Genomic DNA, 72089 nt, shown 5'->3' with positions numbered 1-72089 from the left:
AGTTGCTCAAGCCGCGACTACCATGGCCACGAGGAATGGAATGTATCTGCCGCTCAACAGCTCCCCATAATGTTTCTCCACCACCGTGGCTACAGAAAGAAGGAAATGTGAATTTGATTCAAAAGTTAAATGAAGAAAAATAAGTTAAATAAAAAGGATGCAGTCAGTCAAGTGAGAGGGAACCGACAGGCTGGAAGGCCAAATACCTCCTAACCTGCTGCCTCCACCATCTTGCTCTCTAACTACTGGTCAAAGGAAGTTTGGAGCAAATATGTTAGGCAGTAATGCTCTCCAGCTCCTCATTAGGCCATTATGAATGGAAATACAGAAAATGCAAATTGAGAGGAAATGTTAACAATATTGTACTATAAAAGAACATGTGCAAAATTACTGATCTCCAAACGTAAATATCTGAAAACCAAAACTCAAATGGAGATATATTGGAAGGATCAGGAGTTTCTTTTCTAATGTTTAGAATTATGGTACATTTCAATACAATTCTCTTTATAGACACTTAGAGTTTTTGAGTTTCGTTATTCTTGCAAAGGTTGTTGACAATGTTGTGAATCCCTAATTGACCTTGAACTGATTAGTTCTTAAGGCCATTTCTGAGGGTTTAGAATTACATAGAGGCCAGGCCAGGATGGCAGATTTCTTTTCCAAAGGAGTATTAGTGAACCAGATGGTTATTCATGACAGTTTTGTTAGAAACACCTTTTAATGCCAACTTTATCAATTGAATTCAAATTTCACCATCAGCCATGGTGGGGATTGAATTAATGTCTTTTGTGCATTAACATCTAACAAAGAACTGTGGATGCTGTAGAAAGGTAACTGGGTTCAAAATATTAAATCTGCTTTCTCTCCACAGATGCTGCCAGACCTGCTGAATTTCTCCAGCAATTTCTTTTTTGCCTGTAGTGTTTGGAACCAGGTTGACTCTCATTGACTATAAGGTTGTTGATTGGTTCAGGTTAACAACTTCAATTAGGAAAGCCCTGGCTGACCAAAATAACTAACGAGCCGTTATGGCCTGCCCCTCTTCCATGGTTACGTCCGAGCCCGGGTGTCTCTGGAGAAGGAGCGTGCAGTGTGCTCTACCAACTCCCTCGAGATTTTCAGGGAGAGGTGGGTACCACTGGGAGTGGAGTGTTTATTTCCCCCTCCAATTCTATTTTGATTTAATCCCTGCCCTCCCCTTCACTATTTGATTACACAGCATTGCCCTTTGATGAGAAGGACATTGCTTGTCACTGGCCACTCAGGTGTTTCCTTTCTTCCTGGTGGTGGAATACAAGTAAAGATTTAAACTGTTGTTCTTCACTGTGTCCTACACCTGTACACACTTTGGGAAAAAAAAAGCTCTACTCCAGTTAGGCGGTAGTGCAGAGGTTGGATAAAAAATAGAACCAATGATCTAAGCGGCAGGCCATGGAGGGGGTCATTATGGCTGATTGCCTGCCCCTCTTCTGTGATTCCGTTCAAGCCCGGGTATTCCTGAAGAAGGTGGTGTCCATCAACACCCTTGAGGTTTTCAGGAAGAGGTGGGCACTGCAAGTGTATTATTTCCCCTTCCAACTCTATCTTGATTTAATCCCAAATCCTCCCTCCACATTTTCTGATCACACAGCATTGCCCTTTAAGAAGGACATTGCTGGCCACCTTGGTGTTTCCTTTCTTCCTGGTGATGGAAATTGAATAAAGATGTGTACACCTTGTGTCTTCCACTGTGTCTCACACCTGCACACACACAACATGGGTGCTGGGGAATAAATATAAGCACAACTGCAGTTAGGTGGTAGTGTGAGGGAATATAAAAAATACCAACGAGCAAATGGCAATCCTGGCTGACTGAGGATGCTGCTGTGCCTGTATGGGACAAACCTAGTTAGATCAGGTTCAGAATCTTCCTAGTCTATATGGATCAGTGCTACACCAGGATAGCCTGCTTGAGTTACTAGTCCATCAGGGAGGGGTGATCTATTATATCCTCGAACCTGTATAAAACGACTTTTCATTGAAATGTTTGCTGGTTAATCAGAGATTATTTTACAGAAATTTGTTCATCGCACCAAGGTGGCACATACTGCTACTTGATCTTCACACCATCCTGCACAAAGGACTGCAGTGAATCTGAAAAGCATGAAAAGCCTCAATGGCAGTGGAGGGGTTAGTAAAAATGGGATGGGGTTAACCAATAATTACTCTAAGGTGCAACTCTGTGTCTGCACAAATCATACATGGAGAAATCTTTATAGCCAATATTGATTGTGAAATTGTCAGGAAGGAAGACCTGGATGGTTCAGCTAGGCAAATCCTGCTAACCCTGCGTTAATTTGGCTCTGCTACAGCAAACAGGCTGCTAGTTTGCTGCATATTCCAAAATTAATATCATTTGCAGGTCAATCTTGCAAACATACAGAGCTATGTAAAATAAAGATTACTTTGTAACGTTGTCTTATTTGTATTTATATCTGACAAGGTTGCACAATATTCAAGCTTTTTAAGTGTGTTGTGTTCCAAGTGAGTCTGTGGACATCTTTAAGTCTGTATGTGCATTGATGGACAATATTCTGTGATCTTGCAACTCTAAATGCATGGTCCAGTTCGATGCTTAGATTCACATATCAGGACTTAGTGAGAATTGTCCAGTGCATGTATATAAAAAAAAACTTCTGTTTATATATTCCAGTAAAATCTTCTTATGAGAATTTTAAAAAATATAACTAGGAGATTTAGAGTCTCCTCAGTTGAGGGAATTGACTCTGTGTTGGCTGGACTGCAGTCAGTGTGTCACTGCTGCTGTTGGTTTCAGTTGGTTTTTGGAAGAAACCTGATTCCTGAACTGGCTGAACCAAAAAGCCAGTTTGTTAACTGGCATTCTTTTTTTTATTGAGGACTAACTTTTTAACTGGCTGATTTAAACAGTCAATGTGTTACAGGTATAACTCAGTTCTCATTAGGGAATTGTTGTTTCACTGGCTGCTTACAGCCTGCATGTAACTTTTTTCTCCTTTATTTTGAGAAAAGGACTATGTTGATTTTGTGGCAGGGCTTAGCCCTTGCACTCTTTTTTTTAATGTGTTTTCACTTTTTTGGTGTTTGGACTGAGCCTTTATGAGAAAATCCATCTTTCCAGATGAGCTGGCCCTGTATAGGTAGGCCTGGCCATTTGTGGGTGACTAGGCCTCTGTAAAGACTGAAAACCTGTGTGTGTGCTGGGAGGTGAGCAGTTGCTGCATCTTGGAATGGGGTCTGCATCCTGGAGTGGACCAAACTCCTGTGAGTTAACTGCACCTTTACAATGTACTGTGTTCCTGTCAGTGGGCATGGTCCTTTGGATGGACTAGGCCTCCGAAGACTGTATACTTGTGTATGTGGCGTGGATTCTGCCTTCAGGACTGGACCAAACCCCTTTGAATTAACTGCAGTTTCACAATGTACTGTGTACTTGAGTGTGCCTGGTTCTCCCTGGAAAGGCCAGGCCTCTATGGAGACTGAACACCTGTGTGTGTGCTGGGAGGTGAGCATTTGCTACATCCGGGAGTTTGGGCGTGGACTCTGCCTTTGGCTGTGGACTCTGTCTTTGTACTGGAAACTATATTGAGGATTTTATGCATTCTGTTACTGTATGTGGGCTTTGTAATTGATTGTGTTTGAGTGCAGGCCAGGGTGGGCTAGTCAGTATGTGGGCTGGCTGGGGGCTGGATGGTCAGTGGGGGAAAGTGAGCTGGGAGGTGGGGGTAGTCTGCTAGTATGCAGGGTAGCTGGGGGCTAGGCAGCTGACAGCGTGCTCGTAGGAAAGCTGGTCAAGGGAGGGGCAGTCAGTATGCAGGGTGGCTGGAGGCCGGAGGGTTGATGGCCAGCCTAGAGGAAAGCAGATGGGGAGAGGCCTGTCAGTACTGGGGCAGGCAGGGTCAGGTGACCAACAGCAGCCTGTAGGAAGGCCGACTGGGGGAGGACTGGTCAGTACAAAGGGAGGCTGGGAGCTGGACAGCCAATGGCCCGGCCATAGTAACGCTGGCCAGGAGAAAGAGTTAGTCAGTACACGGGGCAGTTGGGTGCTGGAAGGCCCACAGCCTGACTGCAGGAAAGCAGATTGGGGGCAGGTTGGTTAGTACAAGGGGTGACTGGGAGCAGGTGGCTGATGTCCGTCCCAGAGGAAAGGGGGCTGGGGAGGGTCAGTCAATATGCAGAATGGCCAGAGACCGGAAGGCTGACAACCAGCTTGTAGGAAAGTGGTCTGGGGTAGTCCGGTCAGTACGCAGGGTGACTGGGAGCACGGTAATCGACGAGCAGCCTGGAGGAAAGCGGGCCTGGGGAGGGTCGATCAGTACGCAGGACGGCCAGAGACCAGAAGACGATGACTGTCCTGCAGGAAGGCTAGCCAAAGGCGGTCTGATCAGTATGTGGTGCGGACTGGTGTCAGGTGTCATTTTTTTAATATCTGTATTGGCTCTGTGTTCGATGCACTGTTTCTGATTTGATTGCACGGTCTTGCCTGTGTTTGTTACTGTTATCTTTGTGATGAATGGAAGTGGGATTTGAGGTTTGTCCTCATCTCCCTGAAAACTGGATGAACGGTGGGGTTTGGCTTTGTTGCCCTTTTCCTGTATATCATGGTTTTTTTTGTGAACTGCTGCTTTCTGTTTATTGTTAATTGTATTTTGTACTGTTTTGATAAAGTAAAAAATATAACCAGGAGATGAGACTCCGAATTGACTAACCACAGTCCATGTACAGTGCACAGGTGACTTGGTGAAGGGATACCAGCCTCAGTGCAGTTAATTAATTGCCCCTTGAGCATTAGCCTGGGGCCATAGAGTACTGTCCAGTGACATTACCACTACAGCATCACCTTCACTTCCAAACAAGGAATACAGTATATTATGTCCTTTATTATCTACTAGCTATAAAGTCATGCATTGCATTAGTAAGCCATTTGATTTTGGTTATATAAGATATGTAATGTATGGAGGAACTTCCAATTATTAATACTGCATTTGCATTAAACAAACCCTAGCTAACGTTTGCTTATTATTTGATGGGGACTGACTGAATCTGGAGTAACACATGTCGAAATAACACAGTGGAGCCAGAGTGTGAACCCCAAACATGCAATGTGTGGGTAGAAACAGGCATGTGCAGGAACTATTTTCTTAGTGCTATCACTTCCACCAAACACGCCCATTACCCAGAAAGTGCGTGGGATACTCATTCGAGAGGAACTGGATATCTCGCACATGGTATTCAGAGGGTACCTCAGACTTTGATCGCAAATTTGGCAAAAACTGAACTATGCATGTTTCCTCAGTCAACAACGCTCCAATTCCGATGCTTCAGGATGCTGTAGAACAGATAAGGTTATCCTTGATTTTAATATGGAGCCAGGAGGAGTGCATTTTTGTAAATAAATAAATAATGCTATAAATAACTCATGCACCCCATCCATCCTAATCCCAATTTCTGCCACAATGTACCATGTGCTATCTTCCTACCAGTACTTACCTCTGGGCAGATGCAACATTGGAGTTGGTCTTAATTTCTAATGCTGCAGCACAAAGAACCTTGGGATGCCTGAGGCCAGCTGTGCTGGTCCTTCTGTTTACACTAGTTATTCCAAGTAATTGTCTTTTTGTTTTCCAGCAGGGGTAGTATGAAGCACAAGAAGTTTAGAACTTGGAAAACAAATGGCATATTGGCTATTATTAGAAAATTAATATGAAAGAAAAGAAGTTTGAACTTGGTGAGGCCATAACTGGATTGCTGTGTATGGTTTTTGGTCAGGACTTTTCAAACAGCAGGGAAGAAGTGAGGGATGATGACTGACAGCTAATATAAAGGGAAATCCCAAAGTCTTCTGTAAACTACAATAGTAGTAAAAGAGTAATAAAAAGAGGGGTAGGGCTGATTAGGGAACAAAAGGGAGATTTATATATGGAAGCAAGAGGCAAGGCTGAGCTGTTAAATGAATCATTCACATCTCTGTTTACCTGCGATGCTACTCATATTGTAGTAACAGAGAAGGAAGGAAGTTTTAAAGTTGATAAGGAGGTGGGGTTGTATGAGTTGCTGATACTTGATAAGGCATTGGGATTGTACTAGCTGCATTCAAGAAAATCAAAGTGCAAACTGCAGAAGCGCTGGCACTAATCTTTCAATCTTCTCAAGATTCGAGGTGATTCCAGGTGACTGGCAAATTGCAAACGTTATACTCCTGTTTAAACAAAAAGGATTGCAAAGAGAAGCCCAGAAATTATGGACCAGCTGGTTTAACTTCAATGGTGGGGAAACATCTAGCAGCAATTATTCAAAATGGAATTAATAGTAATGTGAAAAAATGTGGGTTAATTCAGAACAGTCAGCATGGATATCTTGCCCCTCTCACCCTAAACCTATGCCCTTCAGTTCTGGACTCCCTCACCCCAAGGAAAAGACCTTGTCTATTTACCCTATCCATGCCCCTCATGATTTTATAAACCTCCAAAAGGTATTCCCTCAGCCTTGACGCTCCAGGGAAAACAGCCCCAGCCTATTCAACCTCTCCCTATAACTCAAGTCCTCCAAACCGTGGCAACATCTTGCAAATCTTTTCTGAATCCTTTCAAGTTTCACAACATCTTTCTGATAGAAAGAAGATCAGAATTGCATACAATATTCCAAAGGTGGCCTAACCAATGTCCTGTACAGCTGCAACATGACCTTCCAACTCCTGTATTCAATACTTTGACCAAAGAAAAGCATACCAAATACCTTCTTCACTATCCTATCTATCTGTAAGTCTACTTTCAAGGAGCTATGAACATGCATTCCATGATCTCTTTGTTCAACCACATTCCCTTGGACCTTAGCATTAAGTGTATAAGTCCTACTAAGATTTTCTTTCCCAAAATGTAGCACCTCGCATTTATCTAAATTAAACTCTATCTGCACTCCATAGCCCATTTGCCCATCTGATAAAAAATATCCAGTTGCTGATGCTTGAGCTGCTTCTGTTTCTTTGTTTTTGCCAGCGTTTTCACATGTTTTTCAGCACAGATAAGTTGAATACACTTACCTCATTGATGTAACATTTTTGAAGGACCTTAAAATCTTCTTTGGTTAATCCAAAACTTGGATAATCTATATTCGAATAATCAAAGTTCCTCTGTATTTGTTAATAACATGGATTTTGGTCTCTAGGGCACAGTTTGAAAGTTCAGAGCTGATGTCAATCTGCTTTGGCTGACTGCTATCTAGTCTCAGAAGCCACAGTGGTCAGGGCTGGGACTATAAGCAGTCCCTAAATTCAAAATCCAGAAGTCCAGGACCAGGTAATTATGGCAGATGGGTGGGGGGTGGGGGGATGGTAGGGGGGAGGGGGGGGGGCGCGTCAGGTCTGCTTGGTAAGATCATTTGGACCATGCTATGGCTGCAGATTTGTCTTATTTAAAGTCAGTCAAAACGATTTGAAAGATTAGTATTGTGACCCCTCCACCCTGTCATAGCATTCAGCTTATAGAGTCTGCAAAGGGATATAGATGAGTCAAGTGAATGGGCTAATATTTGGTAAATTGAGTATATTGTGGGAAAATGTGAAATTATCCACTTTGATAAGAGGACAAAAAAGGAAAGTATTGTTTAAATGGGGAGAGGTTATGTGATGTTGACTTTTATTGCAAAGTGTTTGGATTATACACATGGGGAAGTTTTTCTCCAACTCCATATAGTTTTGGTCCCCTTACTTGAGGAGGAGATATACTAGACTTTGAAACAGTTCAGAAAGATTCACTTGGGTGATTCTAGAGGTGAAGAAGGTGCTTTGTCAGGAAAGACTGAGGACTGCAGATGCTGGAGATCAGAGCTGAAAATGAAGAAGGGCTTATGCCCGAAACATCGATTCTCCTGCTCCTTGGATGCTGCCTGGCCTGCTGCGCTTTTCCAGCAACACATTTTCAGCTTTGTCAGGAAAGACTGAGCATGCTAGGCCTGTACTGACTGGGGCTTAGAAGTATGGGAGGTGACCTTATTGGAATATACAAAGATTCTGACATGGCTTAACAGGATAGAGTTAGAGACAATGTTTCCCCTTGTGGAGGTATCGAGAATCAGAGGGCAGAGTTTTGAAATAAGAAATCTTCAATTTTACAGAGAAAATGAGGAATTTTGTCCTTCAGAGGTTGTTAATCTTCAGAATTTTCTACCTCTGAGAACTGTGGAGACGGGTTCATTGGATACACTCACAGCTACGGTGGATAGAGTTTTGATCTTCAAGCAAGTCAAGGAAAGTGAAACTGAGTTCAGATCAACCATATTTCGTTTGAATGACAGAGCAAATTTGAGGGGCTGAGTTTTCAATTCTTGCTCTTACTACGTGGCCAATAGCAACTGTCATCATATATATGTTACAGGGGATGAAAAAGAACTAATGATAGAAAATTATTGGGAGGGTACAATTCCTGAAATTAAAAAAAAATCTGAATTCATTGAGTAACATGTCTACCAAACTTTAACTAAAACTCATCTAAGTGATAATTTTGAGGAGTTTTATGGAGGGTTTCTCTTTTTGAGCTGTGGTGAATTTTCTTAAATAATTCTCTACTGTTCGCCTCATTATGTGTGCACTCGTCTGCAGTATTGTGCTTGCAATACCACGTATTCACCAATGAGGGCGTCTTTGTCGGGGTTGGGACCTTACGGGATTTCTGTTGCTGGTGCCTTATTTATAGGTCAGCTGTGAACCAGATCAATTGCTGCTAGCCATAAACAGCTCTGTACAGTCCACATTATTGGAAGGAACAAATTAAAAAGCTCTGAGGGCACATGGGGCACAACTGACACTTCATTGACAGTAGAACCTCATAATTGTAAATATGCGCTTGTAAATATCTGATCGACTGTTATTGTATCTGCAAGAACAAGAATTATGCTATAACTGCTACCCATCCCATTTGGAATCCAAAGGAAGCGCTACTCTCTTTCCTCAATACCCAGTATAGCACAGCTTCAGGATTGACTGTGGCCCGCTCGCCACACAGTAATTATACAGAACCACTAACCTTGATTGCTGCAAGTCCCTGACAGATTGCGTCCAAGCACCTGGTTTGACATTGGATGATGCGCTTGACTTACCATGCCAGTGTGGTCGAACTAATGATGCCTCCCCCTTCAACTGTCAAACATGACCATTTGGTTGAAGCAGTATGTCTGCTATGCAAGCTGCTGGTGTGAGAATGTGTTGCACAGGGTCATACAGGAACATGTCCACCCCTTTGATCATTGCTGGCAAGCATGGTTTTGTGTATGTGCTAAGAGGCAAGACAACATCTAAGTCCTGCTAGTCTGCAAGTTTGAAATAATGTGACAATGCACAAATGACAAGGCAAGGCAGGGGTTGCTGTGAGCATCTAAGTAGGTGTAGAGGGAAGGAGGGAGTGAATGAGGGCTAAAAGACTGAGTTAAGTTTTCTGATTCAGTATGTGGATGTACCTACGAGAGCAGGTGCAAAACTTGACCTACTCTTGGGAAATAAGGCAGGGCAGGTGACTGAGGTGTCAGTGGGGGAGCACTTTGGGGCCAGCGACCATAATTCTATTAGTTTTAAAATAGTGATGGAAAAGGATAGACCAGATCTAAAAGTTGAAATTCGAAATTGGAGAAAGGCCAATTTTGACGGTATTAGGCAAGAACTTTCAAAAGCTGATTGGAGGCAGATGTTCGCAGGTAAAGGGACGGCTGGAAAATGGGAAGCCTTCAGAAATGAGATAACAAGAATTCAGAGAAAGTATGTTCCTGTCAGGGTGAAAGGGAAGGCTGGTAGCTATAGGGAATGCTGGATGACTAAAGAAATTGAGGGTTTGGTTAAGAAAAAGAAGGAAGCATATACCAGTTAAAGACAGGACAGATTGAGTGAATCTTTAGAAGAATATAAAGGATGTAGGAGTATACTTAAGAGGGAAATCAGGAGGGCAAAACGGGGACATGAGATAGCTTTGGCAAATAGAATTAAGGAGAATCCAAAGGGGTTTTACAAATATAATATAAAAAGGTAACTATGGAGAGAATAGGGCCACTCAAAGATCAGCAAGGCGGCCTTTGTGTAGAGCCACAGAAAATGGGGGAGATACTAAATGAATATTTTGCATCAGTATTTACTGTGGAAAAGGATATGGAAGATATAGACTGTAGGGAAATGGATGGTGACATCTTGCAAAATGTCCAGATTACAGAGGAAGAAGTGCTGGATGTCTTGAAATGCACAAAGGTGGATAAATCCCCAGGACCTGATCAGGTGTACCAGAGAACTCTTTGGGAAGCTAGAGAAGTGATTGCTGGGCCTCTTGCTGAGATATTTGTATCATCGATAGTCACAGGTGAGGTGCCAGAAGACTGGAGGTTGGCAAATGTGTGCCACTGTTTAAGAAGGGTGGTAAGGACAAGCCAGGGAACTATAGACCAGTGAGCCTGACCTCGGTGGTGGGCAAGTTGTTGGAGGGAATCCTGAGGGACAGGATGTACATGTATTTGGAAAGGTAAGGACTCATGAGGGATAGTCAACATGGCTTTGTGCGTGGGAAATCATGTCTCACAAACTTGATTGAGTTTTTTGATGAAGTAACAAAGAAGATTGAGGGCAGAGCAGTAGTTGTGATCTATATGGGTTTCAGTGAGGCGTTCGACAAGGTTCCCCATGGGAGACTGATTAGCAAGGTTAGATCTCATGGAATACAGGGAGAACTAGCCATTTGGATACGGAACTGGCTCAAAGGTAGAAGACAGAGGGTGCTGGTGGAGGGTTGTTTTTCAGACTGGAGGCTGTGACCAGTGGAATGTCACAAGGATCAGTGCTGGGTCCTCTACTTTTTGTCATTTACATAAATGATTGGATGCGAGCATAAGAGGTACAGTTAGTAAGTTTGCAGATGACACCAAAATTGGAGGTGTAGTGGACAGCGAAGAGGGTTACCTCAGATTACAACAGGATCTGGACCAGATGGGCCAATGGGCTGAGAAGTGGCAAATGGAGTTTAATTCAGATAAATGCGAGGTGCTGCATTTTGGGAAAGCAAATCTTAGCAGGACTTACACACTTAATGGTAAGGTCCTAGGGAGTGTTGCTGACCAAAGAGACCTTGGTTCATAGCTCCTTGAAAGTGGAGTCGCAGGTAGATAGGATAGTGAAGAATGTGTTTTGTATGCTTTTCTTATTGGTCAGATTATTGAGTACAGGGGTTGGGAGGTCATGTTGCAGGCTGTACAGGACATTGGTCAGGCCACTGTTGGAATATTGTGTGCAATTCTGGTCTCCTTCCTATCGGAAAGATGTTGTGAAACTTGATAGGGTTCAGAAAAGATTTACAAGGATGTTGCCAGGGTTGGAGGATCTGAGCTACAGGGAGAGGCTGATCAGGCTGGGGCTGTTTTCCATGGAGTGTCGGAGGCTGAGGGGTGACCTTATAGAGATTTACAAAATTATGAGAGGCATGGATAGGATAAATAGGCAAAGTCTTTTCCCTGGGGTCAGGGAGTGCAGAACTAGAGGGCATAGGTTTAGGGTGAGAGGGGAAAGATATAAAAGAGACCTAAGGGGCAACTTTTTCATGTAGAGGGTGGTATGTGTATGGAATGTGCAGATGTGGTGGAGGCTGGTACAATTGCAACATTTAAGAGGCATTTCGATGGGTATATGGATAGGAAGGGTTTGGAGGGATATGGGCTGGGTGCTGGCAGGTGGGATTAGATTGGGTTGGGATATCTGGTTGGCATGGACGGGTTGGACTGAAGGGTCTGTTTCCATGCTGTACATCTCTATGACTTAGTGACTCTAAGAGCCTCAGCCTACATCCCAGCAGGACCATGACAATGCAACGTGTAAGTGTATTCCAAAAGTGCATAACTGAAGTTGGTAACTGTATTTTAAGTGTGTTAGAGATGTGTCATGTCGACAAGGTGAGGCTGATGGGTGTCCATACATAACCTCCATCGATGGGTGAGGGTTGGGTGCAGGCTGTCATTACTCATGGAGTGTACCCTGTGCTATTGCAGAATTTTTTGGTCAAGATGGAAGTACAGAGGAACAACTGTTGAACTGGAGCCACCTGCTCAAACTTTAATGCTGGTAATGGTTACCTTCCAGTTCCTCTCTGCCAATCCATGGGAGAATAGCAAAGTGCTTTGATATGAGGTGAGAATAGGTCATATTAAAATGCTAATGAATACAAATATACTTATTACTGCTCAATAGTAAGATTCTCTTCTTGTCATTCAAACCTTAGGTGGAAAATTGGACTTGTTTTCTCGATGTTAAGAATCTGACTTTTCTAATCTCGCCATATTTTCCCCATGGACTGACCTCTGCCAACATTGTTTAGGGGCTGGGAAGATACAGCCTAAGGAAGCCATAGGGGATCAACAAGTAAAACTGTTCAGCAGCATAATGATGTTACTCACGAGAATAGTAGAAACCCAGAGTTACTTTTTTCAGCTAACAGAAAGTAGAAAGTTCATTAAAAGAATTCAATGTTTACTTCTCTCCTTCAACAAAGGAACTATTCTTACAGGTTGATTACTTCTGCGTACCTCCTTTATGCAGAGCTGCACAGTTAAGGAACTTTGTTAAGGAACAAATTGTCTACTCTAAAATTTAAACAATCATGTTACTTTTTTTGCATTGATTTCTTAATATAGTACACCTTCTAAAGACAAAGTTAAGTAATCAGACAACTAAGAGTTCAGGCCAAAACTTTGTAACCTTGACAAATCCAGTCACCAATGGTGGTGGACAAATATTAGCTGTCATATTCAGTGGAGCTTGATTATGAGAATTTCTACCTTGCCTCTTTCATTGCAACCATTATTATCTTGGAGGTTACTGTAAACTAGAAATGTAACTATACCATCCACATGAATACTCTGAGTATAAAACAAGCCAGAAGCAGGATTCTCTGCAGAGTTCATTTCTTGACATCCCATAATCCTCTACCATTTCCAAGGCAACAAGTTGGGCATGTGACACAATGATCTCCATTTATCTTGATCAACAAACCATCCAACAGCTTAAATATTCACGTACTTCATAATACTGTGGCTGTTGGCTACTGATGAATGCAAAGTCACAATTCACTAAAGCTTTTTCAATGGCACCTCCTAAATTTGCCATTTCCACCACCCAGAAGAACAAAGGCAGGAGGTGTCAAAGAGACCATCACCTTCCTTTTCAAGTCACACACCATCCTGACTTGAAAGTATGAGTCTAAATTTTGGAACTCCTTACTTAACAGAGGTGGTCAAAGAAGGTCCACCACTATCTTCTGAAGGATAACTGAAGATGGTTAGTGTAGTTCAAGATCCCAGAAAAATAACAATAACAGAAGTCAGTGTAAGAGTTCTTTATGGAGGAGCAATGGATGCAATTCTTCAATCTCTATTTTATTGGTTAATGGATTGAAACATCAACAGACTGTCACTAATCTGGCTGGTTTGCCTTCTTTCACCTCAATGTTTTCTCACCTAAAATGGGTGTAACAAGAAGCGCAGCCAAATACTTGCATCATTCTTCTTTCATCTACTCATTTGTAATGTGGTCTTGTCAGCTTACATGAAAAATTTTCTTAGGCACCTTTTGAAAAGCATTTTTGGTTTTCAATAACTTTATTGTTTTGCCAGAAATGAAAGCATGGCTTAAACTTATACTTGGGCGGCACGGTGGCACAGTGGTTAGCACTGCTGCCTCACAGCGCCAGAGACCAGCGTTCAATTCCCGTCTCAGGCGACTCTGTGTGGAGTTTGCACATTCTCCCCGTGTCTGCGCGGGTGTGCTCCGGTTTCCTCTCACAATCCAAAAATGTGTAGGTTAAGTGAATTGGCCATGCTAAATTGCCTGTAGTGTTAGGTGTAGGGGAATGGGTCTAGGTGGGTTGCGCGTTGGTGTGGACTTGTTGGGCCGAAGAGCCTGTTTCCACACTGTAAGTAATCTAATCTAATGATGAGACAAACACAATAATTTGTTTTCTTATTTAGCCTCTTTTTTTGAGTGCTGGTCTAAGCTCATAACAATGTTATTGCAAACATTCCTGTTTTTTGAGAGAAGAGAAATACAAATTAGAAGGTTTTGGTGAAGCATGCACAGATTTATACTGACAAAGCTTTCTGTAATTATAATACTTAGTACTTAAGTATTCGATGTTTGAAGGAAGATCCGAGATAGTGAATAGATTGAATAGTTTTACACTTGGGTACTTTGGAGTGACAAGAAATATTTTAATTGAATCTTCAGTTATGCTGTCACAATTAGTAGAGGAAATAGAGATACAGGAAAGATCTGGAGTAACTCCCTAATAAAACCAAAACACATAGGAGCAGATGTAGGTCAGACTATTGAGTTCACTCTGCCATTCAGTGGGATCATAGCTGAGCTGATAATGCTCAACTCCAATTTCTTACCTTATCCCCACAATCCTTGAGTTCTTTGTTGATTAAGAATCTGTCTGTTTCAGCCTTGAATATATTTAACAATTCAGTCATTGCAACTCTCAGAGGTAAAGAATTCCATGGACTCACTGTCCTCTGAGAGATGGAATTCCTTCTAATCTTTGTCTTAAATGTGTGATCTCTTATTCTGAGATGATGCCTTCTGGTCCTAGACTCTTCCACAATGGAATCAACCTCTCCACCTTTTAAGTTCTCTAAGAATCTATCTGGCATTTGGGCTAATGCTAAAATACTAATCATATGTGAGGGATATACAAAATAGGGTTTTGCCTTTCTCAGTTGGCATGGCTGTGAGCAGTTCATAAATAGCAACCTCATGTCCTAAAAATCAAAGCAATCCAATTTTTAATTCCATGCTTCAATCTAAGAAAAGAATTATCTTTTCCATTCCAAATGTAGTATTCTTATGTGCAACAATCTGGACTCTGGTTATATTGAAGATTTGCTGAGGAATTGACATTGAGGTGATTCAAGATACAACATTTCCTTTCAAGTACAATTGTTTTTAATTAGGTCCTGAATTTCCTCAATACGTCTGTTGTTCTTGCTGGAACAAAAATGGAGAACACCTGATCAAATTCGAAGCTAATGTGACAGAGGATATTCAAGTTTTCCTCAAATTTCCAGCTTTAATAAATGACAGTGGTGCAGTCATGAAGGAGTCTTCTTATCAACCTCTTTATACAATACAAAAAAAGAGGACCAAGAGACAGATATGGAAAGGGCAAATAGAATATGAATGCAATCTAGCAAAAACTGTAAGAACAAACTGTAAAAGAGTCTGTAGGTAAACATTTGGCTAAAAGAAATGTTGTCCCCTTATAAACAGAGGAGAAAGTGAGAACTGCAGATGCTGGAGATCAGAGCTGAAAATGTGTTGCTGGAAAAGCGCAGCAGGTCAGGCAGCATCCAAGGAGCAGGAGAATCGACATTTCGAGCATGAGCCCTTCTTCAGGAGGGCTCATGCCCGAAACGTCGATTCTCCTGCTCCTTGGATGCTGCCTGACCTGCTGCGCTTTTCCAGCAACACATTTTCACCCCTTATAGACAGAGACAGGAACATTTGTAATGAGGAATAGAGAAATAGTAGAGAAACAAAATGATTACTTTGTGTCTTTTTTCACCAGGGAAGATCCACAAATCTGCCGGAGGAGAGATCCAGGTGACTAGGAAGGATAAGGATTTGAAGAAAATCGCATTAGTGAGAAGATTGCACTGGAGAAATTAGTGGGGTTGAAAATTAATAAGTCGTCAGGACCTTATGGTCTACTTTGTATAGTGTTGAAGGAAGTGGCTATAGAGACACTCAATCAATTGGTGATTATGTTACATAATTCTACAACTTCTGAAATGCTTGGTTTGGATTGAAAGATAGCAAATATCACCTCACTTCTTAAGAAGGAAGTTTGAGAAAAAGCAGGGACTACAGGTTTGTTAACCTTACATCAGCAATAGGGAGAATGCTAGAACCTAGTCTAAAGGGTGGGATAAATAGAGGACTGGTTCTTAATGATCTGATTGGGCATAGTCAGCATAGATTTGCAAACAGTAAACCATGTTTGGTGAACTTGTTGGAGTTGCTAACAAAATTGATGAAGGAGAGCTGTTAGATGTAATGTACTTAGATTTTCAGAAAGATCTTGATAAAGCCACCCACAAGAGGCTGGTTCTATAGGTTAGTCTGCATGGGAAAGGAGGCACTACAGTGGCATGGATTAATAATTAACAAACAGATAGTGACCAGTAGGGTACTTGGTGATATGTTTACAATATACAGTATGTCAATGATTTGGTGGTGGAGATCAAAAGTAATATTCCCAAATTTGATACAAAACTAAGTGAGAATATCTATTATGAGGAAGACGTAAGCAGCTTCAGGGGGATGTTGACAGACTTAGTGAGTGGACAAGAACAGGGTAGATAGAATATATTATGGAAGAAAATGAGGTTGTCCACTTTGATGAGGGTACCAGGTATACTTTTAATAATTTTTTAAGTGGTAAGAGGCTGGAAAGTGCAGATGTACAAAAGGAACTAGGTATCCTTGACCTTGAACGCTACCATACAGATGCAGCAAACTATTAGGAAGGTGAATGTAATGTTAGCTTTTAACATGAGAAGATTTGAATATGGGAGGGATAGACACTTGTCTCAATAGTTTGGGAGCTTGGTAAGACTGCATTGGAAAATTGGGTTAGGGTTTGTTCTATGAAGAGATGTTTGGCAAACTGGGCTTGTATTCTCAAGAATTTTGAAGAATGAGAGGTGAATTCATTGGAATATACAGAATACTGAAAGGGATAGGCTGGGTGGATGCAGGTTAGATGTTTCCCAGGTTGGGGAGTCTTGAACTGGGGGCACAATTTAAAAGTAAGGGGGATGCCACATAGGTCCGAGATGAAGAGAATTTTTTTAAACTCAGTGTGTAACGAACAACATCTTGGAATTCTCTATCCTGGAGGGCTGTGCAAGTTCTGTCTTTGTGGTTAACAATGGATTATAGGGTTATCACCTGAGATTGGGTGAGTAAAAGACATTGAAGTGTTTGATCAGCCATGATTGCATTAAATGACAGAGCAGGTGTGATGGGCTGAATGGTCTCTTGTTCCTTTGTTCCTGCAATGTGTATGATTGAATACACACAAGTTCACATCCGCAGGTAGACAAATTTACACACACACACACACACACAGACAGCTATTACAAAAGATATTATTTTGACATAAATATATTTTATAATTAATATTTTATACTTAAAATGCCATCACTACACAGTCACTAGACAATGCCATCATGGCAACCTTTTGCGTGGTGTTATGTGTATGTCTTGTAAGCATAAAATAAAATTGAGTATTCAGTGTGAAAATCAGCCGGAAAGATTTTCAATGACAGGAGATGGCAGCTCCAATGTTCTTGGCATTGATCTTGGCAATATGCACCATCTGATATATTTATATTTTATTTATTTTCCTTTCAGGTTTTGGCACTTAGTTGGTCCCTTCTTTATGTCCCAGCACCAGACAACATCCTGTGGTTGGGAGGCTGGGAAAACAGTGTACTTGATGACCTCTGGAATTAATGTTCATGAGGAAGTGCACAAGAATGGCCCAGGCTGACTCACCGATTTTCTTACCCATCCTCCTTCGCGGCTTTATGAGATGCACCTCACCTTTGCTTAGAGTCTCCTTGACTCGAAAGTGACTGGCTGTGGCTGGCAACTCATTGTTTTCGAAGTCAGTGACAGGAATTTGCTCCTTAACATTTTGTGTCTACGTCGGCTGAGATATTTTTGGGAGCCAGAAAAATTTTCAGCTGTAGCCGGATAAATTCAGCCTAATCCCTTTAGTAACAATCTTGAAAACGACACAGTTATTTTGTTTTCAAAATATTTTTCTAATGTATTTGCTCTCCCTGTGCCAAACATCTGTTCACACAGTGATGCCTTAGAGCTCAAGAATATCATGCACAGCCATCCTGATTTCAAAACGCTTTTCTACATACAAAGAGCAATGGAAATGTTGAAGTTACTTGCTCAAAAATCTGCTGAAGGTGTGTTAATTGAAAATTTCAAAGCAGACGTTGCTAGCTTTTGTTAGACAAAAGCAAGAGAGGAAGTGAATTAAGAAACTGATCCGCCACAATTGGCTTGGGAGGTGGAAACAGTCGTGATGAATGACCAACCACTGTTCTTAGATCATATAATCATAAGACATTGGAGCAGGAGTAGGTCATTAAAAGTAGACACTGGATTAGTGGTGCTGGAAGAGCACAGCAGTTCAGGCAGCATCCAACGAGCATCCATTAAAAGTAGACCACTATTCCACGCGATAACAGCTGATCTGATAATCTTCAAATAAAAAACTGGAAGAACTTCAGATGCCTGTAAATCAGAGACAAAAGGGAAAAGCACAGCAGGTCTGGCAGCATCTGTGGAGAGAAATCAGAGTTAATGTTTCGGGTCAAGTGACCCTTCCTTAGAACCAATCTTGCTCAGGATAATCTTCACCTCTTCTTTCCTGCCTTTTTCCCATGACCCTTGATGCCCTGGCTGATTAAATATCTATCTCAACCTTGAATATACTCAACAGCCCAACCTTAACAGCCCCCTGCAGCAAAACTTTCCATAGTTTCACTATGCTCTGGAGAAAACAAAACCCTCCTTGTCTCTGTCCTAATGGGATGACCCCTTACTTTGAAATTATGCTCTCTGGTCATTACAAGGGGAAACAACCTTTTCGCATCTACCTTATCACGTCCCCTAAGAATCTTGTATGTTTCAAACCAGTTGTCTCTATTTTAAGCTGCAATGAATACAGGCCAACCCTACACACCATCTCTTCATAAGATAACCTCTATACCCAGAATCCACCTAGTGTACTTTATCTGGAGTGCCTCCAATGACAGCATGTCTTTGCGTTCATATTATTATACTCCATTCGCTTTGAAATAACAACCAACAGTTAATTTGCCTTCTCTATTACCTGCTGAATTTGGATGCTTGTACTTTGTGATCCATGCATGAGGACTTCCAAATTGCCTCTGTTTTTGTGGTCTTTATCCATTTCAATAATATCTATCTCCTTTATTCTTCGTACCAAATGTGTAACCTCACATTTACCCACATTGCATTTCATCTGCCTAATTTGTGCCCACTTGTTTAAACTGTCCATCTCCCTCTTGAGTTGCTCTGTGTCATTCTCAATATTTGACTACCCACCTATTTTTAAGTCATCCACAAACTTGACAATATTGCATTCATGTTCCAAATTCATTCACGTTCCAAGTACACTCAAAAACCAAGACTGTGGGAAAAGTCAAGATGCCCACAGTGGAGTAGCGGCGCTGCGTTTGTGTTCCTGGTCCAGGGCTCGTCTGCCTTCATCTGTTTTCTTTGTTTCATTGTTTTCCTTTTTCTCTTGTGTTTTCTTTTCTTTCTTTTTAAGACCTTTTAAGGCAGTGGCAGCAGGAGACAGTGGGCCAAAAGCATGGAGCAGAAGGAGATGAAGGGCGGACTGGGATCACGGGGGAGAGAAGAGTGCGACCCGGCTACGCAGAGGACAGAGTGAGCCAGCTATTCAAAATAGTGGGATCAGCATGGTAGACTCATCCGCTCCAGGCTGACCATATTCTTCTTTTTCTCTCTTCTCTCTGCCTCTCGCCATTTCTTAATTTAGCTTCTGAAGTTCTGGAGAGAGAGGCAGCAGCAGTAATGGTATCGAGGGGAGTGTGGCAGCGGCTATGAGTCCTGGGTGGTTTCAGCAGGAGGTCTGGTGCATTGAAGCAACTGTAGGCCTGAGCCCAATGTGGTTAGAGTGAGCCTGAAGTGTCAGTCCTTCAGAACCTGCAGTGTTGAGAGCGGGAAGCTCGAGGTTTCTCATAGAGTGAGCCAAAGCGGAGGATTCCAAGCCCTAGCAGGGAATGCACTTAAGGAAGAATGTTGAACCTTTACCTTTATTCCTTATTTTCCAACTTAATACTAGGAAGGATTGTAATGTTAACCTTTAATTTTACTTTTTTAGTATTCTACTTGTGCTAAGAACAATGGTAATGCTTTATTTTTAACTTTATTTCTCCTTGTTACTATTTGTACCTAAATTTTGTAACTAAGTGTCTTTGTACCTAAGATGGAGGCTTGTGTAGTGACATTATATACTTTTCACCAGCAAGTTTTGAGAAGATTTGTAGCTCAGTTTGAGGTTCTGGATGTAAGTTTGCTCGCTGAGCTGGAAGGTTTGATTTCAGACATTTTGTCACCATACTAGGTAATATCATTAGTGAGCCTCCAGATGAAGCACTGGTGGCATGGCCCACTTTCTATTTATGTGTTTAGATTTCCTCAGGTTGGTGATGTCATTTCCTGTAGTGACGTCATTTCCTATTATTATTCCCAGGTACATTTTTCACTGTACTCCTGTACCTCTGTACTCGAGTACACATGATAATAAAGCTTAAATAAAATCAAATAAACGTTCCTCAACCAAATTATTAAGGTATATTGTAGATAATTGTGTCCCCAGCATTGATCTCTGTGGTATTCCACTAGTTTCAGATTGCCAGCCTGACAATCCTCCCCATTAGCCAACTCCTTATCTTCTAGTATTTGCCCAATCCTCTATCACATACTTTATCCCTGCAGGACCCACTCTCATCTCCACACAAGCAGCAAGAACCTTGTAAATGTTGGACAGTTGCAAGGACTGAGGTTCTTCAAATGCAACCACTTGGGTCCCAAAAACCTGCCTCACCAGAAGTCACAACCTCCTGTCCTTGATCATAGACCAATTTTGAATTACCCAGAGTCAGGCTTGTGACTGTCCTCTGGAGAAAAATGTCCAGATAACCTTTCCTTAACTTGATGTGGTGTAATATCTGTAGCTCAGGCTCTAGTTTCTCAATTTGGATCTGAAGTCCGTTGAGTTGCAGAAGCTTACTCCTGATGCATTTGCTCTGGATCCAGCAGCTTGTAGTCCAGCAGCTTCCACTTACTACAGCAGCAACACATCATACATCCTGCCATAGTGGTTGTATTCATTTAGTTTATAGATTAATTAATTTAGATTTATTGTAATGACTTTATAATTTTTTTTAAAAACCACCAGTTTTAATCATATAATTTTACTTTTAAGGCTAGAAATATTCTCCAATCCTATTCACAAACAGCTGCACTTGCATCATGCTGTGGTTTGTGACATCACTCTGCTCCTGGTCTCACTGCTGATTGGCCTCTCGGCCCATGCTTTTTACCCTCTCACACTCACCTGTCATTCTGGAGCATTTACTTCTTGTAGTAAGCCTTACTTAAAGCTCCTCTGTCCCACATTTCATGGAATTCCCATTGAACCAAACTTTCAGTTCACTCACTCAGTCTTTGCCTCACTCAGCTGAAGTCTCCTTCACACTATATTCCCTCAGACTCTACTTTTGTTTTAATATCAGTTATGATTGGACAGGAGATCTTTCAAGCAAAGCAGACTTCTGTAAGTCTCCACATTGTGAAGTTACAGATGGCTGACATGATTGAGGAATGTGTGGTGTTCACATTTCAGGATAAAATTGAAACTGAGCAATCAGAGCTGACATTTATTGATCCAGAATTTCTTTCATGTCTGCAGAAAGCAGAAACCAATATAGTGTGAAGAAGATATTAATATCATGATATAAATATAATTTATGTTCAGCCATCATGGTAATTCAATTTGATGAATCTTCATTAACTGTTGTGAACAACCAGTATGAGCATTTAAGCATTATTTAATTAACTTCTGATCAACAAAGAACAAAAAAATTCACCTGTAGCAAACCTCTCTTATTGATGTAGTCAGAGTATGTAAACAATTAAATGCATTGGTTGTCCCTTTTAATTACTTTGGAAATGTAGTTGAATGTTCCATGTTTTTAAATGTTCTATTTAAACTGTCAAGTAAAGTTACATATAAGCCTCATTCCTTCCACTTTGCCAATTTCCTCTCTCTGCCAGCTGTAAAGCCTTGAAATGAATGAGTTTGGGAAGTATTAGTTTAGCTTACCAGATCCCACTGCGCAAAACTGGCCATAATTTTGTTTGTATTGATAACGTCACTTACAAAATCTAAACTGATGACATTTTATGTTAAGTGTACAAGTCTAGTAGGATACATTTTTCATTCAATTACTATAATGGCTGTAACCGTTAAAGGGAGCTGCGCTGCAAACAAAGTCTCATTACTGAGACATCACAGATGGCTGTTTGGGCTGACCAATAACCTATGCTGCGACTAATCCATTTTTATTTGTGTTTCACATGTCCTCTCTTACCTCAACTGAGATCTGAAAGCATGTTGTTTTGCCATAATATAAATTGTTTGAGAGAGACCTTCATGAAACTGAGTAGACAATTCTTCAAAAAGCTCCACTTACAACTACTGATTCAATACAATAGAGCTGAAGTATGTCATGATAATGGATCAAAACACTGATGTATTTAGAGATATTGAACTTTTAATTATGACAGATGGCTGTTTATGTAAAAAAATGACATATAGCCAAAGGATATTAGGGGACATAGAGAGGGAGAGATCCTGGAATGTTACATCTGATGAAGTGTCAAGGAAGTTTCAAATAGATGTCCTACAAATGGAACTGTAATGTCCTGGGAGTTATCTCAGACTATAAGCATGATGGGAAAAGACAGCATTCTGGGTGTGAGACATATTTTTGTGTTTTCCCTTTCAATGAAACATAAAAACAGCATTTAAAAGACAGTTCAAACCTGGTCTGTGTTTGCTAGTAGAAGAAGGTGTGCTAGGGAGCAGAGGTGCTCATGTTTGCCAGTGGGCTGAGGTATTTCTCAGTTTGTGGTGCTGGTGTGCTATGAAGGCCAGCATCAAATAACCACCTCACTAGTTACCCCTGCATGCAGGTAAAGGATTCTTTTGCTAGTAACCAGCTAGCCAACAAGATATCCACAAGCAAACAGGACAACTGAAGGACTCTCTCAACAAAAGAAAACAGGACAAAGGATTTTAACTAATCTGCAAAGCCAAGAGTTCTGAAATCGACTGTTCAACTACAAACACTTCACTAACTACTCTTCATTACTGACTCACATAAATGGATTCATATATCTTTTAGCTTTTCTTTGGACTTAGTGTCATTTCTAAACTTGGCGCATGTGCTATGTTATTTCATCTCACATTTAATAACTAATAAAGTCATTCTTGTTCATTCAAGAAAGCCTAGTTAAAGTGGCTCCTTTTAAAACATGAAGACATTTGGTCTCGGCAAAAGGTATCCACAGGGAGTGCAGCTTTTGGAAATTAGCTTTGTTGCAATCAACCAAGAGGGCAAGTGAACAAAGTAGGGTAGCCAATTTATCCTTTCCCACCTGGTGCTTGATAATTTGGAGTATTTTTTCTGGTATGGTAATAACTTAAAGAACATTGCCTGGGGGTCTAATCATAACATATCGGTAATAATTTGATTGACTAAATGCTCCTGTCTTCTGATGTTAAACATTTCAAAATTGTTGGAAATTAGCAGGGATAATTCTGTTAAACATGTAATTTAAGGATATCTAAACATCCTTATTCTAGTTTTATGGCTGGCCTGACTAGCTTCAATACTTTGTATGATTGTAATTCATTTTCATACATTGGTGTTACATTTTATTTCCAGAGCTGTAGGAGGGAACTGGATATCAGTCAACTAAAACCTTACCCTTTGAACCTCTTCAGCATGTAAACCATGCTGCTGTGATGAAAGTCTGCTCTGTCCAATATAAAAGCCCTATACCCAGCCAGGAGAGTCATGGCAATACTGTAACATGGGAAACATGCCAAGTCTGATGTCATTTCAAGTAACCTAAGTAATGGGAGATATTTTAAAATGACTTATTTATGCCTATATTCATGGCCACATTTCCAATGCAGGGGATTAATTTCCAGTGAGGAGCTTGCAAGGATGATAGAAATGGCAAATAATGATGCAACTGACAAGCTAGTAGCATGCTTATAGCAGCATATGGATGGTATTCTCTGAAGCTGTTACAATCAAAGTTGGAGCAGATGAGACAGGAGGAGGACAGGTCATCCAACCCAGTAGCATTCCACATTTTGATAATTAAGGAATTAATTGATGAAATGAGTGACACCATGTTGAGCATGTTCAATGACTTACTGGAAACCAGGATAGGATCCAAAAATTAGAGAAAGTGAGGACTGCAGGTGCTGGAGATCAGAGCTTACAAATGTGTTGCTGGAAAAGCGCAGCAGGTCAGGCAGCATTAAAGGAGCAGGAGAATCGACGTTTCGGGCATCAGCCCTTCTTCCTGAAGCCCTTTGATTCTCCTGCTCCTTTAATGCTGCCTGACCTGCTGCGCTTTTCCAGCAACACATTTTTAAGCTCTGATCCAAAAATTGGAGTGTGGTAAATGTAATGGACCCCGAAGTTGACTATGGAATTTGCAGATCAGTGAACTGGACCAGTTCAGGACACTCTAGCCATTTGTCCATTCAAAAGATTTGAAGACTTAGCTTGCTTTAAATATTAGATGTTTAAAGGATAATACATTTCTGCAAGCTTAAAAAATTGTTGCTTGAGAAAAGGAAGTGGGTGGTAGCATCTTAATCAATACCAATGAGCTAGCCTTGATGCTGCTTTTGCATAGATCGAAAATATTAAAAACTTAATAAATAAGCACTGCAGTTCAGTTTTTAAAAAATCTTTCCAATTAAGATAATTGGGGAAAGATGTTGAGAAGGTGATTTATGCTTCCATTATCATCTCTTAATTTGCATTGGTATCTGGTCCATGATCTTAACTTCTGATCATGAAATGATTAATATGTCATTGATTCTATGCCGCTCCACATTGCTTTGTCTTTATCCTTTTCTGGAGTTTTCTGAATTGAATTCCAGTTAGCCTTTCCCTCTTTGCCATTGTCAATAATGTATGACTTTGAACATAGAACATTGAAAATAGAACAGGACAGCACAGTACAGGGCCTTTGGCCTTCGATGTTGTGCCAATCTTTTATTCTACTCTAAGGTCAAACTACATTGTACTATCATCCATGTGCCTATCCAAGAGTCACTTGAATGTCTCGAATGCATCTGATTTTACTCCCACTGCTAGCAGTGCATTCCATGCACCCATCTACCTCTGATGTCTCCCTAAACTTTCCTCCAATCACCTTAAAATTATGCCCCCTCATGCTAGCCATTCCCACCCTGGGAAAAAGTCTCCAGCTGTCCACTCTTCTTATGCCTCTCATCATCTTCTATACTTCTATCAAGTCACCTTCCATCCTTCTTCGCTCCAATGAGAAAAGCCCTAGCTCCCTCAACCTTTCTTCATAAGGCATGCCCTCCAGTCCAGGCAGCATCCTGGTAAATCTCCTCTGCAGCCTTTCTAAAGCTTCCACATCCTTCCAAAAGTGAGGCAACCAGAACTGAACACAATACTCCAAGTGTGCTTGAACCAGGGCTTTATAGGGCTGCAGCATAATTTCACTGTACTTAAACTCAATCCCCCTGCTAATGAAACACACCTCACGCCTTCTTAACAGCCCTATCAACTTAGGTCGTGACTTTGAGGGATCTATGGGCATCGATCCCAAGATCTCTCTGTTCCTCCACACTGCCAAGACTCCTGCATTTAACCCTGTAATCTGTATTTAAATGCAACCTTACAAACTGAATAAGTTCACACTTTTCTAGGTTGAACTCCATCTGCTAGTTCTCAGCCCAGCTCTGAATCCTGTCAATGTCTTGTTGCAACATACAATGGCCCTCCACATTACCTACAACTCCACCAACCTTGGTGTCATTAACAAACTTACTAACCCACCCTTCCACTTCCTTAATCAAGTCATTTATAAAAATCACAAAGAGCAGATGTCCCAGAACAGATCCCTGCGGAACACCACTGGTCACCAAGCTCCAGGCTGAATACTTTCCATCAACTGCCACCTTCTTTCTTTTATAGGCTGGCCAATTCTGTATCCAGACAGCCAAATGTCCCTGTATACTATGTCTCCTTACTTTCTGAATGAACCTACCATGAGGAACCTTATCAAATGCTTTGCTAAAATCCATGTACACCACATGCACTGCTCTACCTACATATTCATTAATGTGTTTTGTTACATTCTCAAAGAATTCAGCAAAAGGCTTGTGAAGCATGACCTGCCTCTCACAAAGCCATGCTGACTATCTCTAATCAAGCTATGCTTTTCCAAATAATCATAAATCCTGTCTCTCAGAATCCTCTCCAATACTTTGCCCACCACCAACATAAGACTGACTGGTCTGTAGTTCCCAGGATTACCCCATTCCCTTTCTTGCAGAAGGGAATAACATTTGCCACCCTCCAATCATCTGGTACTACTCCAGTGCATAGTGAGGACGCAAAGATCGTCACCAAAGGCGCAGTAATCTCTTTCCTTGCTTCCCGTACTAACTTCGGGTATGCCCCATCTGGCCCAGGGAACTTATCTATCCTCATGTTTTCAAACTGTCTAGCTCATCCTCCTCCTTAGCTTCAACCTGTTCAAGCGTATTAGCCTCTTTCATGTTGTCTTCACAAACAACAAGGTCCCTCTCAGTTAGGAATACTGAAGCAAAGTATCAGAATAGATTAGATTCCCTACAGTGTGGAAACAGGCCCTTCGGCCCTATTAGTCCACATCGACCCTCCGAAGAGTAACCCACCCAGACTGATTCCCCACATTTACCCCTTACTAATGCACCTAACTCTATGGGCAATTTAGCATGAGCAATTCACCGAACCTACACATCTTTGGACTATGGGAGGAACCCAGAGCACCTGGAGGAAACCCATGCAGACACAGGGAGAATGTGCAAACTCCACATAGATAGTCACCCGAGGCTGGATTCGAACTCGGGTCCCTGGCGCTGTGAGGCAGCAGTGCTAACTACTGAACCACTGTGCTGCCAATGACCCATTCATTAAGGACCTCCCCTACCTCCTCCAACTCCAGGTACAAGTTCCATCCATTATCCCTGATTGGCTTTATCCTCACTCTGGCCTTTCTCTTGTTCCTCACATAAGTGTAGAACGCCTTCAAGTTTTCCTTAATCCTACCCACCAAGGCTTTTTCATGCCGCCTTCTAGCTCTTCTAAGTCCATTCTTCAGATCCTTCTGGCTACCTTCTAACCCTCTAGAGCCCTGTTGGATCTTTGCTTCCTTAACCCTAAGTAAGCTTTCTACTTTCTCTTGACTCAATGTTCCACATCTCTTGTCATCCAAGGTTCCTTTACCTTAACATCCCTTCCTTGTCTCAGTGGAACAAACCTATCCAGCACTCGCAATAAGTGTTATCTAAACAACCTTGACATTTCTGGCTTGTATTTCCCTGAGAATATCTGTTCCCAATTTATGCTCCACAGTTCCTGCCTAATAGCATTGCAATTCCTCCTCCCCAATTAAATACTTTCCCATACCCCCTGCTGCTATTCCTCTCCATGACTATAGTATAGGTCAGGGAGTTGTGGTCACCAACACCAAATTGCTCTCCCACCAAGTGATCTGATACCTGACCTGGTTCGTTGCCAAGCACCAAATGCGATATGGCCTCCCCTCTAGTCTGCCTATCTATATATTGAGTCAGGAACTCTTCCTGGACACACCTGACAAAACTGCTCCATCCAAACTATTTACATTACGGAGGTTCCAATCAATATTAGGAAAGTTGAAGTCACCCATAACAACAATCTTGTTACTTCTGCACCTTCCCAAAATCTGCCTCACAATCTGCTCCTCTGTATCTCTGATGCTAACTGGGGGTGGGTGGGTGGGGGGTGGGGGAGGTTCTATAGAAAACTCCCAATAAAGTGACTGCTCCATTTTTTCCATAATGACTCTATGATGATCTCCCTTTCTGCAGCTGTTATATTACCCATGATTAGATATGCCACTCTCCCACCTCTTTTACCTCCTTCCCAATTCCTTTTGAAACATCTAAACCTCGGAACATCCAACAAACATTCCTGCCTCTGTGATATTGGCGTCTCCGTAGTGGCCACAACATCATAGCTCCAAGTACTGATCCATGCTCTTAGCTCATCACACTTATTCCTGACACTTCTTGTGTTAAAGTAGACACTCTTCAACCCATCACACTGACTGCAACTTTGCCCTATCAATGGTCTATCCTTCCTCACAGACTCTCTGCCTGTTCTCCAGCTACCCCCTCCTCTGATCGTAGCTCTGGTTCCCATCCCCCTGCCAATCTAGTTTAAACCCTCTTGAAGAGCTGTAGCAAACCTCCCGTGAAGGTATTGGTGTCCCTCTAGTTCAGGTACAACCCATCCTCCTTGTACAAGTCCCACCTTTCCCAGCAGGTATCCCAGTGATCCACAAATCTGAAGCCCTCCCTCCTACACCAGCCCTGCGGCCAGGTGTTCAGCTGCACTCGCTTTCTGTTCCTAGCCTCACTAGCACGTGGCACTGGTAGCAATCCTGAGATTACTACCTAACTCCCTATATTAACTTTTCAGGTTCTCAGTCCTTTTCCTAGCTATGTCATTGGTACCAATATGTACAACAACTTTTGGCCCTCCTCCTTAAGCATCCCACTAACGTAGAATCCCTACACTGTGGAAACAGACCCTTTGGCCCAACAAGTCCGCACCGACCCTCCGAAGAGTATCCCACCCAGACCCGTTCCTCTACTCTATTACTCTACATATCCCCTGACTAATGCACCTAACCTACAAACCTCTGAACACTATGGATAATTTAGCATGGCCAAATCACCAAACCTGCATATCTTTGGATTGTGGGAGGAAACTGGACCACCCGGAGGAAACCCATGCAGACACAGGGAGAATGTGCAAACCCCACACACACAGCTGCCCAAGGCAGGAAACAAACCTGGGTCCACGGTACTGTGAGGCAGCAGTGCTAACCGCTGAGCCACTCTGCCACCCCGAATCTTGTAGACTCGATCCAAGACATTCCTGACCCTGGCACCTGGGAGGCAACATATCATCCGGGAGTCTTATTCACAACCACAAAATCCCCTGTCTGTTCCTCTAACCATTGAATCTATCACTATTGCTCTCCTCTTTCCTTCTGAGCCACAGAGCTAGGCTCAGTGCCAGAGATCTGACCACTGTGACTTTCCCCTGGTAGGTCATTCCCCCCCAACAGTATCCAAAATGGTATACTTATTATTGAGAGAAATGGTCATTTCACTCTCCTAATGGTCACCCAGCTTTATACTGTAACTTAGGTGTGACTACCTTCTTATAATTTGTCTCTATTACCCCCTCAGCCACCTGAATGATCCGAAGTTCATCTGGCTCCAATTCCAGTTACCTAATGCAGTCTGTGAGGAGCCATTACTAGAATATGTTTGTTCATTTACCCAGCCATCCCCATGTCTACTTAGCTCCTCTTCAGTCTCTGCTCCACTGATTCAGGAGGTAAGTATTTTGTATTTAAATTCACTTTCCCGGCTGATCCCAGGTTTGTGATGTCTTGACTCCGTTGCTGAAATGGACTGATACAGAAACTTTCAACAGAGTTCCATTTTCGAGACAGAGACTCAGAGACATTTGCAGCACTGAAAAAGGCCCTTTGGCTCATTGAGTCTGCACCAGTCAAAATCCAGTCTGAATTATTGTAATCGCCCTTTCCAGCACCTAGCTTCTAGACTTGTATGCCTTGGCATCGCAAGTGTACATCTAAATATGTCTTAAATGTTATAAGGGTTTCTGCCTCCAACACCTTGACAGGTAATGTGTTCCAGATTCCCAGCACTTACTGGCTAAATGCATTTTTTTCCTCATACCACCTGTAAACCTCCTGCCACTTACCTTAAACCTATGTTCCCCCAGTCATTGGTCCTTCAACCAAGAAGGTAAAGTTCTGTACTGTCTCTCGATATGTATGCCTTTCATAATTATTTACATCCTGATCACGTTCTCCCCCCAGTCTCCTCTTCTCCAAGGACAAACCTGTCGGCAAATCACAGAATGGCAGATGTATAAGATTATTCAGCCCATCTGAACATATCACCAAAAACATCCTACAGTCCATGAATTTTAACATCTAATTGAATTATCCTAGTATTTACCCTTTGTTCAAAAGTCCATTCTGAGTGTTGATCATGCTTTGTGTGAACTTCCTGATATTAGATTCTTACATCTATGGCTCCCTGGCTATAGTGATTTCCCTCTCTGCAGGTACATGTTGTATTGTTTGCTTCTTGCCTTTTCACAAAATGACTCTGCTTAAAATCCAAAATGAAATATTTATCCAATCTAACATCATAGAACATGTCACATACTCTCATATTTTGCAAACCCACTTTGGGTGTACTCTAAATACTCTTATCTTGACTCCAACCATAGCAGATGCATAATCAATTCAGTCCATCAATATCTATACTGACTACTCTATTAATCTAGGTGAAAGGTCAGCAACCATTGTAACAAGAAAAAATATTTTAAAGCTTAGTCAACCACACAAGATTGCAGGAGCTAATAGGAGAATAGTCAAATGTTAATAATTAAATCAAAAAAGAGACATTTCCACAATATTTTAAAGATTTTAACTCAAAATTTATTTATTAAGTGAGTACGGCTTAAATGATGTTTAAGAAAATGAAACAAGCCATTTGCCTACCTTCAAAATGGGTTTGATTGTCCAATATAAAGAGGCAGACCTGGGTCTTCCATGGGCCATATGTAATTCCAGTTGCTGACCTTGTTCTAGACTATGAAAATCTTATTTCAATCTTATTCCTTTATTCTTTCTGTGTTGATCTGTGATCTAGAATCTTTCCAAAACACTGCTGCCCCATATCCTTCTTGAACAATTACTTGTCATTCTTGCACTTTGCACATTAGTGCTGCGAAGGCATACAAGACTATTGGCCAAGTATTGGAACATGGATTAGAATAGTTAAGCAGTTGTTTTTGACTGGCATGGACTCAAGAGCTGAATGCTCTGTGCTATATGCCTCTATGACTCTGTTGTTCCTGGTTAAGCAACACCTCAATTTGGAAGTTCTCATTCTTGTCTTTAAACCCATTCACATCCTCTGCCCTCCCATCCTCTCTAATCTAATGTGACATTGAATCCTCCCTAAACTTCTCTGACCCTGCAAACATATGAGATAGCTGCATTTTTCCAATTCTGCTCTGTCAGTCATACCGATTATATTTACATTTTCATTGATGGCTGAGCCTTCTACTGCCAAGGCTCTAAACTTAGCACCCTTCCCTGAACCTCTCTGTCTGCAGCTTAAGTTTACTGCTCACCATTCTACAAAGTGTCAAACTTTGCTTCATAATGCTCCAGTGAAGCACCTTGAAGTGATTTGTTATTTATTATGTTACAGACCATATGTTGCCAATTGTTCATTTCTGGTTATGTATTTTTATTAAATTCACTTGGGAATTCTATCATTTTGACCAAATGAAAATGTCATGGGTAGTGGTTAGATTGTCTTATTTTGGAATTGGTCATTGCCTAGCACTTTTGTGATGCAAATGTTCCTTGTGTTTTTTTAAACCCAAGGCATGTTATCCCGGTTTTGCTGTATTTGGACATGGACTGGTTCATTATCTGAGGAGTCACAAATGGTGCTGAACATTGTACAATGTAAATGTCCCTCCTTAGGATAGAAGGAAGGTCTTTGATGAAGCAGCTGGAGATGGATAGACCTAGGACACTACCCTGAAAAACTCATAGTGCCATAGAGATGTACAGCACAGAAACAGACCCTTCAGTCCAACTCATCCATGCCAACCAGATATCTAGTCCCATTTACCAGCATTTGGTCTATATCCCTCTAAGCCCTTCCCATTCATATACCTATCCAGATGTTTTAAATGTTGCAATTATAACAGCCTCCACAACTTCTTCTGGCTCATTCTATACACATACTGCCCTCTGCATGATTACACTGCCTCTAAGGTCCCTTTTAAATATTTTGCCTCTTAAGCCTATGCCCTCTTGCTTTGGACTCCCACACCAATCTGAAAAGACATTGTCTATTCACCCTATCCATGTCCCTCATGATTTTATAAACCTCTACAAGGTCAACACTCATCCTCCAACACCAGAAAAAACAGCCCTAGCCTATTCAACCTCTCCCTATAGTTAAAACCCTCAAAACCTGGCAAAATTCTTGTAAATCTTTTCTGAACCCTTTCAAATTTCACAATATCCTTCCTATAACAATTAGACCAGAATTGAATGTAGTATTCCAAAAGTGGCTTAAAAATGGCCTGTATAGCTGCAACATGACCTCCCAACTCCTATACTCAAAGCACTGACCAATAAAAGCAAACATACAAAATGCCTTTTCCACTATCCTATCTACAGAATCCCTACAGTGTGGAAACTAGTCATTCAGTCCAACAAGCCTACACTGACCCTCCAAAGAGTAACCCACCCAAACCCATGTCCCTAACTAATGCACCTAACCGACACATCTCTGAACACTATAGGCAATTTAGCATGGCCAGTTCACCTAACCCGCACATCTTTGGACTGTGGGAGGAAACCAAAACACCTGGAAGAAACCCACACGGACATGGGAAGAATGTGCAAACTCCAGAGAGTTGCCCGAGGTTGGAATCAAACCCCAGCCCCTGGTGCTGTGAGGCAGCAGCGCTAACTGCGGAGCCACCGTGCCATCCCTAGCTGCAGCTCCAGTTTTAAGGGACTGTGAACCTGCACCTAGAGCTGAGATGATTGACTTCCAGCAATCACAATCATCTGCCAATGTGCCAGGTATGACGCTGACCAGTGGAGAGCCTTTTCCCTGTTTGCTTTTGACCCAGCTTTTGCTGGGACTCCTTGATGCTGCACTTGGTCATATCTTGCATCAAGACCTATCAATCTCACATCATCATGATGTACAGAGGTTGTGCAGGCCTTTTATCAGCTGTGGTTGCTACTTTGGACAAGATGGCGCCAGATGTGGTCGACTCCTTGCGAGCTCCTGCGTGCAGATTTAAGTTTCCTATTTCCTACAATCGTTCTACACTCTTTGAATTTAATAGCATGCTTTTAACATTCGTCTGTACTTGTGTTTTTGATTTTGCCTCTGTTTACCTATTATTTACTATCTATGCTATTTAACTCTGTGATCTGCCTGTAATGCTCGCAAGACAAAGCTTTTCACTGTGCCTTGGTACATGTGACAATAAATTCAATTCAATAACTTTAGGTACCAATGACTGACCATCCTCCCTTTTGCCTCAAAGGTTCATATCATATTTCATTACTACAGAATAGAATAAATTGTACTGGCACATCACTAGGAAGTTTGTATTGTCATGTATTATCTTCAAGCAGAGCTTCCATTTAATCATTACTTGTTGCAATAGAACTCCCTTTCTATTTTATGTCTATTAATTGGCTGTGGGTATACAATTGCTAACTATATACAATCAAAATTGGCTTCACGATTTGGAAAAAAATCTTTCACTTCCTGCTAAGGGAGAGGATGTAGGTGTGTGCAGATGGAAAAAGATATTTAATTATGTTTTTAATGTAGCATTGTGAAGAAAATTACTGGCTCTGGTGATGACTCTTCAGAAGCCTGGAAAGTACACTGTGGAACAATTTGATGGGAGTACTGGTCTTCATTACAGAAATGAGATAGCAAGCTATTTTATCTTCTCCAGTTAACACTTCCAGAAATTATTTGACTTCCTTGTCATTTTATTTCAGTTCATTGTCATAATTTATCTCAGAGTTCTAACTTCTGTTGCTCCTTTGATAACCTCTGCAAAATTTCCTTTCCATTGCTGCATGCAGATTTTCCAAGAAATGAATTTGGGAAAAGTTTCGTTTTTGAGAAGTGCTGAGAGACTAAGAGATGTATCTGTCTTGTTTCTGCTGCTGGGAGAGTTGACATTCATTATCTTTTCTCAAACAGCCATGAATATCATTTGCTTGCTGACTGTGATTAATTCAAATTCTAAATGATTATTCACAGTTAGACCTGAAGATTTGCTACTTAGCACTGTTTTAAATGAGCATTTGTGTTGGCTGATCATAATTCAACCAACTCACAAGGCATATTGTTAATCATTATTAAAAACATGACAACCTCTCATTATCAATTTTAATCAGATTATATTTACCATAAAATTACTACAGTTAAAAACTATGACCACTTAGAAAATCTTTTCATTGTCAATTGTACATTCGATATTGTCTGTTGTAAACATTCCTTTTTGGTTTAGTGCGAATGTTTATTATGAGGAAAAGTATTTCAAAATCAGTTTTGTTACTGATTTTAAAATTTCATTTTAGGACACGTTTTTAAAAGTTTTTGGTTAAGCACTGCATAAAAGTTAATAAAAGTTAGTGGGAGCTTGGATAAAAATCGACTAAGGGACAGAAAATTGTGAGTTATGGTTAATGGCTGTTTTTCAGCCTGTACAATAGTAAACAGTCACATTCTCCAAAGGTCAATGTTCAGATCATTACTTTTTTTCATATATTTGAATAACTCAGATATTGGAATTCAGAGTAAATTTGATGATGGTAACAAACTTGGGGGCATGGTAAACATTGAGAATGACACCAATCAATGATAGAGAATAGATCGATTAGCAGGTTGAACAGAGAGGGGCAGATAGAATTGAATAGAGAAGTATGTGGTATGCATTTTGGCAGAAGGTGTAAGAAGAGGCAATATGGATTTAATGAATCATATAATTCCTGCAGTATAAAAGCAGGCCATTCAGCCCATTGAATCCACACTGACTCTCTGAGTAGCATCACACCCAGACCCACCTCAACTATCCTATCCCCGTAACCCTGCATTTCCCATGGCTAATCCACTTAGTCTGCACATCCCTGGACACTTTGGGCAACTTAATTCCTGCAGAGATGTCCCGGAGCTCAGTTGGGTGTCAAATAGCCATTGCTACCTCCTTTTGTGCCAGGTATGACTCTGACCACTGAAGAGCTTTTCCCTGATTTCATTGTCTACAGCTTTACTAGGACTCCTTGATGCCACATTCAGTCAACTACCGCCATGAAGTCAAGGCAAGTCATTCTCACCTCACCTCTGGAATTCAGCACTTTTGTCCATGGTTGGACCAAGTTTCTAATGTGATCTGGAGCTGAATGGAACCAGCAGAACCCAAACAGTGTATTAATGAGTAAGTTATTCCTTTGTTAGTTCTTTTTGACAGCATGGTGAATGACCCCTTCTATCACTTTAATGATAAGTGAGAGTAGGTGAGAGGGATATAATTGGCCAGATTTGATTTGTTCTGCTCTTTGTGGAGATGACCTACCTCAGCAATTTTCCATATTGTCCAGTCGATGCACTGTTGTTGCTGTAATGGAACAGGCTATGGGTGCGTCAAGATCTCAAACACATGTCTTCAGCACTACTGCCAGATAGTTGTCGCGGCCTATTTTCTTTGCAGTGGATTCATGTGGGCACCACCACCTGGACATTCCTCTCTACACACTATTCCAACTTAGAACTCAGAATCAGACAATTATTTAGGTGTGGGAGGAGGCTATTCAGCCCATCATGCAATACCAAGTGGAATGAATTGAATTGGTTGAAGATTGGCACTTGTGATTCTGGTGACCTTAGGAGGAATTAAAGATGAATCATCCACTCGGTACTTCTAACTGAAGGTGAGTGTAAGTACTCCAAGCATTGTCATGATTTGGAGATGCCGGTGTTGGACTGGGGTGAACAAAATTAAAAATCACAAAACACCAGGTTATAGTCTAACAGATTTAATTGGAAGCACTAGCTTTCGGACCACTGCTCCTTCATCAACCACATAATGAAGGAACAGTGCTCTGAAAGCTAGTGCTTCCAATTAAACTTGTTAGACTATAATCTGGTGTTGTGTGATTTTTAACCAAGCATTGTCGTTTGTCATGGAATGCTTGGCTCCTCCACTGTTGAGGCTAAAAATATTTGTGGAGCCTCCACCTCCTTTTGGTTGTTTAACTGTTCATTGTTATTCAGGACTAGATGTGGCAGGACTGGAGAGTATAGATCTGGTCCACTGCTTGTCCCTGCCTGTTGCATGTTTCGGCTATGGTTTGGCACACACATGCTGTTGCTTCATAACACTGACACCTCACTTTTACTTATCTAGAGTCACATGTAGGCCAGATAGATAAGGATAATATATTGCCTTTCATAAAGGACATTAGTGAACCAGGTGAGTTTCTAACAACAATTGATGATGATTATATGGTTACCATTAGGCTAGCTTTTATTTCCAGATCTTATTGAATTCAAGTTTCCCTGTCTGTTGGAATTGGAACACATGTCTTTGGAGCAATAGCCTGTAATTCTAGATTAATAAATCAATGACATGACCAACTCACCACCTCTTCCTTTGGATTGTTCACTTTGAAGTAAGGAAGAATGAGGGATGATTTGATAAAGATGTAGAAGATAGTGAAAGATGGACAGAAAAAACTGTTTAATCTCATTAATTGATGTTGCAAGAACTAAGGGACACAAGTTTAAGATTTGGGCATGTGATCCAAAGGAATGTGAGGAAGAATTTTTAACGGAGTAAGTGACAATGATAGGGAACAGTCTATCTCATAGGGTGGAGGAGGCAGAGACTGTTCAATAATTCCAATAGGAGATTAGATTGGCACTTGAAATAAACAAACATGCAGGGCTGAGGGTATAGTGGACTTAGTAGGGGGAATGGCATTGATCGATGTGCAGAAAGCTATCATGGACTTGATAGCCTGAGCGTTTGCGTTCTGTGCCATAATTATACCATGAGTTTAGGAACATCATTGATAAAAATAAATATAATATCTGAGTAAATGCTGTGGGAATTGGTAAAATAAAGCATTTTTCATTTTGAAACATTGTAAAACAGGAAAATGAGCTTAGTGTAATATCCTGGCGAAAGTGAGGACTGCAGATGCTGGAGATTAGAGTCGAGAGTGTGGTGCTGGAAAAGCACAGCAGGTCAGGCAGCATCTGAGGAGCAGGAGAATTGGCATTTCAGGCAAAAGCCCTTCATCAGGAATGGGTTGTGAGCTGAGGGGGCTGAGAGATAAATGGGAGGGAGGTGGGGCTGGGGGAAGGTAGCTGAAAGTGTGATAGGTAGATGACGGTGGTGGGGGGGAAAGGTGATAGGTTGGAGAGAAGGGTGGAGTGGATAGGTGGGAAGGAAGATGGACAGGTAGGACAGATCATGAGAGCGATGCCGAGTTGGAAGGATGGAACTGAGATAACATCCAGGCAATCGAAGTGAAAACCTACAATTACTTTGACAACTCACAGGGTATACTTTTAGAATGCTGACCATTGGACTGTCACTTAACGCTGGGATCTCCTTTTCAATTCATTGTTGAACTGAGGAACTTTTGTTTGCTGTCAGTATCTGTCACGACAAAAGTGCTTTCTTAAAAATGTTTGCAGATTGTACATGGAGGAACAGCTGCAATCTGTTTTCAGTGTTTACAGCCTTACAGCATTAAACATGTGAAGAAAATTGTTCTCACTGCAGATGATCTAGGAGGCCCCTTTAAAAAATTCAGATTGCACAACCAATAATCCTTTGCTTGCCAGAAACTGCAACTGGAGAAGTATCAGCATCTTAATGTGGCATTTACAACATGGAATATACACGTTGGTGCAACAGAATGCAGTTTATGTATATTTCCCAGTTTGAATTTAGACAAGAAATTCTATCAGAGCTTTCTTCAATTTGACATAAAATTAGGTTTTACCAATTTGCTGCAACTGTTTCATTTCCAACAGGTTGATAGTTAGATGAGAATAGACATAACACTGCATTTTAAGTTGTAATACTCATTGAAATGTCACTTGAGAGTTTCTGATTAAGCTGGCTGTTGGGTAAGTAGATTGAAACTATGTCATAGATCGGCTCATATTCATTGTCAGCTACAATGTTCTCCAGGTGTCATCTCTCACCTCTTGCATTTATCTTTCTTGAACACAGAATAATACAAATTGAGTGTTCTCATGAAGCCAGCTGCTTGGATCACTCTGGGAAGACTGTGAGGTGTTTAGTATTCTATATGGTTCAGTAACTGTGACCTAATTAACTTGTTGTATTTGAAGTATTTTACTTTGCCATTCCTCACATTCAGATTGAAGAGGCTCGAGAACACAAGCCATTGTCAGTTTGCATCTTTACAACAAAATGTTTATCATGTCATTTCAGGCTGAGCTTCAACCCCGACCAAAACATTGAAAAGGCAATTTGGCTGCATAACTTGGGGTCCAAAATGGCAAGAAAGCCAGTTGTATATTTCAGCTGAGAGACCCTCCAGAGACATTATTTAGGTGGGTCAGTATTGTGAATATGGAAGCATGTTGAAGAACTATGCAAGATAGGCAGACCGTGTCATGAGTTAGTTTGTAAGCTGATTTGAGTCTATTGGCACCAGTTTCATTCTCATCATATTTACGAATGCCTTCATTTACACGCAGAACACTCAATATGCATTTGACATCAGGAAGGAAATGTCTGGCTGTTGCTGAATTAAGTGAAATATTTGGTTGTTTGTAAAAATGAAATTGGTAACACTTACAGCGATTGGAAGAGCACATGGTGAAGATCCTAATTTTGATGTCAAGGGTGTTGCTCATCCCACTTACTGCCAGTTAGGTTTGCTGTTTTTTCCATCCTCTTTGAGCTGCAGTAGGTGAGGATGAGCAGAGATGACAGAGACAGAAAAGTTGGGAAAGGGAGGAGGAGGATGATAAGGTCCTTTAGTGGGACACCATATTTGACCAGAGTCTTCAAGGAACAAATCTCTTCCCTAAACCTCAGCAAGGAACATTGTGCTAGCTGCATTCATTTCACTAAGGAGATGCTCACAGATGCTTCAGTGCATAGTTCAAACAAATTGAGGAAGAAAAGAAAGAGAAAGAGAAGGCTGAGAGTAAGAGGCGAGGTGCCAAAGATGAAAGAAATATCCACTTTTGTTACATCAAGTGGGTTATACCAATGTCAAGTGATGCCATTTTGTATGACAGGACACCTCAATTACATTTCAAAGGCTTATGAATCAGGTTGTAGCTGATGTTCATAACTGTCATTTATTTAGAAGAAATCAAGATATATAGTAATACATGAAAAAAGAATCTCAGACAAGTTGATGACCTGTTTAAGCCAAATACAGTTGGCTGGCCTAGTCATAAATATAGCCAAAAGTGAATTTGGAAAACCAAGAATAACTTAGAGAAAGCTTGCCAATTGGATACAAAATTATTTTGATGGTTGGAATCAGAGGGTTGTGGTAGAGGGTTGTTTCTCAGACTGGAGGCCTGTGACCAGTGGTGTTCTGCAAGGATAAGTGCTGGCTCTACAATTATTTGTCATTTATACAAATGTTATGGATGAGAATTTAGGAGGCATGGTTATATGCTTGCAGATGACACCAAAATTAGTGGACTAGTGGACAGTGAAGAAAGTTATCAACGATTTGTAACCTTACAGTGTTTGATCAATTGGGCCAATGGACTGAGGAGTGGCAGATGAAGTTTAATTTGGATAAATCTGAGGTAAGATGAGCAAGAGCAGGATTTTTACAGTTAATGGTAGGGCCCTGAATTATGTACCTGAACCCCTGGAGATACCTAGGGGTACAGGTACATAATTCCATGGATATTGCATCACAGGCAGACAGCGTAGTAAAACAAAGGTGTTTAGCACACTTGCCTTCATTACTTCGAGTATTGAGTATAGGAGTTGAGGTGTCATGGTGAGGTTGTACAGGACATTGGTGAGGTCACTTTTGTTCTAGTGGCACTGCTATAGGAAGGATATTATTAAATTGGAGAGGGTTCAGAAAAGATTTATCAGAATGTTGTCGGGACTGGAGGGTTTGAGTTATAAGAAGAGGCTGGATAAGCTGGGAAATTTTTCACTGAAACATAGAAAGTTGAGGGGTGACATTATAGACGCTCATAACATCCATGAGGGGTGAATAGTAACGGCCTTTTCCCTAGGGTAGAGAGTTCAATACAAGGGACGTATTTTTAAGGTGACAGAAGAAAGATTTAAAAGGGACCTGAGGGGCAGCTTTTTCACACAGAAAGTGACCTGTATGTGGAATGAACTGTCAGAGTAAAAATACAACATTTAAGAGACATGTGAATAGGTACATGAATATGAAAGGTTTAGAGGGATTTGGCCAAATACAGGCAATTGGGTCTGGTTTAGTTTGGGAAACTTGGTCAGCTTGGATGAGTTGGACTGAATGGTCTGTTTCTGTGCTGTATGATACCATGATTTTATGACTGAATTACCTCTCGAAGGATACGGACAAGTGTTACCAAGGACTGTGAAAGTGAAAACTCCGATAGAATTCCCTTATCTTCAAACTAAATGAGAAATCATGAGTTTGTTTTAGTAATGTGTGGGTCTTAAGGGCATTTTGGGTGACCAGTTGTCAATGACGTGTCCTTTGGCCGGCTAGCAACTGTATGATTGGCTCCCAGGTAACTGAACAGTTTGTGGGTCAGAAGTCAGCAGATCTCCAAAAACGAACAACTTATCCTTTTCCTTGCAATAAAAATCACCTTAACCCTGAAGAAAGCAAGTCTATTTCCACCTTACCTGCTGCTTTCACTCAATAAGTCAGAGATTTTCTAAGTGTGAGCCCATCAATCTGTGCCTCTGTAAGCAAGTGAAAGTACCTGGACAAGGAGGATCAAAGGGCAACAGGAACTGAGAAGCCAAAAAGATTATCTCAGTGAACACTGTGTACAAGAACCATTGAACTGCCTTTTCAGCCTTTCCCCCCATCCATAACGCCTATGCTTTTTTATTAGGTCCATCTATATATGTGTATAGGGGTAGTTTTATAAATGGATTAGAGTTTTAATTAATAGTTATATGTTGATAATTTATAATTACTTATCTATAATGAGAATCCAATTATTTATGTTAAACAGTAATTCTGTTAAATACAGAAAGCTGATGTGTGCATCCTGTCAATCAGAGTTGTTTTAAAAAAAAGCAAAGTTGGGGTATTTTGTGCATTTTGATAAATTTTTTAAACTTTTCTGGTGACTCTGAGGATAACCGGGTATTGGTGTCTAGCGGATACCCCAGTGGGCTAAAATGAGCTGGGGTTTCTGTGAGTGTCCACTGCCACCAATCCTGCAGTTGATGTGGGGAAACAAATACTTGTGACACTTATGAGTGGATGAGGATATAGGAATCATGAGGGCTCCCTGGATTGCACATGCTCACATCAAGGACTTCACCTCAAGATGACACCAAAATTGGAGGTGTAGTGGACAGCGAAGAAGGTTACCTCAGATTACAACGGGATCTTGATCAGATGGGCCAATGGGCTGAGATGTGGCAAATGGAGTTTAATTAAGATAAATGTGAGGTGTTGCATTTTGGGAAAGCAAATCATAGCAGGTCTTATACACTTAATGGTGTTGCTGAACAAAGAGACCTTGGAGTGCAGGTTCATAGCTCCTTGAAGGTGGAGTTGCAGGTAGATAGGATAGTGAAGAAGACATTTAGTTTGCTTTCCGTTATTGGTCAGAGTATTGAGTACAGGAGTTGGGAGGTCATGTTGCACTGTACAGGACGTTGGTTAGGCCACTTTTGGAATATTGTGTGCAAATCTGGTCTCCTTCCTATCAAAGGGATAGTGTGAAACTTGAAAGGATTCAGAAAAGATTTACAAAGATGTTGCCAAGGTTGGAGGATTTGAACTATAGGGAGAGGTTGAATAGGCTGGGGCTGTTTTCCCTGGAGCTTTGGATGCTGAGGTGTGATCTTATAGAGGTTTATAAAATCATGAGGGGCATGGATGGGATAAATAAATAAAGTTTTTTCCCTGGGGTGTGGAAGTCCAGAACTAGAGGGCATAGGTTTAGGTTAAGTGGGGAAAGATATAAAACAGACCTGAGGGGCAAATTATTCATGCAGTGGGTGGTAGGTGTATGGAATGATCTGCCAGAGAAAGTGGTGGAGGCTAGTATGATTGCAACATTTAAAATGAATTTTGATGGGTATATGAATAGGAAGGATTTAGAGGGATATGGGCCTAATGCTGGCAGGTGGGACTAGATTGGTTTGGGATATATTAGGTCGGCATAGGGTCTGTTTCTGTTCTATACATCTCTATGACTGTATCACATGTTTCACAGATCAGCTATAAATTCAAAAAGTGAAAGCCTTATGAGCTAATGAATGTCACTGATTGATCCCAGTGAGCTCTCAGTAACAAAAGTGTGCAATTGCATTACCAACTCCTCATGTGGAAAACCAGCAATGGCAGTGAATCACCCAGCTCTGGTTACCTGGCTTATGGTGTGTATTGAACGTAGCAAGTTCATTGGCACTTCTAAATAGTGCATTAAGACGATAAAACATAGGAGTCAAAGTAGGCCATTCGTTCCATTGAATCTGCTTTGCCATCATTGAGATCATGGTTGGCCTGACAATCTTCAACTGTTGCTGATCTGCTCAATGAATTTGTGAGTGACCAACTGCAATATTCCACATATGTCCTGAGTGGAACTCTGGAAAGACCATCAGTACAGGAATTCAATATTGCAATGACTTTCAATGCTTTTGGCATTGGATTGCTTCCCAAGTCAAAAGGACCCATGTTCTCCTGAACAGATGGCATATGTCAGTGACATCCTCAGCCCTGTGCCGATTTGTTTTTGAATATTGACATCTTTGATGGTTTCAGGTCCATTACTGGACATAGTATCAGTCATTACCACTTCAATGTTGGCAAGCACTGCCTTCTCTAATGAACCAAATCTGTGCAGCCATAAAAGTTCCCCGCTGGTTAGGGACTGCTACATCCGGATGTGTGCCGCATTGACCTGCAAGACAGAAGGAAGTGAGTCAGTGAATAGTTGTGGCTGTAGGGGTTGAAAAATAAGCACTGTATGCACACTGTGGTTTGGTAAAGTTTGGCAGATGGAACATGATGTGGTAAATTGTGAGGTTATGCACTTTGGCTGTAAGAATGGAACAGCTGAATATCACTTGAATGAGGAAAGGCAGCAGAAACTGCAGCATTCCGGGATTTGGGGTTGTCATGTATGAATAACAAAAGGCTGGCATCCAGGTTTAGCAGGTAATTGGGAAGGTAAATGGACGGTTAGTTTTTTATTTCAAGGGGAATGGAGTATATAAAAAAGGGAAGTCTTGCTACGACTGCAAAAGGTACTAGTCAGACCACAATTGGAATAGTGTGAACAGTGTTAGTCCCCTTATCTAAGGAAGAAGGAGGCAGCTCAGCTAACATTCACTTCGTTAATTCTTGGTCTGGAGGGATTTCCTTTTGCGGACAGTTGAGTAAGTTGGATCTGTATTCATCGGTGTTAAGAAGAATCAGAAGTGACTATTGAAATATGTTACACTAGATGATCAGCTTCTCCTGGGGAAAAGTCTTTTACCAGAGGACATAATCTCAAAATAAGGGGTCACGCATTTAGGACTGAGACAAGGAGGAATGTTTTCTATCAGAGGGGAGTGAATCTGTGGAGTTAATCGCTGCAGAGAGCTGTCGAAGTTGGGCCATTATGTATATCCAAGGCTGAAATAAACACATTTTCAATCTGTAAGAAAACGAAGGATTATGAAAAAAAGGCAGGAAGGTGGTGGTGAGGATTGTCAGATCATCCATGATTTTATTAAATGGTAGAGAATTTGGGCTGAATTGCCTATTTCCACTCTTATGTCTTTAGGTATGAGGATTGCTGCAGTGCAAAATATTTGGAAAAGAGGTGAAACTATTTCCAGAAGAGATGGGTGAGTGACATTGCTAATCAGGGATAGTATCACACCTGCAGAAAAGGAGGTCGCTGAGGAGCATCAGTTGACAGAGTTAGTATGGGTGGAAGTCAGAAAGAGGAAAGGAGCAGTCACTTTATTGGGAGTTCTCTACAGATTCACCCTCCCAACCCCCTGCCCCCCAGTAGCAACAGAGGCACAGAGCTGCAGATTGGAAGCAGATTTTGGAAAGGTGCAAAAGTAACAGGGTTGTTGTCATGGGTGACTTCAACTTTCCTAGTATTGATTGGAACCTCCTTAGTGCAAATAGTTTGGAGGGAGCAGAATTTGTCAGGTCTGTCCAGGAAGAATTCCTGACTCAATATGTAGATAGGCAGACTAATGGCGAGGCCATACCGGATTCGGTGCTTGGCAACGAACCATGCCAGGTGTCTGATTTCTCAGTTGTAAAGCAATTCAGTGATAGTGAACACAACTCCCTGTCCTTTACCATAGTCATGGAGAGGAATAGGAGCGAACAGTATGGAAAAGTATTTAATTGGGGGAGGAGGAATTGCAATGCTATTAGACAGGAACTGTGGAGCATAAATTAGGAATAGATATTCTCAAGGGAAATGTATGACAGAAATATGGAGGTTGTTTGGGGAGCACTTGCTGCAAGTGCTGGACAGGTTTGTCCCACAGAGACAAGGAAAAGGTAGGGTGAAGGAACCTTGGATGACAAGAGATGTGGAACATTGAGTCAAGAGGAAGAAGGAAGCTTACATAAGGTTGAGGAGGCAAAGATCAGACAAGGTTCTCAAGGGATTCGAGGTATCCAAGAAGGAAGAGAAGAATGGATTTAGGAGAGCTGAAAGGGGGCATGACAAAGCCTTGTTGGGTAGGATTAAGGAAAACTCCAAGGCATTATACACTTACGTGAGGAATAAGAGGATGGCCAGACTGAGAATCAGGCTGATCAGGGATAGGGATAGTGGAGGGAAGTTGTGCCTGGAGTCGGAGGAGGTAGGTGTGGACCTCAATGCATACTTTACTTCAGTATTCACTACTGAGAGGAATCTTGACATTTGTAAGGACAGACTGACATGCTTGAACAGGTTGATGTTAAGAAGGAGGATGTGCTGAAAACTTTGAAAAATATAAGGATAACTAAATCCCCTAGGCCAGACGGAATATACCCAATGTTTCTGCAGGAAGCAAGGGAAGAGATTTCTGCACCTTTGGCAATGATCTTTGTGTCCTCACTGCCCACTGAAGTAGTGCCACATGATTAGAGCGTGACAAATGTTATTCCCTTGTTCAAGAAGGGGAATAAGGATAATCCTGGTTATTATAGACCAATCAGTCTTAAGTTTGTGGTGAGCAAATTATTGGAGAGGATTCTGAGAGACATGATGTATGATTTCTTGGAAAACCATAGGTTGATTAGAGATAGTTAGTATAGCTTTGTGAGGGACAGGTCATGCCTCACAAACCTTATTGAATTCTTTGAGGATGTGACTAAACACATTAGAGTCATAGAGTCATAGAGATGTACAGCATGGAAACAGACCCTTCGGTCCAACCCATCCATGCCGACCAGATATCCCAACCCAATCTAGTCCCACCTGCCAGCACCCGGCCCATATCCCTCCAAACCCTTCCTATTCATATACCCATCCAAATGCCTCTTAAATGTTACAATTGTACCAGTCTCCACCACATCCTCTGGCAGCTCATTCCATACACGTACCACCCTCTGCGTGAAAAAATTGCCCCTTAGGTCTCTTTTATATCTTTCCCCTCTCACCCTAAACCTATTCTCTCTAATTCTGGACTCCCCGACTCCAGGGAAAAGACTTTGTCTACTTATCCTATCTATGCCCCTCATAATTTTGTAAATCTCTATAAGGTCACTCCTCAGTCTCCGATGCTCCAGGGAAAACAGCCCCAGCCTGTTCAGCCTTTCCCTGTAGCTCAGATCCTCCAACCCTGGCAACATCCTTGTAAATCTTTTCTGAACCCTTTCAAGTTTCACAACATTTTTCCGATAGGAAGGAGACAAAAATTGCACGCAATATTCCAACCAACATCCTGTACAGCTCCTGTACTCAATACTCTGACCAATAAAAGAAAGCATACCAAACGTCTTCTTCACTATCCTTTGATGAAAGTAGAGCAGTGGATGTGGTATATGTGGATTTTAGCAAGGCGTTTGGTAAGTTTCCCCATGGTAGGCTCATTCAGAAAGTAAGGAGGCATGGGCTACAGGGAAACCTATCTGTCTGGATACAGAATTGGCTGGGCCATAGAAGACAGAGGGTGGTAGTAGATAGAAAATATTCAGCCTGGAGTTTGGTTCCACAGGGATCAATTCTGGGACTTCTGCATTTTGAGATTTTTATACATGACTTGGAAGAGGAAGTGGAAGGTGGGTTTGTAAGCTTGCCGATGACACAAAGGTTGGTGGAGTAGTGGATAGTGTGGAGGGCTGTTGTAGATTGCAATGAGATATTGACAGATTGCAAAACTGGGCTGATAAGTGGCAGATGGTGTTCATCCTAGAAAAATGTGAAGTGATTCATTTTGGAAGATCAATGCAGAATACGGGGTTAAATGCAGGATTCTTGGCAGTGTGGAGGAATGGAGGGATCTTGGAGTCCATACTCATAGATCCCTCAAAGTTGCCACCCAACTTGATAGAGTTAATAAGGTATGTGGTGTGTTGGCTTTCATTAGCAGGGGAATTGAGTTTAAGAGCTGTGAGGTTATGCTGCAGCTCCACAAAGCTTTAGTTAGACCACACTCAGAATATTGTGTTCAGATCTTGTTGTCTCATTATAGGAAAGATGTGGAAACTTTAGAGAGGCTATAGAGGAGATTTACCAGGATGCTGCCTGGACTAGAGGGCGTGTCTTATGAAGAAATGTTGAGGGAGCTAGAGCTTTTCTTTTGGAGCAAAGAAGGATAAGAAATGACTTGATAGAGGTGTTCAAGATAATGAGAGGCATAGATAGAATGGATAGCCAGAGACTTTTTCCCAGGATGGAAATGGCTATCATGAGCGGGCATAATTTTAAGGTGAATGGAGGAATGTTTAGGAGACATGTGAGAGGTAGGTTCTTTATGCAGAGAGTGGTGGGTGCATGGATTGCACTGCCAGTGGTGGCAGTAGAGTCAGATCCATTTGGAACATTTAAGTGACTCTTGGAAAGGCACATAAAACACTGAAGGATATGTAGACTAGTTTGATCTTAGAGTAGGGTAAAAGGCTGGCACAACGTTGAGGGCTGAAGGGCCTGTAGTGTTCTATGTTCTATTTGTTGAAGTATGTGCCACAGTTGAGTAAGGTTGATGTGAGGATAGTGAAGACCTTGAGATGATCAGTGTGCAGAGCTAGTGATTCTAGTACAAGAATGTGACATTTGAGGATGAATTTTAGTATTAGACCCCCTACAGTGTGGAAACAGGCCCTTCAGTCCAGCAATTCCACACTGACCCTCCGAAGAGTAACCCACCCAGACCTATTCCCCTATACTTGCCCCTGACTAATGCACCAAACCTATATATTCCTGGACACTATGGGCAATTTCCCATAGCCAATTTACCTAACCTGCACATCTTTGGACCATGGAAGGAAACCGGAGCATACTGGAGGCACTCTATGCAAACACGGGGAGAATGTGCAAATTCCACAAAGTCAGTCGCCCGAGGCTGGAATTGAACCCAAGTCCCTGGCGCTGTGAGGCAGCAGTGCTAACTACTGAGCCACCGTGCTGCCCCAATCACTTGATCTTGGCCACTGATGTGACGTTATTGAACATCTCTGCAGCCTGCACGCATGACCTTAATACGACACAGGACGCCAACTCGCAGAAAGTTTCAGGGGACATCTCTGGAACACGTGCACCAAACTACCCGACTGTCCTGTAGCTGACCACCTCATCTCCATCTCTCACTTTGCCAAGGACATACAAGTCCTGGGCCCCCTCCACCACCAAATCCAAGCTACCCGATAACTCGAGGAAGAACGCCTCATCTTCCACCTTGGGATCCACCAACTACATGGCATCTACAACGACTTCATCAATTTCCTCATCTCCTGTTCCCCCACCTCATCCCAGATCCAACCCTTCAACTTGGCACTGCCCTCTTGAACTGTCATATCTGTCCATCTTCCTTTCCTCCTATCCCCACCACCCTCCCCTCTGACCTATAACTATCACCACCTACCTGCATCTACCTATCACCTTCCCAGACACCCTTCTCTCCAACCCACCCCCACCTTTCTGTGTATCTCTCAGCCCTGTCCCCCCTCAACCCCCCAACATTCGTGATGAAGAGCTTATGCCCAAAACGTCAACTCTCCTGCTCCTCGAATGCTACCTGATGTGCTTTGTTTTTCTAGCACCTCACTTTTTGACTCTGATCTCCAGCATCTGCAGTCCTCACTTTCTCTCATACTGCACAGCATCAACAGTAATGACTATTGAAATAATTCCACAGAAGCTGGTATGCCATCACCAAGACATCCTTTATTTACATATGGAGAGTCCTTGACACTGATCCAGTTCCGTCAGAGCCAGCTCTCAGAGTGAACGGACTGTCTGACACTCCTTTTTATATCTGTCAGCCAAGGCTCCCTAACTAGACCAGATTAACAGCCCCAACCAGGGAACTCCTATTCTATGAGATCCACGTGGCTGAACCTGTTATAATCATTACAGTTATCTACTGCCATTGTCTTCACAAAGTTGATTTGGAGGGCATCCTGGCTCACTCCAGTTAGAGGAACTCCCTTCCTCCTGTACACATTATATAGTCTTCAGTGCTATGTCAGCAAATGTTGCCCCACCCTCTGTCACATTGTACTATATTTATTCATTATTCCCCAGGCACTTCCAACACCTCCAGCAACCCCGTTACACCTTGCCTTTAGGTCACGCAGACTGGATTCCAATAATTCAGGACACCTCGAAATTGCTTATGACACACAAATGTGGACTCTTTTGGAGTTATGCAACCACTGTGCAACAGACTTTGAGCTGGACTATAAGTTACCATCATTTTAATTTATTGATAGCACCAAATTAGAAGTCTGTCTGCATCCAGAGGAATGAATGGGAATTTATTGGGAAAGTGGCCTTCACACCCAGTGGGAACTATTGCTTTTTGCCTGTAACATTCCATTTTCATGAAAATGTCATTTCCCCTAATGCTAACCATGCCCTCAAGAGGGATTGAATTTCCAATTCATTTTGGTCCATAGAAATTTACTAAAGAGCAGAAGTAGAAAAGTAAATTTGAGCTTGTTACCTGATTTTTCACAATATCTTGAGTGGTAACTTTTACAAGCCATTCAATTCTGGCCCACCTAATCCAAACTCATCCCTCGGTTTGAGTGGTGTTGCCAATCCTTCACTTAGAGGGAAGAAGAAAGAAGCAAGATTGGAATATGAATGTCTAAACAAAACCTTCAGCCACAGATTGGAATTGATTTATCGTATGTTAATAACTTTAAGCAGCCTACAGGATAATAATGACTCATGTTTTCTGATGAGCAGTTAATTGTTTCTACAGAGGAGCTGGGATTTGCACACAGTGACCCTGAGGAAACCCCTCAGCGGCTCACTCTGAGGGATTGCTTGGGAAATTGAAGATTCTGCTGAACATTTCTCTTGAATTGCTCTCAAGATATTTAAAGCAAGGAGTTTGAAGGGTTCTGCTGCAGTTACGTAAAGAGATATTATTAAAAACCTAGCTTAACTCCTAATAACTAGACAATTAACTCCCCAATGTGGCTCACATACCTCCTACGACATTCCTGAGATTCTCACCTGACACACCTTTCTCTACTGTGGAATTCGGCGTCTTCTCCCCCCTCAATAGATCCAAAATCCTCCTCTAACCTCACTGCCTGACACCTTCTACTCTACTCCACCACATCCCCATTCCCCACACTGCCAGATCAGAAACCCCCCTGCTCCCTGCGCCCCCAGGTCCAAATCTCCCCCAGCACCTGAGACTGTTCTTCCACTGCTGAATCAGACTCCTCTCTCCCCTTCACTGAACTTGGCAATGTCTTCTCCCACCTCATCTCTAGGACACAACCCATTCCTTACCACCAAACCCGCCACCACTTCTACCATTGCCAATGTAGATACCAGGACCTGACACTCAGCTGGGATCTGTCCCATCACTGGGTTCCAATATGTCTCTGTCCCAGTCACCCGCTGGATCTGACATTTCCTGTCCACCCTGATCTAGCCAAAACACTCCCGCACTTACCCTGGTCCTGTTGCCCTCTTGCACTGTTGCACAGTACATACTTGCTACCTAGCCACCTGGTACTCTGTTTACCTGGCACTCTACCTCCTAATTACTTGGCACCCCACCCACTTACCCACATGACATCCTCTCCATCTGGCACTCTGTCCATTTGGTGCACTCCTCACCAGGTACCCTACCTACCTGGCATCCTATTCAACTGGCACCTCACCCTAACTCACCTGGAAACCTTACCTCACAGTTACATTATATAACTACCTTTTCACAGGTACCATCAAAATACCTTGATTCTGTCTTTTTAGACCTTCCAATCAGAGAATATGGCAACTAACTGCAGTAAAGTAGGTCTGGTTATCCTTTCTTCTTCAATCTTGCACTACAAGTGATCCACCTGTTTAAAGTATGGCTCCACATTTCTGAAGAAGTCCTGATCAGAAACTCCTCTTTACTGTAAAAGAGGAGCCAAGTAACAAAACAATGATAGTCGACCTATTCTGCTCAGCTAAATGAATACCATTTCTGATTACTGACAGAAAGGGTAAAAATTGGTGGCCAGTCTTCATTTTTGATTTTAGTGCGTTGCAATTAATCATGTAACTGTATTCAGTACGTTACTGTTTATACTGCTGAACAAAGGAAGCACCAAGTCAGAGGATTTTTGATAAATGAAATATTTTGTGACTCTTAAACTATAAGCAATTTGTGCTTGGTTTCTTTTTACAGATAGAAAAGTTTCAATCTAATTACCTCAAAACTCCTGCCTTATGTTAGAATCTAAATATCGTTATGCATTTTACTTGATTCTTTAAAATAAATATATCCCAAATCACAAAAGATGAAGGCAGTGAGTGACACCTTGAAATACAGTCCAAGTATTATTGTTAATCTAGATTGAGTACAGAGAAGTAATCAATTTTAGTAAAGAATCCTTGGGACATGGGTGTCACTGGCTGAGTCAGTGTTTATTGCTCAGCTCTGATTTCCTTTGGGAAGGTGGAGGTGCAGCTTATTAGTTGAATCCTTTTATTCACTCATGATATGGGCATCCTGGGTTGGGCCAGCATTTATTGCCCATCCCTAATTTCCTTTGAGAAGTTGGTGGGAGTTGCCTTTTTGAACTGCTGCATTGTTGGAGTCTGTGAGGTGTAGGCATACATTCAATGCTGTTGGGAAGAGAGTTCAAGGATTTTAACACAGTAAAATTGAAGGGATAGTACTAATATAATTCCAACTCATGATAGTATAGGTCTTGGAGCAGAACGTGTAGCTGGTGGAATTGTGACAAATAACACAGCAGGGGATCTTTTTCATAAGTCACAAGAGAAGTTGCTAAGGTTGTTACTATATTTAATGAAGATAGATCCTGAACAGTGATCACATTATGTGGTACAATGGACAAGTGTAAAAGCAAGGAATTGAGATCCTTCCTTTTGAAATGGTTGACCACACCATCATCCTCCAATATTTTATTCACCAGCAGAGCATAACTGCTTGGTATCAGAATACCCTCTGCAATAGCTTCTCTTCAAGCACTTGGTTATTTTGTGGGAGGTGTGTTTAAGGCTCAGTAAGGTCATGATCCCCACCAGGTGGCAGGTAGATTAAACCCTTTAAGAGCCTTGTCAAATATGAATTAAGAAGCCTAACTGGGATTTTCCAGTTTTCTGTCTTGTCAGCCAGCTGCTTGCTTGGAAGAATTATCATAGAGGAGAATATCTTTATTTTTTTCTCTGCCCATAGTTTTATTGCTGCCCAGGAACAATTCATTCATATTTTTTGAACATGCATCTAGTCCTGCATATAAGTATTATTTTTGGGAAAAGCTTGATTTTAACACAAAAAAAAACTGCAGATGCAGAAAGTCAGAAATAAAAACAGAATTTGCTGGGAAAATTCAGCAGGTCTGGCAGCATTTGTGGAGAGAAAGCAGTGTCCAAGCACATTTTCCCATGTCCTTACCCAATCCCCACACACCAGGCACTGTCATCACATGGGCTACTATCATAACTAACCCATTGACAGCTAGTCTCTGTCCCCATTAGCAGCTATAGACTCCCACAGGCTAACCTTTACAGATTCATTTCCCTTTCTCTTTCCAAATGTTGTTCTCTCTGTCAGGCTTCACTTCCATCCACTGTTTACTCTTCCTTCCTGTCCCACTCCATCTACAGTATAAATCCCAACCTTTTTCCAACTACAATCAGCTCTGAAAAAGGGTCACTTTTGGACCTGAAACATTAATTCTGCTTTCTCTCCACAGATGCTGCCAGACCTGCTCAGTTTTCCCACCAATTTCTGTTTTTGTTTGAATTTGATTTTAATTTTGTCCTTGTTTTCATGTTTTCACATTCATCTGTGGCCTCACTCTTCCTCATCTTGACTTCCTTCAACCCTATAACCTTCCAAGATCTCTGGCCATTTGAGCATTACCAATGTTAATTGATTCAACGTTGTTGGGTGCACCTTCAGTTGCCCAGACATTAAAGACTGGAATTTCCTACCTTTACCTTTTCATTTCTGTCACTCACTTTCCACCTTTTAGGATACTCCTTAAAAGTTATCTGTGTCCATAGTTTTGGTCATTTGCCTCAATGTCTTCTTATTGCCTTAGTGTCATATTTTATCTTACACTGTTTCTGTGAAACACTTTGGGCATTTTACTTTGTTACAGATGCTTTTGTAACAAAGTAAAAGAATGCATTAGATGATAGACTCAACTGCCATGTCAGAGTACTGCTCCTTAGTGTAGGCACATGGACCTGTGAAGCAAAACTATGAGAAAACCTGCCTTCAATAAGAACAATTGGGAATGGGCAACAAATTCTGATAATAATCGGTTGGTAAATTGGGCAGAGCAATGGCAGATGGAATTGAATCCCAATAAGTTGATTCTGGGACGTCTAATAAGGAAAGGACATACACAATGAATGGTAGGTCCCCAGGGAGCTTGGTGCACAAGTCCTTAGATCCCTGAAGGTCTCAGCACTGATAGACAGGGTACTTGCCTTCATTTGCTGAGGTGTAGAATATAGGAGCAAGAAAGTCTTGTTACAGTTTTATAAAACACTAGTTAGGCCATGGATGGATTATTGTGTGCAGGTATGGTTGCTGCAGTATCAGATTGCAATGGAGAGGATGCAAAAGAAATTCACCACAATGATTCCTGAGATGAAAGGTCTCAGTAATGAGGAGAGAGTGGATGGATTGGGTTCGTTTTCCCTGGAGCAGCGGAGGCTGAGGGTGAGTCTGATTGAGAAAACAAAATTATGAGAGGCATAGGCAGAGTAGATTGTGCCCGACATGTCTAAGACCAGACGGCTTATGTTTAAGGTGAAGATCAAATGGATTAGAGGAGATCTGAGGAAAAAAACTCACCCAGTGGGTGGCAAAAATATGGAATATACTGCCTGAGAAGTTGGCGGAGATAGATACTCTCACAACATTTAAGAAGCAATTAGATGAGTACTTAAAATACCAGGGTGTATTAAGCTCCAGATCAGGTGCAGGTAAGGGTATTTAGTGTAGTTTGGTGTTTGTTGGTCAACATAAATGTGGAGGGCTGAAGGGCCTGTTTCTATGCTGTGAGACTTTATGATACTATGCAGGCCTTGCCAGCAACCCCTACATTGCATGAAAGGGCTAAAAAATCACTAAATATGAACATAAACTTATAATAAGGAACTCAGGGGGTTAAGTGATAGCTGAAATAAAATACCTTTTATTAAGATAAATACCTATACATGGTCTACTCACAGTTTACAATGTCTATGTAGGTCAGTCAGCTTTACAAGCCCCTATTCTGCTGAATAAATACACTGGTATGTGGTATATTGATGTTGAAGTTCATCGTTTCTCAACTAAAGATTACCAGACCTGGTTGTGTGTGTAAAACAAAGCAGACTTCATTGTACCACACCTACTCTATAAAGTATAATGCCAGAATTTTAGAGAGAATTTAGAATAAAAATGAGTAAAGTATCTTGATAAAAGTTTTTGATGTTTTGGAGGAATTCTATCGTGTAAATGTGGAGATGTTGTTTTCATTTTTGGAAGAGTCCACAACTGGATACCCATAAATTATGAAAGCAGTCACTAATAGAATCGGAGAAGGCAATCAGAGGCAACTTGCTTATTCAGGGAGTAATGAGAATGTGCAATTTGCTAAAATATGGAGAAGTAGAAGTAAATAACATAGGTACATTCAAGGGAATCCAGATAATTGCAAGACAGAAAATATATCAATGATGTGAGATGAGGTTATTAGGTTGAGTAAAAGTTCATGTTGAGCAGCAGAACCAGCATAGATTGTATAGAGTGGAAGGCCTGATTCTGAGCTGTAAATTATGAATTGTGTAGCAGAAGGAACAAATAAAATTGCAATGATTCTTCCATATGTTTCTCATTACGTGGATCTCATTCACTGCAAGATCCTTGATTAGGGTTGTTATTCTGCAATGAGGAAGCCCTGACTGACCAATATAAACAAGGGCACAAAAATACAAAAAAAAACAAATATATAAGCAGGGGTGCACTTGGGTGTTTCGTTTCTTCCTGGTGGTGGAAAAGAAAAAAAGTAAACAGGGGTATCTTTGGAGAAGGGACACGTGGTGTCTACCAACTCCCCCGAGCTGTTCAGGGAGAGGTGGGCACTGCAGGGAATGGAGTGATTTATAATCCCCCTCCAACTCTATTTTGATTTAACCCCTGCCTTCCCTCTCACTGTTTGATCACACAGTATTGCCCTTTGACGTGAAGGGCACTGCTTATCACTGGCCACTTAGGTGTTTCTTTTCTTCCTGGTGGTGGAAATTTGAATAAGGATTTGTGCACCTTGTGTCTTTCACTGTGTCTCACACCTGTACACACACACCAAGGGTGCTGGGGATAAAATAAGCACTACCGCAGTTAGGCGGTTGTGTGGGGGTTTAAAAAAAAATCAAAAAAAGAAGAAAAAGAAACAGGGGTGTCAGAGGTTCTGTTCACTTTGAGAGCTGGCTCTGAGGGGGCTAGAAGAAGAAGAAAAAAATAAACGGGGTGCAAAAATACAAAAAAAATCAAATATATAAGTAGGGGTGCACTTGGGTGTTTCCTTTCTTCCTGGTGGTGGAAAAGAAAAGAAAAAAAGTAAACGGGGTATCTTTGGAGAAAGGACACATGGTGTATACCAACTCCCTCGAGCTTCAGGGAGAGGTGGGCACTGCAGGGAATGGAGTGTTTTATAATCCCCCTCCAACTCTATTTTGATTTAACCCCTGCCTTCCCTCTCACTGTTTGATCACACAGCATTGCCCTTTGAGAAGGACACTGGCCACCATGGTGTTTCCTTTCTTCCTGGTGATGGAAATTGAATAAAGATGTGTACACCTGTTGAATTCACTGTGTCTCACGCCTGCACACCCACACACCCACACATGGGGGCTGGGGAAAAAAATATAAGCACAACTGCAGTTAGGCAATAGTGTGGGGGTAAAGGTAAAAAATACAACCAGGAGATTTAGAAGCTCTTCAGTTTAGGGGACTGACTCTGTGCTGGCTGGGCCACAGTCAGTGAGTTACTGCTACTGTAGGTTTCTGCTTTTCTGGGGGAAGCCTGATTCCTGAACGGGCTGAATTATTTAGCCAGTTTGTTAACTGGTATTCCTTCTTTATTGAGGACTGATTCCTAAACTGCCTGATCACACAGTCAATGTGTTTCAGGTGTCACTCAGTTCTCATTAGGGAACTGTTGTTTCACTGGCTGGCTACAGCCTGTGTGTTCTTTTCTTAAAAAAAGAAAAAAAATATAAACAGGGGTGTCTCTGGAGAAGGAGCATGTGGTGTCCACCAACTCCATCCAGCTGTTCAGGGAGAGGTGGGCACCGCAGGGAATGGAGTGTTTTATAATCCCCCTCCAACTCTATTTCAATTTAACCCCTGTCCTCCCCTTCACTGATTGATCATGCAGCAATAACCTCTGAGAAGGGCACTGCTTGTCACTGGGCACCTTGGTGTTTCCTTTCTTCCTGGTGGTGGAAATTGAATAAAGATTTGTACGCCTGTTGAATTCACTGTGTCTCACGCCTGCACATTCACAACATGGGGGCTGGGGAAAATATAAGCACCACCGCACTTAGGCGGTAATGTCGGGGTTTTAAAAAAGTATTAGAATTTAGAATCTCCTCAGTTCAGGGGAACTGACTCTGTGCTGGCTGGGCCACAGTCAGTGTGTTCCTGCTGCGAATGAGGAGGAGAGTTTCTTTGTCTTTTCCTCCTTGTTTAGGGAAGATGTCTGTGAAAAGAAAAAAAATATATATATATACACAGTGGATTTAGAATCTCCTCTGTTCAGGGGACTGACTCCGAGCTGGCTGGCCACAGTCAATGTACTGTGCACAAGTAAATAAAGGGTGACTTGGTGATGGGATATCAGCTTCTCTGCAGTTAGTTCAGTGGCAAAGTAGAAGCCTAGGTTTCCCTACATCCTGAACTTTAGTTGTATGAACTTCAAAGAGTGCAAAGGACTTTTGCCCAGAAGTCATCCTAATCGACAGACTTAGTATTTGGGAGGAATGCACCTCTGAGAAGGTCAGAGCCTCAGGGGAAGCAGCTGCTTATGGAAGTATGGGGGGTTCTGATTCCCAACTTAAGGGCTAATTCTCTAAGTCTGCATTGGGGTCCTTTGGATCAGGCAATTGGTGGGCCAATCAAGACCAGTTGCAGTGCTAATATGTGTTATCACCTCCCATTAGCTGCAGGGTTTCTCTGAGGCATGGATACCCCATTTGGACAGGATTAAAACTACAATCTCAGACTCATAATGAATCACTGTATCTCTGCAGTCCAGAAATTTGAAATCTGGAAACATCAGTTTTCTGTTTGTTTTGTGATCAGCACCAGACAAATTACAAATTTGCCACTCATGGCATTGTAACAAATCACAACATAGAGAGTGTGATACCCTTTATAGTTATTTTAATGGTCCTGGTTGTGTTCTGTTATGGGTCATGGTCAGTATGTAATAATACCTTTAATACACTTGCTCATGATATCATCACTGTGTCATGGCATATGACTTGAGGTTATAAGAGTCTCAATCTCACTCTAGGATTACTTAGAGCATGACATGCTACTGGAAGCATTGCAGCTGTGTATAACTTAATAGTTTGAATTTAGTCTACTATGTCTGTGAATGTAATATTTGTACATAATATTAAACTGGAATAAATGACCATTGGGTTCTTTAATATCATACTATCCACATAGAGTTTCCTATGTTTTGAGAGCTAATATAAAATTGTTCCATCAGTAAAATATCCTGATGGAGGCAAAATCACATCATAGTGACAGTGGTGACTCTCTTAAAAAAATTTATTCCAATATCCTTGTGGTAGAGGTTTAGAAAACTAACTGAGGACCACCAGACATGAGTTTTGGACAACAGCAAATTCAGATAAAAGAACAGTTTCTATGAGGGCAGACAAACATTTACCTCTGTAGATAGAGTACTGACCATCAAGAAAAAAGAATAAATTTATTTTTGATTCGAATGCATATTTCTATAAAGATTAATTTCTGAATGTTCCTTGCTTTCCATAGTCCTCAGCTTTCCAAAATATCTTTCTATTTACTTTCCTCATATATTCCAGTATTCTGAGGTAAAAATTATCTGAGGTATATCATGTTCACAAAAAGCAGAACCAAATATATATCCTTTTTACCCCATGCGCATACTTTCAGTCATCAGTAAAGTATTGGCTGGTGTCATCAACGATACCACCAAGCACTCTTTATGCTGCAATGACCTGCTCAATATGATTCCAACTGGCAGAAAGATTTCTCCTGATCCTTATTGACTCTGGTTTTGTGGGCACCTTGATGCTATACCCAGTCAAACACTACTTTGAAAAAGGGCAGTCACTATGACCTCACCTTTTGGAGTATAGCTCTGTTGTTCATGTTTGGACCAAAGCTGTATTGCAGTCAACAACTGAGAGGCACTAGCAAAGACAAACCTGAGCTTCAGCGAGTGGACACTTCCTTTACAAGTGCCGACTGATAGCACTGTGGATAATCCCTTCCATTACTTTCCTAATGATCAAGTGTAGACTGAGAGACTGACAGAATTAGCAAGATTGGCTTTGTTCTGCTTTTTGTATACTGGACATGCCTGAGCAACTGTCTACATTATTAAGTAGCTGCCAGTGATCTGGCTGTATTTGAACACCTTGGCTAGGTGATAGTTCTGGCACTCTCGCCTTTAGTTATATTGCCAGAACTTGGTCAGGGCCCATGGTGTCTAGAATTAAATCCTAACCTAACCTTGATTCCTGACTATCTTAAATTCATATGTTTGCCTTTTTAGAACTTACTGTTAATAATCTGGTTTTAAATTCTGCAACTGTGATCGCCAGCTGCAAGGTGGAGAGATGGAAATTGGAACTGTACAGTAGAATCATCTCCAAGATGTGGTAAAACTGAATCTATTTTCAAACTTCCGAAATTAAATAAAAAATCTCTTTATCTAAACCAATGACTAATAGCTATGGATTAATCATAGAGTAAAGGAAGAAAAGTGGTTCTGTAAATAGGCGGATGAGTTAGTCATATATTAAGACTTTGACCGTACCTCCTGTTAGTGTTCATAATGGAAGAATCAGTGCACAAAAAATTCACCTTGCTCAAGTAGATCATGACATTAATTATTTTACCAGCGCAGACTTAAATGACAAGAAAAGTTTAATGTACTTTCAAGACTGGCATTGGAAAAAAGTGCTAAGTGTCCGAATGGGCGTAGTTGCACAGAAAGATGCTTGTCCTAAATATTGCGCCACCCTATTAGTCATTTGCCTTCGAGTTACATTGCTTAGCACTGAGTCACTTCAAGAAGATTATTGCCAGGGCGAATTGTGCCAGCAGATCATTTTGAGGTAAAACTTCAAACTGCTGTTCAACAATAGCAATAGTTCAGAAGCTAGTGTCCAATGGATTTGAAGGAATCTATAGCACTATCTGAAGGTTGAGAGCTCTATGCTGCAACATTGCTGCTTGCAATTTTCTCTCCTCATCAAATGCCCCCATCACTCCCCCAAACTAAAAGCTAGGTTTAATTCATCTTATTGGGATGGAGCGGTTTATGTACAGAATAGTTTAGAAATTAGATGAGGGAATCCAGTCCAAAAAATATTTATGTATATCTATTGATTTCAGTTCTTGTACAAATATTAAAGCTATTGATTGAGCTTGCACTCTGGGCTCTTGTCAAATGTAAGTTCTGCGTATTTCTGACAATCAATAGACAATAGACAATAGGTGCAGGAGTATGCCATTCTGCCCTTCGAGCCAGCACCACCATTCATTATGATCATGGCTGCTCATCCTCAATCAGTATTCTGTTCCTGCCTTATCCCCATAACCCTTGATTCCACTATCCTTAAGAGCTCTATCCAACTCTTTGTTGATAGTATCCAGAGACTTGGCCTCCACAGCCTTCTGAGGCAGTGCATTCCATACACCCACCACTCTCTGGGTGAAGAAGTTTCTCCTCAACTCTGTTCTAAGTGGCTTACCCCTTATTTTTAAAATGTGTCCTCTGGTGCAGGACTCACCCATCAGTGGAAACATGCTTCCTGTCTCCAGAGTGTCCAATCCTTTAATAATCTTATACGTCTCAATCAGATCCCCTCTCAGCTTTCTAAACTCAAGTGCATACAAGGCCAGTTGCTCCAATCTTTCAGCATAAGAAAGTCCCGCCATTCCGGGAACTGACCTCGTGAACCTCTGCTGCACTCCCTCAATAGCCAGAATGTCTTTCCTCAAATTTGGAGACCAAAACTGCGCACAATATTCCAGGTGCGGTCTCACCAGGGCCCTGTACAGTTGCAGAAGGTCCTCTTTGCTTCTATACTCAATTCCTCTTGTTATGAAAGCCAGCATGCTATGAGCTTTCTTCACTGCCTGCTGTACCTGCATGCTTGCTTTCATTGACTGATGTACAAGAACACCTACATCTCATTGTACTGCCCCTTTACCTAACTTCACTCCATTTAGGTAGTAATCTGCCTTTCTGTTCTTGCCACCAAAGTGGATAACTACACATTTATCCACATTAACTGCATCCCCCATAACAACTGTTGTAATATCTTTGCAACAGGCCAATTTCAGCTCCTTATTCAACTTACACACTACATCCAGACTACTGTTTGGGGGCCTGTAGATAACTCCCATTAGGGTCTTTCTACTCATAGAATTTCTCAGCTCTATCCATATTGACTCTGCATCCCCCTGATTCTAGGTCCCCCTGCGCAAGGGACTGAATATCATTCCTTACTAAAAGGGCCACCCCACCCCCTCTGCCAGTCAGTCTGTCCTTACGATAGCACATATAGCCTTGAATATTCATTTCCCAGGCTTGTCCACTTGAAGCCATGTCTCCATTATCCCCACAACATCGTAGCTGCAAATTTCCAAAAGAGCCTCAAGCTTATCCACCTTATTTCTAATGCTTCGTGCATTCATATATAATATTTTTAATTTGTTACTCCCATCACTCTTCCTATCAATCCCTATTTCACTTGACCCTACAGCATGCTCCTTTTTTGAGTTTTCTGTTCCATTGATTCTATTGTCTTTCTTGACTTCTCTTGTTCTAACTTTCCCTTTAACGTCCTTCTTAAACTTCCAGTTTGTCCCCTCCCCCCCTGCTATTTTGTTTAAACACAGCTGTGTTGCAGTGGCAAACCTACCTGCCAGAATTCTGGTCCCTCACTTAATAAGGTGCAACCCGTCCCTCTTGTATAATTTATCCTTACCGCTAAACATACCCCAGTGATCCAAGAATTAAATCCTTGCTTCCTGCACCAGTTCCCCAGCCACACATTCAAGTCCATTATCTCTCTGTTCCTGCCCTCTCCAACCCAATCAGTTCCAATTGTTTGTGGGGCTACCAATACGTGCCATTCTGAATAATTTTGAACATTCAAAGTAAATCAATGACATGGTGCAGTGTTCAACATTTGTTATCATTGCACAGTGAACAAGCCCAGTAAGCCAGGATGCGGTTAATGTGTAAATCCTGAAGTTAAATTAGGCCCACTTCTGCTGGTCTGGAGTATCTGTTATTAAGGTGCAGATCCAGGTGATGGTCATGGGCATTGCGAAAAATTGGGTCAATTGCCCGTGAACAATGAATTATTCTAGCTGATAACATTTCAGGCTGCAACTGCTACTTTTTAAAGAGCATCCTCTCATTTACCAAATACTCAGTGTGGATACCAGCACAAGAACTTGCAAAATACAGTCACAGATAAATGTTTCAACTCTCCTCAAAACTAAATTATCAGACTTTTAAAATGTACAAATTAACATTTATCAGACTTTTCAGGTTTTAATGTAAATGGCATTCTGTCATGGTTTATCAAACATTCTAAATGTTTCAGTTTGTATTGATTCACATTTTTTAAAAATATGCATTAATTTATGATTAGTTAAAAATATTGCAATCAAACTTATCTCATTTGCAAAAATGTGTACACATTCCTGATTCTGACTAAACTAATCTGATTTCATACTGTGTTTAAATGACCTTTCATATGATAGATAATGTGACCCGTTTTTTTCACAAATATGGGTGTGGCTCCACCATATGATTTATATTTTCTGCTCTCATGACAGAAGCCTGCAGGGCCACATTGAAGCCTATACCATGGATGAATTCCCCCTCCTTTGAGTTATAATTCTTACCCTATCATTGTCCCAGCTAGTTACTAAATGTGTCTGACGTCAACAGTGAGCACTGTCACCTTGCCACAGACCACAAATTCCAGAGGTCTTGGCTTTCCAGTTAAAAAAAGACAAATTTTAAACTGTGCTTTTTCATTCATGTTGATTTTGTTCATTGTCTCTTGATTTACATATGAAGTGAGCTCACTATATCAGCACCAATTATCAGCAAGAAATAAATGTATGAGGATAATGCAACTCATTATTCAGAAGGGTCACTGGACTCAAAACATTAACTTTGTTTTCTCTCCACAAATGCTGCCAGACCTGCTCATTTTCTCCAATGATTTCTGTTTCTGTGTGTTTCAGATCTCCAGCATGCCCAGTTTTTTCTTTGATTTTCAAACTACCTTTCCACCCTCTAGATTAAACCTAGTTCAGATTCATGATCAATGAGATTTCTCTCTCAGCAATGAATTAGAATCCCTATTGTGTAGAAACAGGCCCTTCGGCCCAACAAGTCTGCACCAACTCCCCAAAGAGTATCCCATCCAAACCCATTCGCTTACATTTACCTATGACTCACGCACCTAACCTATACATCTCTGAATATTATGGGCAATTTAGCATGGCCAATTCACCTAACCTGCACATCTTTGGATTGTGGGAAGAAATCGGAGCACCCAGAGGAAACCCACACAGACAAGGGAAAGAATGTGCAAACTCCGCACAGACAGTCGCCTGAGGCTGGAATCAAACCCAGGTCCCTGGTGCTGTGAGGTAGCAGTGCTAACCACTGAGCCACCATGCAAGGTTATATGTAAGCTGGATGAGAGAAGAAGGAGCACAAGACTTTGAATTCCCTTCTCTCTTTCATCCTTAAAACCAGCCCTTAGACCACGTTTTTGGTCATCTGCACCAATATCTTACGTGACTTTGTTTGATAACACTCGTGAGATACTTCGAGACATTTTGCAACATTAGAGTCATAGAGTTGAAACATGAGAGTCATTAGAGTCATTAGAGTCATACAGCATTGAAACAGACCCATCGGCCCAACTTCTCCATTGCCAACCATGTTTCCTAAAGAGCATTAACCCCAATTACCTGCATTTGGCCTATATCTCTGTAAACCTTTCCCATCCATGTACTTGTCCAAATATCTTTTAAATGTTGAACTCACTTCTACCAGTTCTTCTGGCAGTTCATTCCATATATGCACAACCCTCTGTGTGAAAACGATGCCCCTCAGGTCCCTTTTAAATCTTTTCCCTCTTTCCTTAAACCTATGGCCTCTAGTTTTGGACTCCTCCAGTCTGGGAAAAGACCTTGGGTATTCACCTTATCTTTGCCTCTTATGATTTCGTAAACTCATACTGTATATTGTCACTATCAACCTCCTTCTCTCCAGGAACAATGTCCAAACCTATCCAGTCTCTTCTTGAGTCATAGAGTCGTATAGTACAGAAACAGACCATTTGATCTAGTCCCATTTGCCAGCAAGTGGCTATCTAAAAACTTTCTATTCATATACCCATCCAGATGCCTTTTAAATGCCATAATTGAACCAGCCTCCACCACTTCCTCTGGCAGCTTATTCCATACATGCATCACCTTCTGCATGAGAAAGTTGCCCCCAGATTTTCTTTAATTTGATTAGATCCCCTATAGTGTGGAAACAGTCCAACCTGACCCTCTGAAGAGTAACCCACCCAGACCCATTTCCCTCTGTCTAATGCACCTAACACTATGGGCAATTTAACATGGCCAATTCATCTTTGGAAGGTGGGAGGAAACCAGAGCACCCAGAGGAAATCCACGTAGACATGTGGAGAATGTGCAAACACCACACAAACAGTTGCCCTAGGCTGGAATCAAACCTGGGACCCTGGTGCTGTGAGGTAGCAGTGCTTATCATTGAGCCACCATGCCACCCCTAATTCTTTCCCCTCTCACCTTAACTATGCCCTCCAGTTTTGGACTCCCATACCCTGGGAAAAAGACCTTTGTTATTCACCCTATCCAGGGCCCTCATAATTTTATAAACCTTTGTGAGGTCACCCCTCAACCTCCGGGGGAAAAAAAGCTCCAGCCCATTCTGCCTCTCCCTAAAGTTCAAACCTTCCAATCCAAGCTATATCCTTGTAAATCTTTTCTGAACCTTTCAGGTTTAACAATGTCTTTCCTATTGCAGGGAGGCCAGAATTGAATGCAGTATTCTAAAAGTGGTTTAACCAATGTCCTGTTCAGCCGTAACATGATATCCTAACTCCTATATTCAATGCATTGCCCAATGAAGACAAGCATGCCAAATGCCTTCTACGTCACCCTGTCTACCTATGACTCAATTTTCAAGGAAGTGTGCACCTGTATCCCTTTGTGTGGCAACACTTCTTAGTTACTTAAGTCCTTCCCTGATTTGCCTTATCAAAATGCAACACCTTAGATTTATCTACATTAAACTCCATATGCCACTCCTCAGCCTATTGATTCCATTGCGCTCTGTAACCATTTTAACTATCCACTACACTGCCTATTTTGGTGTCATCTGCAAACTTTCCTCCTATATTCACATTCAAATCATTTGTATAAATGACAAAAAGCAATGGATGCAGCGACAATCCTTTTGTCACACTTTTGGTCACAGGCCTCCAGTCCATAAAGAAACAGCTTACTTACCACTGACCTCAGTCTCACTGGTCTATAGATGCCTGGCTTTTCTTTCCATCTTTCTTCAATAATGGCACCACATTAGTCACCTTCCAGTCTTCCGACACCTCACCCATGACTAACGGTAATATAAATATCACAACAAGGGGCCCAGCAATCTCTTCCCTAGCTTCCCACAATGTTCTGGGGTATACCTGAGCAGGTCCTAGGGATTCATCAACCTTTATGTATTTTAAGATGTCTAGGACCTCCTTTTCTGTAATATGGACACTTTTCATGGTATCACTATTTGTTTCCCCAAATTCTTTAGATTCCATGTCCTTCTCATTTAGTATCTCACCTATCTCCTGTGCTTCCAAACAGAGAAGCCTTGTTGATCTTTAAAGGACTCTATTCTCTCCCTAATCTCCTTTATCTCATGTCCCTTTTTTGCCCTCCTGATTTCCCTCTTAAGCATACTCCTATTTCCTGATGAAGGGCTAATGCCTGAAACATTGATTGTCCTGCTCCCCGAATGCTGCCTGACCTGCTGCGCTTTTCCAGCAACACACACTCGACTCTGATCTCCAGCATCTGCAGTCCTCACTTTCTCCTCCTGCCTTTATACTTCATTAAGGATTCATTCACTTCCAGCTGGCTATACCTAACATATGTCTCCTTTTTCTTGATCAGAGCCTCAATTTCTCTAGTCATCCAGCATTCCTTTCACCTACCAGCCTTGTCCTTTGCACTAATGGGAGTATATAGTCCTTCAACTCTTGTAATCTCATTTCTAAAAGCATCCCACTTTCCAGCCATTCCTTTACCTGCAAATAGCCTCTCCAAATCAACTTTTGAAAGTTCTTGCCTAATACCGCCAAAATTTAAAACTTTAACTTTTAGATCATGTTGATCCTCTCCATCACTATTTTAAACTATTAGAAGTATGGTTACAGGCCCCAAAGTGCACCCCCACTGACTTGCCTTATTTCCCAAGAGAAGGTCAAGTTTTGCTCCTTCTCTAGTAAGTACATCCACATACTGAATAAAAAACAAATCTCTCCATCCAAGCCCTTAACACTACGGCAGATCCAGTCTTTGTTTGGAGAGTTAGAATCCCCTACCATTACACTTCTGTTATTCATACAGATATCTGAGATCTCCTTACATATTTGCTTCTCAATTTCCCGCTTACTATTGGAGGACCTATAATATAATCTCAGTCCCTTTCTTATTTCTCAGATCCATCTATATAATTTAACCGGACATTCTCTTAGGAATATCCTCCCTAAGTACACCCTAATGTTATCCTTAAACAAAAATGCCAAACCCCATCTCTCTTGGCCCCTTTTCTATCCTTCCTCTAGCATCTATACGCTGTAACATTGATCTGACAGTCCTGCCTCTCCCTTTGCCACATTTTTGTAACAACTATGATATCCCAGTCCCATGTTCATCGTCCTTACCTGTTAGGCCTCTTGCATTGAAATAAATGCAGTTTAATTTATCACTCTTACCTTCTCTCTGCCTTGCTCTTGCCTGCCTTGACTATTTTAATTGCTCCTCTTCTCTACTGTACTCGCCTCAGACTTCTCGCTATCTCTTTGGGATCCACCCATCCCCCCACCTACTTGTTTAAAACCTCCTGAGTAGCTCTAGCAAATCTCCCCACCAGGATATTGGTCCCCTTCCAATTCAGACGGAACTCATCCTTCTTATACAGGTCATTTCTACCCCAGAAGAGATCTCAACGATTCAGAAATGTGAATCCTTCTGCCAGAACTAGCCATGCATTCATCTGTCCTATCCTCCTATTTCTACTCTCACAAGTACATGGCACTGGAAATAATCCAGATAATACTGCCTTTGAGGACCTACTTTTTAACATCCTATGAAATTGCCTGTATTCTTTCTGCAGAATCTTGTCCCTTTCTCTTCCTATGTTATTGGCACCAATGTGTACAATGGCCTCCTGCTGGTCACTCTCCTCTTTGAGAATATTCTGCACCTTCTCTGAGACATCCTTGACCCTGGCACCAGGGAGGCAACACATCATTCTGATGTCTTACTGACAGCTGTAGAAATGTCTGTCTGTGATCCTGACCACAGATTGATCACTTGGCATTTGACATACCCCTCATTACAATAAAGCCAGTCTTGGTGTCAGAAATCTGGGTGTCAGTGCTATATTCCCCTGAGTGACCTTCTCCCTTGACTGTATCCAAAACAGCATACTTGATTGAAATGGGGATAATCATAGGAGAATCCAGTTCTACCTGCTTAGTTTTCCTATCTTTCCATTGACCTGCATTTATGTGCATTTTTCAACCTTTCTGAAACTGCCATCCATCACAACCTCTGGCTGCTGTAAACTCCTCATTGCCTCTTATTGCCGCTTCAACCAATCCATGCAGTCCGACAGGATTCGTACCCAAATACATTTCCTGCAGATATAATCTCCGGGAACTGTGAAGTTCTCCTTAATCTCCCACATCTGACAGGAAGAGAACATTACTCTGCTGAAAGCCATCTCTGCAAACTGAACAGTCTCCAGAGTCAGAACATGTCCCCCCAAAAAAACAATCACAACTTAATTTCTCAAAAAGTCAGTGTTACACAGTCTTGCTGCTCAAAAACACTCCTCTAGGATAACTTAATAGTGATCTTTTAAAATAAAAATTCAATTAAGAGACGGATGTCAGTAAAACATTAAAAACAACCCTACCCTACTCACTACTATAGATGAAATAACTCCACAGAGTAGGGTAAGGTTTAGGGTAAGAGGGGAACATTTAAAAGGGACCTAATGGGCAACTTTTTCATGCAGAAGGTGGTGTGTGTATGGAATGAGCTGCCAGAGGAAGTGATGGAGGCTGGTACAATTACAATATTTTAAAGGCATCTGGATGGGTACATGAGTAGGAAGAGTTTAGATGAATATGGGCCAAGTGCTGGCAAATGGGACTATATTAATTTAGGATATCTGTCAGCATGGGCGAGTTGGACCGAAGGGTCTACTTCTATGCTGTACACCTCTATGACTCTATGACTATCCCGTCACCAAGTCACTCTTTATTTACCCATGCACATTACACGGACTCTGACCAGCTCGCTCAGATTCAGCCCTGTAGTAGTCAGAATCTGTGAGGCTCCTGTTAAGTGAAGGGGTGAGCAGGGAATAAATCAAAATAGAATTGGAGGGGGAAATAAAACACTTGAAACTCCTGTTTATTTCTGTCAGCCAGGGCTCCTTGATTGGCCCAGGTTAATAACCCCAATCGGGGATTGCATACTCAATGAGATCCACTTTGCCTTTGTTCCAATCACTACAATAGTACAATAGATTTACAAAAAAAAATAAGATTTATAAGGTTTAAAATCAAACTCTTAGCTGTTCAGGCTCTGAAATCACTTATCACTCCCCTCTCACTGATGCCAGGCTCACCAGTCTGTAGTTCTCTGGCTTTTCCTTGCAGCCTTGTGTAAATTATTAATGCTGTTGAAATACAAGTTGTAGCTGTTTGTATTAAAGGCAAGAAAGGAGGTGAAGATAAAACTTAAAGCAAAGCCATTTTCGTCCTCCAGAATTAAATAGCAAACATATAACTTCTATGGGAAGATTGCCAAGGCCATAATAAATAACGTGCTCAAAATTTCTCTCCTTGTTTATCATTGGCTATGAAAGTTCAATTTTTTTAAAAATTGAATTTCAATTCAGCAATGTTGGATGACTCGTGAAACTTTCGTTTTGTGAGAATTCCTTTCTAAAACCTCAATTTAGAAATTGCAATGCAGTTGAGGCTGTTTGGGTAATAGATCATAGTGCAATGCACTTCTCCATTCTTAAACACAGATAAATCTTACAAAATAGCTCACCATTTGCTGCAGTGAAATGGAATAAAGATATTTGAGCAAACATAGTACAGTGAATCTCCATTCACTGTATATCAGACTGGCAGGACAGTGGTTCTTTTCCAGATAGGCTCTTCTCTAGACAGGCTTTCCAAGAAAGACACAAGCAAATTCCAAGGTGAATTTGTTGGCTTCACAGATTAGAAAGAGTGATTTTCATGTCAGAAAGCCAATGTCAACATCAAGCATATCAAAGTAAGGTCTAGGAAACATTAGCTGCAGAGTCAAACTCCCTTATTATTGTTCCAAATATGTGTCTTAAGGGCTGGTTAGCTCAGATAGCTAGATGGCTTGAATGTGTTTCAGAAATGATGTCAATTGTATGATCTTGATTCCCATTCTAGTTGTGGTAGATTTGGGATGCACCGCCTACAAAAGCAATAGAAAACCACCAAGTAGCCAAGAAAATAGCTCAGAATGAAGCTGACAATGAGCCTTTGAATGGAGGACACATAATATGTGCCTAGATCCTATTTTCAGAACATCACCCTCTGCTGGGCCAAATGCAATTTTTTTCCCTTAACATCATTCTCGTTGAGATTTCTATATAATTTGATCTGGAATTAATTATTGTAACTGCCCAAATATTCAAATTACTTCATGTAGGACCCTTACAGTCAACAGACAGGGAATACTTTCATTCTTTCAGATAACTACGTTGTAGGTCAGAGCTTAAAACCTTGCTAAAAAGAGACATATAGCTAAAGCTTTTTATCATGTACTCACTGAAAAGCGAGAAAATCAATGTCAGAAAAGAATGAGCAATTTATTTTATATTAGTTATATTCTGTTAATGAGCAAAAAGGCACTCTATTTATAAGCATTACTCCAGCTCTTCACTAATAGCTTGTTTCAAAATAGCTTGTTTCACTAATCCATTGCTACTCTGGGAGTGTTTTCCCCAAATACCAATCTTGTTCATCCAACTCCCATTTTCTCAGCAGCATTGAAGTCTTAATACGCACAGGCTTCTCTCGACCTTTTCATGGCTTACCCAGCACAGAGTGTGATCATTCAGCTTTCAGCTTTCAGCTCCAATGACTTCATCTGAGCCCTGACTTCAACACTTAGCTTCCTACTGGAACCTATCCCAGTGTCTGACTACAACAGTCCAATGGCTGCTGACTCCTCACCGAGCCCCCTAACAGAACCAGTATAGTTCAGTTGCCTACCCAGTAGTATTGCTAACTGCAGTACTTTTACCACAGAGTCTACAGCTCTCTATCATTCTCACATACTCACTAGCTTCCTTTAATCTTTGAACTCTCTTCAGTGAACCCCAAACTGTCCCGAATGTTCTACCAAAAACGTTGTAGTATGTCCTTGTGCTATTAATAGGATGAATTGTGCGTGACTAGCATTTTGAAACAGTCAAATATAGCACCCTAAAACTGTGTTTACCCTGAAGGTTGCATTCTCACAGAATGCTGAAAACAAATTCTATCCCAAGCATGAGAAGAGCCCATCTGATTGGCATCCCATCCATCATCTTCAATATTCATTCCCTCCACTACTGACAATTAGGGGCAACAGTGTTTACTATCTACAAATACACTCTGGCAAGTCACCTGTATTCTATCTATAGCAACTTCAAAACCCATGATGCCTACTACCTAAGAGGGCAAGATTAGCAGATGTATGGAAATACCACTGCCTGAAGTTGCCCTCCAATCCACACTCTATTGTGATTCAAAATGTTCCTTCAGTGATGGGTGAATATCCTAGATATCCCACTTAGCTGCATATGGACTGCAGTATTCCAAGCTCACCACCCATCATTAGGGATGGATAATAAATACTGGTCTAACTAGAAATGACCACATTCTAGTGAATGAATAAAAAAAACCTTTTAAAATAGTTGCCATCCTGAATATTGGCATTAGGACTGATGGTAAGCCTTCTAACCCCAATTTGAGGGCAAAACTGCCATGAAAACATTGTTTTACTTAAATTATAGTCAGCTCAGTATTTTCCAAATGTAGAGCGCTCCATCATCACCAATGATTGCGACTTGTTTGTTTTCTTTCAAAAACATAAAGTCGGAAATGAAAGCTAATGCTTTTTGAATGAATTTGCCATTCCAAGGGCTTGCAATTGGAAACAGATTGTTGAGTTGAATGCATAAAACCTGCAGATCTTCCTATTACCCTTTTTAAAACATTCTGTCCTTATGCAGATCATTTCCTTACATGGCCCTGGGAACCTTGTATTCTAATATGTGTCTTAATAAACTGATTGGTTTGCTTGAAAATTGCCTTAAATACAGTCTAAAATAAAACTGAATGCCATATTCTGAAAGGCATTAGTACAGTCCCAAAAATAGTACTGTATGATTGATTGATTTGGAGTAAAATATCAATTGTAAGATCTCAAAAGCATCTCTCAAAGCATCATGTTTGTTTTTGGCCCAGCTGTAGGTGAATTCATAAACTGAAAAGATTCTTGATGTGGTAATTAAAAATAAATTAGTTAAATAAATAAAATGACCAACCTTCACATGCTTCAGGCTGCAGCTTCAATATATACGTAACCTTTCAACTCAGCAGCTTAGTTCCCTCGTTAGCATCTACCTATTACACAGGATGGAATAAAGTGCCTCCAGGGAGTCAGATTTTGAAATGCATCTGTACTCATTTTTGTCTCTGTAGTTGCTCATTCAAACTGCAACTAGTGATTGTTAGACATCCAGTATACTCCAGAAACTGTACTGTGTTTACAAAAATGTAAAGGATAAATGATGCCTGGAAGTAGATTAAATAGACTGAACTGCAGTTGAGAGTACTATAGAGAATAAACCTAAGCTGTGCCCATTTTACATCTGAAGCTCACACTCTGTGGGAAGCCACATTAGATGGAACATTAGAAGTAGATCGGATATGAAGCCATTTTCATACAATCATATAGCACAAGACAACATTCAAACCTTTATTCAATGACAGTTCTTTGAAACATTGGTTGTAGATTGGGTATGAAGCCATTTTCATACTATCATATAGCACAAAAGGACAATACTCAAACCTTCATTCCAATGAGAGTTCTTTGAAAGAGCTCTCAATTAGTCACATTTCCCTGTTGTGTTGTCTTCTTAGTCTTCCAGTCAACCTTTTAAGTATTTATTCAGTTCCCTTTCAAAGGTTATTTGTGAATTCTCACGCATCTTCTCCACCAGAAACAGTTTGCTCTTTTTGCCTTTCTCTGGGCTAAGGAAAATGATCTCTGATTTAATTGCTTAAAAAAACTCCACATTTGACTATAAAAATATGGCAGTTAAATTTATCTATGTAGATTTTTAAAAATTGTCTTGACTGGATACTAGAAATTCTAAGTATTAATGAGGAATATTTGAGGAGTGGTTCAATAAGATAAGACAGATACATCTAAACAACTAAAAGGTTAAGGTTATGAACTCACAGGGTAACAATTTTACTTTTACCGTGTCAGAGAGTTATAGAGATGTACAGCATGGAAACAGACCCTTCCATTCAACCCGTCCCTGCCGACCAAATATCCCAACCCAATTTAGTCCCACCATGCTGACCAAATAGGAGAAAGTGAGGACTGTAGATGCTGGAGATCAGAGCTGAAAATGTGTTGCTGGAAAAGCACAGTAGGTCAGGCAGCATCCAAGGAACAGGAGAATTGACGTTTCGGGCATGAGCAGGCTTAGCCTGCTTGGCACACATTCCTCATTCCTGAAGAAGGGCTCATGCCCGAAACGTCGATTCTCCTGCTCCTTGGATGCTGCCTGACCTGCTGCACTTTTCCAGCGACACATTTTCATGCCGACCAAATATCCCATCCCAATCTAGTCCCACCAGCCAGCACCTGGCCCATATCCCTCCAAACTCTTCCTA

The 72089-nt window shown here is 41.3% G+C and overlaps 1 long non-coding RNA gene across 1 annotated transcript; it reads right to left on the bottom strand.

Annotated features, from left to right (window-relative positions):
* Positions 1–17299: 17299 nt before the first annotated feature.
* Positions 17300–42450, bottom strand: LOC140479477 (uncharacterized). The gene is made up of 3 exons (XR_011961056.1): positions 42258–42450; positions 29791–29931; positions 17300–18396 (listed from the first exon to the last, which is right to left on the bottom strand). It is a non-coding gene; the product is annotated as an uncharacterized lncRNA (long non-coding RNA).
* Positions 42451–72089: the final 29639 nt, after the last annotated feature.

This window comes from Chiloscyllium punctatum, chromosome 7, assembly GCF_047496795.1.
Source record: "Chiloscyllium punctatum isolate Juve2018m chromosome 7, sChiPun1.3, whole genome shotgun sequence".
In the NCBI taxonomy this organism is placed as follows: Eukaryota; Metazoa; Chordata; class Chondrichthyes; order Orectolobiformes; family Hemiscylliidae; genus Chiloscyllium; species Chiloscyllium punctatum.
The sequence above is the reverse complement of the archived record's forward strand: the minus strand, read 5'-3'. Positions and strand labels throughout refer to the sequence as shown.